The sequence below is a fragment of the Cervus canadensis genome, chromosome 17, assembly GCF_019320065.1.
Source record: "Cervus canadensis isolate Bull #8, Minnesota chromosome 17, ASM1932006v1, whole genome shotgun sequence".
Lineage (NCBI taxonomy): Eukaryota > Metazoa > Chordata > Mammalia > Artiodactyla > Cervidae > Cervus > Cervus canadensis.
The window spans coordinates 60678820-60750908 of NC_057402.1; the positions used below are offsets into that span (position 1 = coordinate 60678820).

General features: G+C 36.9%; 2 protein-coding genes, 2 long non-coding RNA genes and 1 other non-coding gene across 5 annotated transcripts; all 5 read right to left on the bottom strand.

Annotated features, from left to right (window-relative positions):
• Positions 1-13832: 13832 nt before the first annotated feature.
• Positions 13833-20985, bottom strand: LOC122454831. Its single transcript, XR_006273537.1, has 4 exons — positions 18691-20985; positions 17993-18208; positions 17090-17239; positions 13833-14908 (listed from the first exon to the last, which is right to left on the bottom strand). It is a non-coding gene; the product is annotated as an uncharacterized LOC122454831 (long non-coding RNA).
• Positions 20986-26385: 5400 nt separating this feature from the next.
• LOC122454832 lies at positions 26386-32022 on the bottom strand. Its single transcript, XR_006273538.1, has 2 exons — positions 31155-32022; positions 26386-29018 (listed from the first exon to the last, which is right to left on the bottom strand). It is a non-coding gene; the product is annotated as an uncharacterized LOC122454832 (long non-coding RNA).
• Positions 31603-31676, bottom strand: LOC122419915. The gene has a single exon (XR_006263121.1). It is a non-coding gene; the product is annotated as a small nucleolar RNA SNORD107 (small nucleolar RNA).
• A 3285-nt stretch (positions 32023-35307) lies between the features above and the next one.
• On the bottom strand, positions 35308-49000 carry SNRPN (small nuclear ribonucleoprotein polypeptide N). Its single transcript, XM_043489465.1, has 8 exons — positions 48983-49000; positions 41327-41395; positions 39966-40117; positions 37249-37360; positions 36647-36799; positions 36063-36201; positions 35585-35710; positions 35308-35478 (listed from the first exon to the last, which is right to left on the bottom strand). Exons 2-8 carry the CDS (start codon positions 41327-41329, stop codon positions 35441-35443), a joined length of 723 nt encoding a protein of 240 aa, XP_043345400.1. The 5' UTR covers positions 41330-41395; positions 48983-49000; the 3' UTR covers positions 35308-35440.
• Positions 41327-58755, bottom strand: SNURF (SNRPN upstream open reading frame). The gene is made up of 4 exons (XM_043489466.1): positions 58599-58755; positions 52393-52488; positions 48983-49108; positions 41327-41472 (listed from the first exon to the last, which is right to left on the bottom strand). The coding sequence occupies exons 1-3, from the start codon at positions 58610-58612 to the stop codon at positions 49003-49005; spliced, it is 216 nt and encodes a 71-aa protein (XP_043345401.1). The 5' UTR covers positions 58613-58755; the 3' UTR covers positions 41327-41472; positions 48983-49002.
• Between the last annotated feature and the right edge of the window lie 13334 nt (positions 58756-72089).

Sequence of the window (72089 nt, forward strand, 5' to 3'; positions counted from 1 at the left end):
TTCTATAGAATAGTAAATGGTATTCACTCAGGTGCTAAGGCCCTGATCTTATTTCTCCTGTTTGAATTATCTTCTGATCCTACCCAGAATCATTCAATATTTTCTCAACACTTTCAAAACACATTCTAAATCTCAGTACTTCTCAACACTTCCATGTCAACAAGCCTAGCACACCACCTTTCATGTGATTATCGAAATAACCATGTAATTTGCTTTCTTATTTCCATTTTTTACCACAGTGATCTTAATCCTACCTACCTTGCTTGAATACATAAAACTTAAGTACTGTAGAAGTCAAAATTTGAAAAGTCTAAAAGACAAAAGCAGTTGGTATTAATTAATAATAAAATACAGCTACTGAACCATGCAATGACTCTTGCCTCAAGGACTATGTGAGAACATTCTATCTTGAAAAACGCTAAATGAGGCATTATGGAAAGAAATTTTTAGAGTCTATAGTTCTTGAAAATAAATATTAAGACTTAATTATGGAAAAATTTTAAATAAAGACAACAGGATTTGTTTTATAACCTATATGATGAATTCCCAAGGACATTTTAAATGGTCAAATAAATGTGGAGGCAGTATCTTCAACCATTTATATAGTTTGCCTTGAAATTAACTTAGTATCCTGTGTTTGTTAAACCAAATACCCCAAGAATCAACCGTCATGGAATTCCGCATAAATGATTTATCAGCGAGTAATAAAAGTCAAGAGATATGGAGAGTTGAGAGGCTATGAGCTTCTCCTTGAACTTTTCCTAAGACTAACTCATTCTGCTCCTTATGGGAGGAAGAGGCTCCACTGTGACTGGAGATTCCAAGTAATTGCTGAGCCTGTTTTTAATGAGGAGTCCCTGTGTGCTTTGGTCACCCATGTGTTCACTCTTCTTTGTATCTTCATTACATGTTTTCAAGCAGCTACCTTGAAAAGTACCTTTCCTCATGAAAAAGATCCAGCCATATTGCATCCCTGCCCTCTTCTCCAAGGTAAGGACGTTGCATTTACTTTTAAATCAGAGAGACTGAATTCTTTTCATGTATTAAAAAGTGTTTGGTAGCACAGCTAACATCCCGGAGAATAATTAAGTAGCAAAATGGTTTCCTATTATCATTTCCTATTTAATTTTTAAAAACTTCCTTCATTCTATGGAAATTTTAAGGTTTTGCTAGATTGAGGCTGAATCTATGAATTTTGTAAAAAAAAAAAAAATGGAAAAGGATGTAATTTATTCAGGCAGATTTCAAATTTTCCAAGATACTCTTATGATAGGTTTGAAAGCCCCATATTTATATTAAAATAATAACAAACTTCCCTTAGTTCCTGGACTGTCTTCAATTGTTTCTCCTTCTTTAGATGACAATTTTCTTTAATGGTAATTCATTTGCCTGTTTATTTGCACATTCTTTTAGCTCATACTTCATTTGTTTACAATCAGTAATTTGGCTTCATTTCCATACTTCCCTTAAAGCACATAAGGACTTTTACTGAGCTTCCACTACAAGACCGTTGTAGCGGAAGCACAGAGACCAAGCACAAAGCTAGAAGCAGAGAGCAGGGGACACTCACATCACCGTTTTCACCAGTGCCTTAGGTCATGACGCCTCTGCAAATACTGCACTGGTTTACAATTTATGAATCGCTACGACATTTCCATTCCTGACTTGTGCCTCAGCACCAAAGAGTCAGATTTAGAAACTCATCATATTCAGGATGATTAAGAACATTTCATCAATTCAACCACGCCACTTTTCAAAACTCAGAATATCTTTATTCTGGCATAAAATTTGGAATTATGACTGGTAGATTGCTTATAGTTCTCTGGTTACTTACAGAGAACATAGAATTTAGCAACATATAGATTTTAGCCAACATAACCATTGTAGCAATCTATACACAGTACCACAGAAGACTGACATTCACTTGCCATCAGGCTCAAACACTAGATTAGGTTATGGAAGCCTAACAAAGCAAACAAAAGTAGGGAGGAACACTGGGGATGTACCCTTTATACAGAATATTGATCTATAGCAAATCTGAACCTCAGTCAGTTCATGAAAACAGGTGAACATCTTGAATGTAACAGAGGATCCTTTCCTAGGTCCTCAAAGGTGGAGAAATTACAGAAGGAAACATTTTAGAACTGGTGAAATCTGAATATAGATCGTGTCTTAGTGTAATATATATGTACTACTGATCAATTTCATGATTTTGAAAAATGTACCAAGGTTAATTTAAAAGGATTCCCTGCATCGTACAAAGTGAATGCTGAAGTATTTGGGGTTATTTAGACATATCTGGAACTTATTCCTAAGGAATTCTTAAAATAAGAACAATTACTGGGCAGGTAGAAAGTTAAAGAAACAGGGAAGGAGAGATGGGGAGGAAGGGAGGAAAAATTAGAAAAAGAACAAAACAATGTAGAAAAAATCTGGGTGAAGTGTATATGGAGGTTCTTTATAGATCTCTGCAATTCTAAATGTAAAATCACTTCAAAAATAAATTCAGAAAAAATAAACACTGATATAAGATATACTTAGGAAGTTTGTGAACCCCCATGAAGCACTACATTTAGAAGAGGTCAATGGCTTCTACCTCTGACAACTCTTGTGAATAGAGTTGTCACTATTTGTTTTTTTTTATTCATGGCCACTTACTATTTACATTTAAGTTAAAAATACTACTTTCACCTATTAGATTGGATAAAATGTTAAAGGACTGATAATATCCACCATGTATAATTTTTATGAAAATTAGGACTACCATTTCTCCATTTATGTTTGCTGTCCTAGAAAACATTTCAGGAGCAAATTTACAATATCTACTAAAACTAAAATATGCAGAATTGATGGTCCAACAATTCCACATCTAAAAATCTATCACAGAACTAGACCAATTTTTATATATAAAATTATATACATGGCAGAATTATATGCAACAATAAAAACAAATTTAACCTGCATTCCCAAATAAAGAAATGGAAAATTAATTATAATATGTACTTATATAGCCAGTGGAAACTCTGCAGATAAGCTCTATTTATTGGTTTGGAAAATTTCTGGAAAATATTAAAGAAAAAGTAAAGTTGTAAAACAACAAATATCATAATGATGGCATACTTGTAAAATAAACGCAACATAAACTTAAATAAATTTAGACAAATTACTGACCTCTATACCACAAAAAGTCAACTCTTGTCACTCCTAGATAGCAGGAATGTAGGATGAAGGATAAATGACTACAGTCTAAGTTGTTTACTAACCCTTCATTCTTGGTTGCCCAGTTTCAATGTACTAGGTATCAGGCTTGTATAGTGACAGAGGTTTGTCAATGCAGTTAGTAGTTCCCTGATAAGACAGTGCATCTGATGTTCCAGAAGTAGACAAAACTTTCAGTAAACACAACCATCTATATTAAGCCCACTTAGGTGAACATCAGAGTAATGTGGACTTAAAGGAAAACCTCACGTGTTTTTTTCTACTCCAGTCCCAAAGAAGAAAATGCCAGTATAGCCAAGAAAATTATGGAACTATTTTTCTACAAGATTGCATTATCATGGCATAAAATATCAACACAAGGATCTGGCTCTCCTTACACAACCAGGGTTGTGATGGGATCAAGATGTTAAACTCATGTATGGAAAAGATGACAACTATAATCAAGAATCAGATCCTGTTCTAGACGAGACCTAGTAGACACAATAAAGAGGAAAACTGGAGAGGTCTGTTGGAGATAATACAAGTATTTTAACAACATCTCGTTTGGGACCCCTCTAAAAATGATGAGCTCCTGATTCAAATCAGGAACAAAGTATCTTACAAAGTATACCAAAACTGGCACATGGGAGGCACTGAGCTCGTGAGAAAGCCTGGCTATTACCTGGGACAAGACTAAGATGTCCATAGGGTTGCATTAATTACATTTATCAGACACAAATCTCACATTTGTAAAGCAAAACATGGATAAAAAAAATGCAATGGTAAATACAACGATAAAGAAAAACACAAGATATATTCAGGGCACAGAGAAGTACAAACAACATTTCAGTCAATTACTTCTCAAAAGCATGCCAATTCTATTCCTGAGTATACATATATAAAAGTTGTGCCCTTTGGGATACAAAGATGCAATAATGTCCAAAAGGGGGAAATAATGACAACATTTGAGTGCTGTGGATGGAACCACTGCAGAAGATATCTATGATCCTCTTGTCCACATGTTCACCACCTGGGAGAGTACAGAGGGAGAGATTGCAAATGAAAATAAACATCAGGTTATCACATAGCCAGGCCTTATGACAGATGGATATCATCTTTATGTCAAGATTTAACTCCATGGAAAACAACTCTTACCATCCTGACTACAAAAATCTATCTTCTGGCTACAAACACCAGGTGTAAGTACAAAAATGATGAAACTGTAATTTTATTTCCTCAGCTCATTTACTGAGACCTTGGTACCCATCTTGTATTCAAAATTATTTCCAAGCCATTCAACCACACATGCATTCTTTGAAATATCATTTCCAATGTAACTTCTTACTGCTAACTTATAGACCAGTTCAGAGTTAAAAATAAAATAAAAAGACAACAGCACAACCAAAAGGTAATAATGTGCACTATGAATTCCTTAGTATTTCATGGAAATCTTTCCAAAATCAAAACCCATTATCACAATATCCACTTCTCCCTGCTGGTGCAATTTCTGATGGTCATAACTGCAAGAAAACTCTTTGTATTTTAACTACTGACTTCATTATGTGTTTTTCACTAACAAGAGACAACTCAAAAATCTGAGATTAAACTCAAATAATCACGAAGACCACATAACATTTGATGAAAAGAAACATAACAAGACTCTCTTAAAAATAAGAATATAGCCCTTAATGCTCTTACCTACAGCCCAAATTTCTTTGGTCCTTTGATTATGAAAGATGCTTGTGAAAGAAAGAAAAGGAAAGGAAGAAAAGAAAAGAGGGGGAAAAGAGAAGTTTGAAAATATGTGAAGAATCTCCATTCACTCTGCAAGTGAGAGGGTGTTAGAACCTCCTTCCATCACACTGATATTGGGATATTCCTTCACTCGTCCTCTCTATCTACCATACGTCCCCACTAATAATGTTAGTAATACTGTAAATCATACATCTAGGAACAGAAATTCACCTCTTGCTATTATTAAGATCCACATTATCTGCAGCAAATTCTACTTCCTAGTAACTTCGCTTTGTGATGTCTCTTTATACCTGTTTCATTTTTTCTCAGCTGCTTGGCATCCTTCCTTCCCTCTATACAGCTACCATTAATGCATTTATTCCAAAACATTTAATACTTAAATAAATGTAAAAATTATTGAGGGTACAGAGATTATAGCCTTTGTCTAAATATATATTCTATGGTAAGAGGAGGTAAGAGTAGTAAATCAAAACCCTAAGATCTATGAATCAATACTATTTTCAAGAGCCTTTTTATCTCAAGAGCCTCTTCTGTTGCATCTAACTGGCAACCACTCCACAATCTGACAATCTATGTTTTTTGGAATTCATATATTTTAGAATTTAAAAATAATACTAATGGATTGAACTTTAAACTAATGAAACAATGAATAAAGAATATGCCTAATTAAATTCATAGAAATTATAAACAAGTACAAATATTTTCACTGATTATAGAAATGTCAGGTAGTGACCCAACTAAAAGGCAAACTGGGAAATATGGGAAAATTGTGATATATACCATACCAACACAAAACACAGAAGGTAAAGTTGGCACTTGTAGTAAGTCTCCAACTTATTTTATTACCGTATTGGTCTATTATTTCAATAGTAAAACTTCTTCCACTGTCCTTTCTTAAACCAATCTATCCATGCATCAATCCATTCAGAAGGCCACCCTGAAACCATCAGTGATGCTCAGGCAATCAGTCCATCTATATGCACTGATTCCTATATTCATCCATTATTCTAGCCAGACACATCTGCACCTAACAATCTAAACACCCATATTATCTCTACATCTAACATTCCATTCTGGAATCTAATTAAATTCTAATGTCTAGGTATCTATCTACACTTTCACTGAATATTAAGTCCATCAATTCATATATACAACTGCTTGTTTCTAAAACATTGATTCTTACACCCAGTCATCCATCCATATATATTCTAGTTTTCATCCAGTCTTACTTTCAGTCAAATTTGCATCATTTATCCATTACTTTCGGAGAAGGCAATGGCACCTCACTCCAGTACTCTTGCCTGGAAAATCCCATGGATGGAGGAGCCTGGTAGGCTGCAGTCCATGGGGTCGCGAAGAGTCAGACATGACTGAGCGACTTCACTTTCACTTTTCACTTTTATGCATTGGAGAAGGAAATGGAAACCCACTCCAGTGTTCTTGCCTGGAGAATCCCAGGGACGGGGTCGCACAGAGTCGGACATGACTGAAGTGACTTAGCAATCCATTACTGTACCCTAAATCCCATAAAGCAATAGATTATTGCATCTATCTCTCCCACTCCTCTTTCTTTCCAATCTTGCATTCTTTCAACTACTAATTATTAAATCTACATAAGCTTGATTATGTATAAAATCTCATCATTACATCCTTCTTTCCATTTATCCACTCATACAACCAAGTTTTAAACCATCAATCCAACTCTCCATTCTATGCACTCATGCAAAAATTCTTGAATACCATTCTATGCACCAAGTCTTGAATTCCTTTCTGCAATTTATCCATCTATATTAGTCAAACTCAAAGAAATTTCAAAGTCTCACAGCCTTAACAAAACAATTACTTTTCATGCTACGGTTTAGTCTTCCAGGATATTCTCCTTTTGCAGCAGCTCTACTTTAACACTTGATTATATGATCAGTACAGGTAAGAGATGAAGGAGAATTGCACACAACCTACTGAAGTCTTCTACACATGACACATTTCAGGTATGCTGCTTTTTCTTTAAAAAGTTAAGAGTTTTATTATGATTGACTGGAAGAGATTTTCACGAGGTATTGCTGGATGGGAAGAATATGATGCAGCCTATGTGTAATATGAACCGATTTTTGAAACAAACTAGTACAGAAATGCTCATGTATATCCACAATTATAGTTGGGAGACTTACATGGCCCACTTTGAGCAACTAATAGGCTACTATGCTAAAAATCAGCTAGAATATACAAAACTGAACAACATAATCAACAGAGTGCTCCATGAAAACATAGATTTCCCCAAGGAACATATACCAAGATAGGCCACAGCTCAAGCCATAAAACAAGTAAATCTAAACAAATTTAAAATAAAAGAAACCAGAAAGGGTATATTCTCTGACAGTGGATTCAAATGAGAAATCAACACAGAAAGACAACAGGAAAATGTGTAAACACTTGGAAAATAAGCAACACTGGCATGCTACATTTTACAGTGAGTTATACTATCCAAGAAACTTCCTCTCAGAGTACAGAAAGCAGTACAGTATTTGTCACATTGCCTATCACAGAAATAAATAAGCAGGATAACAGTAGTGGAACAGTGTGGCAGAGACCAAGACAGGATCACAAAGAACAAATGAGTATCTCTCAAGACTTAAACATGCTTCACCCGCCCAAGACTGAGGGTACTCACAGGATCTTCCCAGTGCAATTTTAAAATTTCTAAAGAACAATGATTGCTATATGTCTCACATTCAACACTTTGCATTTTGTAGTTCTTATTGCAGTTGCCTTGTCCTTGGTCTGTAGCTGTACATTTGGAAGCAAGTTACTGATAAATTTAAGTTCATCTCTGGGCCAATAGTAAGCTAAAATGGAAACCTCACATAGCTGTCCTTTATAGGACTGCTGCCAAGTCACCTCATTTTTCTGTGTGGTAAGACAGAACATTTTATTATATTCAACCTTCAAGCAAAAAGTGTCAAAAGTAACATACTCATAAATGGTTTGAACATTAAACATATATTTAGACTATTTTACAGTATATGAGCTAGATGAAGACAATACTGTGCATCATTCCAAAATTAGATAGTGAAAAGAATGTAAGAAATGGAACATAATAAAACACTTTGTAAAGTGGAAAGGAAACACAAAAAGGTAAATAAAGCATTTAAAAGGTAAATAAAAACCAAGCATTATTTGCTATATAAATCTAAATAGAATAAAAATGAATTTTATAAAGGTGAAGGAAAAATATCCTAATTATAAGCTACACAAGTGAATTCTGTAGAATGAATACACATTTGAATACTCAGAATTCTCTTACATCTCTATGTGTACACAAGATTCCTAACACAGTATCAGCAATATAATATTAGCAATACAACTGTTAAATACTCAAGTTTATTTGCAGTTCTTTCTGTCTTTAGACTACAGTACATGAATTTATACTAACCACCTTTGGAGACTTGCTAGTTATTTTACACTGATAATGAAATGGAAATAATCAAGGATTCATCTTTTGTTTTCAGCTGAATTAAGAATCAACATAGTTGTAGAAAGCTCCTATTTAAATCAAGAAATTCTTTTTAACTTAGAGCAATGTGCAACTATTAATGAAATAATGAATAAGGCCATGATTTTTTAACTGAGCAGCTGATGCCAAAATTAAATACCAAAAGATTCTTCACATTATAGAAAGATATACAAACACTATGATGTAATAATATCCTTATAATGAATTGTGGTGTGTTGCAATTAGAAACATTTCTAAAATACATCATTAAGGAATGAATAAAACCAGTCTGATAAGGCATTTAAAATCTAAATGCCACAGAAAAATGAAAATAGCAAATACCACCAGAGGTACCATGTCAAGAATACAAAAGTTCAAAAGTTTGAAGGGAAAATGGCCTGACTGCCTCCAAAGAGAAATGACATGAAAATCTTAAAAATCCAGGGTTGCTGTAGAACCATGATTAACAAACCAAAAGAAACAAAAGGCATAATTCTTCAATTGTGGAGTTGAACAATACAACAATTTTAAAAACATAAAATAAGTTTAAGTAAGAATTTTTATCAAGAAATATTTCATAGGTGGGACTAGGTATCCCACTATGATATAAGGAATAATTACATTTTATATTTTTCTAGATGTAGTATGATGGTATATCTTAAAAATGTTAGTGTCCCCAAATCTTGAGGTAACAAAATACATTCAGAAAAAATAAAACTAAATCTCAGATGTTATTTTTTGAATGAAAAGATGGAAAAATGGAAGATGCATTATCAGAGTCTCATCTGGGGCATATTTTAAGACATTCCATTAGCCAAGAGTTCACAGAAAACTGAAAACATTGTCAAACTTCCTACATGAAATAAAACAAAAAAAGAATAAAGGTCAGCAACTAATCAACAGCATGTCAACTTAGTAAGACTAAAATCATGTTTAACAGAATGATAGAGATATAGATCTCTTAGAAGCTTATACAGCTACTTAGAATTCTACACTGGACAATACACATCTTTCATAGCAACACTGCTGCTGCTCTAAGTCACTTCAGTTGTGTCTGACTCTGTGTGATCCCATAGACAGCAGCCCACCAGGCTCCCCCGACCCTGGGGTTCTCCAGGCAAGAACACTGGAGTGAGTTGCCATTTCCTTCTCAAATGCATGACAGTAAAAAGTGAAAGTGAAGTCGCTCAGTCATGTCTGACTCTTAGCAACCCCGTGGAACCTACCAGGTTCCCCCATCCATGGAATTTTCCAGGCAAGAGTACTGGAGTGGGGTGCCATTGCCTTCTCCACCTACCAACACTAACATAGTTACAAATATGTAACTGTACTTCTTTAATAACCTATATAAACATAAATCATATATTATTCATAAAGGTATTTATATAGTCTATATACATATGTATATACACACACACAGAATGGGAAAGAGAATATATGAGATAGAGACAATACAAAATCTCAAGGTAGAAATAATCTAAACCAATTAACTCACCACAATGCATTCAATACACTAAAAACTAGCGCATGGATGCTTGTGTGCCAAGTCACTTCAGTCATACTCAACTCTTTGTGACCTTATGGACTGTAGCCCAACACGCTCCTCTGTCCATGGGATTCTCCAGGCAAGTATACTGGAGTGGGTTGCCATTTCCTCCTCCAGAGGATTTTCCCAACCCAGGGATTGAACCTGTGTCTCTTATGTCTCCCACACTGACAGACAAATTCTTTATCACTAGCACCACCTGGAAAGCCCAAAAACTAATGAGTAAAATCATTAAGAATGTAAAAAACAAGAGAATCAAATTCCTCCAAAATGAAATAAATTTAAACAGATCAAATATTAAAAGCATTTAACATACACATAAAAAGGGAAATATCCTATATTAAAATAAATTAAGAAATTAAGCACATGATAAATAAATTAATACATTTGCCAAACCAAGATAAAAGTAGCCTAGATAAAAATGCATTCCCAGCTTGGATTCAGATTTCTTCCAACTATCATAGATATCTTTGGAACAACTAACAAATTTACATGGGGATTTATTCTAAGATATATTTAGGGATTCTAGTTAATACTAGGGATATGAAATTGTAGTTATTTAAAATGTGATCTGTACACATACAAATATAGGACCAAAGTATTGCTGTATTTCTAATTTTCAAAATATGGCAAAGTTCTGATAACTATTAGTTCTAGTTGCTAAATATGTGAAAGTTTATTATGCTCTCTTCTGTCTTTGAAACTTTTCATAACAAAAACTGGATAGTTCTCAAAAACCTACACAGGGAATTACCATGACTCCTAGCAACTTTAGTTCTAAGTATCTACCTAAAAGATATGAAAACAGAGTCTCAGACATTTCTATACCAGTGTTCATAGAATCATTATTCAATGTGGATAGCCATTAGCCCTGTTATTCAAAGTAAAAGAGCGGAAATACCCAAGTGTTCATCAACAGAAAAAAATGTGGTTTACACATAGAAAGCTATAAAAACAAAAATGAAATTCTGATACATATCTTGCTTTTCAAATCTTATTTCCCTTAAGGAACCAGGGATCCTAGGAGAAATGGTGGGTTTCACAACTGGGGTTAAGATAAGAACAAAATGAACCTGTATACCGTTACTGGAGAAAGGATAGGGACATGTTAAAAAGACAGAGGCCAAATGTGGGATAATTCAGAAAAAAAAAGTAATGTAGTGGATATCCATCTTTATCTATAGAGTAAAGAAAATATCCATGAGTCTACACTGAAATGAATAACTGAAAAACTGAATGGGGGAGAGTGGACAACTCCCAATTGGACAACTTCATATAATAAAATGCAGGCACCGAGGAAATCAGAATTGAAAGAGACACGTGTACCCCTATGTTCATCGCAGCACTGTTTACAATAGCCAGGATATGGAAGCAACCTAGATGTCCATTGGCAGATGAATGGATAAGAAAGCTGTGGTATGTATACACAATGAAATATTACTAAGCTATTAAAAAGAATGCATTTGAATCAGTTCTAATGAGGTGGATGAAACTGGAGCCTACTATACAGAGTGAAGTAAGTCAGAAAGAAAAGCATTAATACAGTATACTAACACATATATATGGAATTTAGAAATATGGCAGCAATGACCCTATATGCGAGACAGCAAGACACAGAGATGTAAAGAACAGTCTTTTGGACTCTGGGAGAAGGTGAGGGTGGGATGATTTGAGAGGGTAGCGTTGAAACGTGTATATTATCATATGTGAAGTGGATCGTATATTATCATATGTGAAGTGGATCGCTGGTCCAGGGCTGGTGCACTGGGATGACCTGAGGGATGGGATGGGGAGGGAGGTGGGAGGGGGGTTCTGGATGGGGAACACATGTACACCCATGGCTGATTCATGTCAACGTATGGCAAAAACCACTATAATACTGTAAAGTAGTTAGCCTCCAATTAAAATAAATAAATTTAAAAAATAAAAATAAAATGTAGACTTGACAGATTTTCTTAAAATTGTGATTTGACAAGAAACTTCAATACACTAAAATTAGCATATCAAAGTATGATAAGAGTACTGACATTATCTTTTACAAAAGATACTTATTAATTACAATACTAAGTAAGCAAAGCTACATCACTAGTCATAAGGCACTATCAACATATGTTGTTGGTTAGAACGTCGGGACTCACTTATGACTCCATGGACTGTAGCCCCCCAGGCTCCTGTCCATCGGACTTCCTCAGCAAGAATACTGGAGTAGGGTGCCATGACCTCCTCCAGGCGGTCTTTCAGACCCAGGAATTCAACCCAAGTCTCCTGCTTGGCAGGCGGATTCTTTACCACTGAGCCACAAGGGAAGCCCACTGTCAACATTATGTGATCCCTAGTGATGAACTGAGAACTACATTACTTCTGTAGTAATTGTGACAAAAGTGTATAATTTCAAACTCAAAGGAAAAAAAAAAGCACACAAACTCATACAGAGAGATGTGCGTGGTTCAGGTATTTTGTAGATTCTCCAAGTGTTAAAAATCAAGAAAATCAAAGCAAACTGAACAGCCGTCCCAAATAAGAAATCAAGCAGACTTTGACAACTACATGCAATGTTGGATACCACTTTAGATGTATAAAATTATCAGTTGATAACAGCACATCAATAGACATTTCCTGTTTTATATAACTGTATACTGCAAATGAAAGATGTTTACGTAAGTAGTTGGAAAATATCATTTAAAAACACAAATGAACAACAACAAAAGCCTATGTAGTACCTTGCAACATTCGTGGAGGAATAAAGTCTATAAAAGATTTTAATAGAATTAAAAATGAAATAAGGCTAATATTTCCTGTTTCCAGTCCAGTGAAAAAACATTCAAAACAGTTTTGACAGAGCTAGTAAAGCAAGCACAAAATAAAGTTCTGTGTTTAGGACTATCTTCTCAGAAAGTGTCAATAAAATAATGATGGCTCTAATAGGGGAGAGATAATATAAAAACAAACAAATTGTAGTTCACATATTCATTGGATATAAAAATATTCATTTTTAGAAAAATTCAGTTATTTTATCTTAATTAATCAATAATTAAAATGGCAAGTATGATCAACTTGAAAACAAGACATTTTATTAAACCTGTCACCAAATGTGATGAAAATTTCTTAAAGGAGAAAAAGTTCCTAAGATGACCCATAAGTACTTAAGTACATAAAGAAAATCATAGAGTTTCAATGAAATTGTATTTGAAAAATATGAAAGCTGATTTACATATATTAACATGAAAAAAACTAGTTATGTAATCCCCATCACTACATTAACAAAACTATGAAATGCTTGGGAATGAATTTTAAAAAGAAAGCTAAACTAGCAGTATTCCAACATAACAATTTGATTAGAAAAATAGAAAGACATACCTTGTGGTTTGCCAGGAACTCTCAATTTTAAAGAGGTCTAGTCTCCTAATTAATCTATTAAATTGTAACAAATGAAATAAAAACTGCATTATTTTTTCCAACTTGCAATGTAATTTTAAGCATCAACTGAGAGAAAAAATGCAAGTGTAGACAAGGAATACTCTGAAAAAGAACAGAAATGAGATAGAGCTCAATGGAATAGAAAAGATTCATCAGTAATTTTAAAATAACAATAGAAAGTAAGGCAGACAAATAAATAGAAATTCAATCAATTATATGTCAGAATTTCTATGATTATGGCAGAAGTGAAGATGAGTGGTAACTACCTAAGTCAAGGTAAACAATTTGAATATGTAAAACCACAGTAAGGATAAAAGGAAAGAGAAATAAAATGGCAAAACATCTGAGGAAAAAAAACAAGAGAAGAAATGATACTAATACAAACATGTTTTAAAGAAAAACACAAAACTCAAAAGGTATAAAACATAGCATGATTATATTTTAATACACAACCAAAATACAAAACACCACAGAAAATTGACAGCAATAAAATATGGTATTTCATTTGCACTACACTAAGACAATGATGTAGCAAGGAAAATGAAAGGAAAAAAAAAAAACAGAGCAAAATGAAATAACGCAAGAGATTGGTAAGGACTAAGCAAATATGAGATGACAGAACTGAACAGTTACCAGAAGAAAAGGCCAATTTCTTTGTAACATCATCTTGCCAAAGAATAAAAATGTAACATTTATACAGTTTTAGCAAATATATCCACATAAACACTTGTAGATAAGATTGATGAAATCCTGTCTACATAATAGAGGAAAATCTATTTTACTTTGGACTCGAAACTATAAATGTTGGGTATCCTCAGTCTTCACAGTTTCACTGGAATTATCTCAACAAATTAGTTGGATAAATTTGCAATTTATATATAAACAATGTTTACTGATTAGAAAAATTTATAGCTAGTATATACAGATCCCCTAAAATGCTGTGTTAACTGATCAATAAACCCACACGATGTGCACCAAATTTCAACAATAATTAGGTAACACAGACAGAGGTGGCAGAATCAGAGGAGGAAAAACAGCATTTAAAAAGTAAAATGTTACACTTAAAATTTTCCATATCCTTTGAAATCTTGAAAATTGTGATTTTTTTTTTATTAATCAATTTTAAATTTCCCTGTGATAAATGAAAATTTTAAATATACGCACTAATACTTTTGGGAGCATTGAAATGAAGCTTTGACATTACAAGGTCCTGGGCCTCTTTGTGTAACAATGTCTCCATCATTCAAGCTCCTGAGATTCAGTCCAATAGCAACAATGAAAACAGTCCACATGCCTGGTTACAATTCTCTCCAATTACCCTTTGGGTCACTTTCAAATTTGAGCCTTCTCAGCCAGTTTTTCTGATCTACAGGGACTGTGTGTTGCAATACAATAATGAGGAATTGCCATACATTATGAAGATTATTTTTTGGTTTTATGGAAGATGGTGGCAGAATCAGCAGCATCAGTTTTCCTATGTTGTCATCACTTGAGAGGACACACTGGGGAAAAAAATAGGTAAAGGTTAGTAGCACACGTCATTACATAAAATGAAATGCAATAAATAGCAATTCTAATATGAAAAAACAACAGGTGAATCAAAATTTGCTTTGGAATTCTTTTAACAATGAGAAAGTCAGGTATTGGTAGTCTTATATCTTGCTTCTTATATCTTCTGGACTGATCCTTTGAACTTTCTCCTCACATTGTCTACGTCTCCTTTTTATTACTCTTTTATCTCCAGATCACTCACTCATGATATCCTGCAATCTACATGGCTTTCTGTATAAGAAACATACCAATACCTAAACATTTCAATGAAAATATCCAAGAAGCTTAGTCCATTTGATAAGAAAAATAGTAACTAATCAGGATGGGGAATACATGTAAATCCATGGCTGATTCATGTCAATGTATGACAAAAACCACTACAATATTGTAAAGTAATTAGCCTCCAACTAATAAAAATAAATGAAAAAAAAAAGATATAAAGGCTACAAGGGAACTTAGGAAAACATTTAGTTCCTAATCCATTTCTTTGTTGCTGCTACTGCTAAGTCACTTCAGTGGTGTCCGACTCTGTGCGACCCCGTAGATGGCAGCCCACCAGGCTCCCCCATCCCTGGGATTCTCCAGGCAAGAACACTGGAGTGGGTTGCCATTTCCTTCTCCAATGCATGACAGTGAAAAGTGAAAGTGAAGTCACTCAGTTGCGTCCGATTCTTAGTGACCCCATGGACTGCAGCCTACCAGGCTCCTCTGCCCATGGGATTTTCCAGGCAAGAGTACTGGAGTGGGGTGCCACTGCCTTCTCCAAATCCATTACTCTAGGCCCTATCAAAATTGCTGAGCAGGTACCTCTCAAAAAACCATTAATCTTGTCTTTGAAAAAGTGAAAAGAAAGTGAAAGGACAATGGCTCTGCCATGTCTGACTCTGTGATCCCATGGACTATACAGTCCATGGAATTCTCCAGGCCAGAATACTGGAGTGGGTAGCCTCTCTCTCTCCAGAGGATCTTCCCAACCCAGAGATTGAACTCAGGTCTCCTGCATTGCAGGTGGATTCATTACCAGCTGAGCCACAAGGGAAGCCCAAGAATACTTAAGTGGGTAGCCTATCCCTTTCTCCAGAGGATCTTCCCAGCCCAGGTATCAAACACACGTCTCCTGCAGTGCAGGCAGATTCTTTACCAGCTGGGCCACAAGGGAAGGCCAAGAATACTGGAGGGGGTAGCCTATCCTTTCTACAGTGAATCTTCCTGACCCAGCAATCAAACTGGGGTCTCCAGCACTGCAGGCAGATTCTTTACCAACTGAGCTATGAGGGAAGCCTGTAATCTTCTCTTTAGTTATGATTTATCCCTGAGGAAAAAGGAAACATTTTCTGATTAAAGGTAAAACTTTTACTTTCAAGATTATCCCATGGACAGCAGGTGGGCAATAAGGCTCTCTGAGAAAGAATGTTTAAGGAAGTTGTCAGTATTCAGTTCTTGCCAGCACATTCCATGAAGTAATCCTACAGCAAGGTAGAATGGGGAATGAAGGAAAAGCTCCTAGGGTATCAAGTGCAGGAATTCAGCATCTGTTACATTACTGACTTCATCAACAGTTGTCCCCTCTCATTCTTCCTATAGTTCCACAGTTTCAGGAATTCTAAGATTCTACATTTTGGTATCATACTGGACCTGAATCTTTTCCATTTTGCATTTCCCAAGTGACTTAATCCAAAAATCATGTACCTTTTCCCTAATTTCTTATCTTTTGCCTAATTAACTCCCCAAACCACAAAACAATTCAGTATGACTTTATGTCAGGCAATGAGTAAGATATTTGCCAAAAATTATCTCTTCTCAGTGTGAGAAAAGTGGAATTCTGAAAATCAAGGACCCCTTCAAAAACAAAAAAACTACTGAAGCTCCACATTTGTAGCTCTTAACCTATTGTAATGTCTTCCATCTGGTCTTACAAGCTATCTGTGCCTGCAGTCACCTTGACACTATCCCACCATGCTATGAAATTCTGGTTGGCCATATGACAAGGTTAGCCAACAGAATATGGCAGAAATGATGCTACATAACCTCTGAAACTAGACCAAAAAAGGCCACCACTTCAAACACTTATTTTTATGATTCAAGTGAGAACCTGACTGTGTGATGGTTAAAAGCCTTTTAGCTAAGCCCACCTTCCAAGTCATCTAAAACCAGTGCCAGATGTGAGTGAAGAAGTATCCAGAACACTCGAGTGGTTTGAATCACTCTCAACCATCGGACTGGGTCTTCCCAGTTGATTCCACACACATTCTGGCACTCTCAGAAATCTTCACCCACAGAATCTGTAGAAATAGCACAATAATGTATTATATATTACTAAGTTTAGGATAATTTGTTACCTATATGTTATCTGAACAATAAACACTAGCTGCCACCAAAATTCCATCAAACTTAAGAAAAGCAGAATACCAGTTCCTCTCAAACCAAAGTGCCCTGCCTTGAATCAAATGAGCACTCAGAGTGCCCTTACAATCACTGTCGCCAAGGGGTTCTCCTAAGCACAGAGACAGAAGTGGAGAGAACTGGAATGAGCAATAGTGCAACTGGTCTGGTGACAACAATTACTGACACTAAAACAAAGACGGCAAAAGTATCTTTTCTTAAACTACCGCCCCCCTACAGGGAAAAAGAACATAATAAGGTAAAACACATAGCATTCTGACCAAACACTGAAGCAGCAGGTAAGTGGAGGCTAATGTGGAACTAACACTTAGAAACAGTTCCTCATTAATCAATCAATCCTATAGCTGATTCAACTCTCCAACATGACTTTACTACTATTATTCTGTATCAGCACCTCTCTTAGGCTGCCATGAACCTCTACCATTATCACACCACCAAACTATACATGCAAAAATAGCCGGTCTATTCCCTAATTTATAATTAGTAAAATATTGATCATCATTTGTTTTGCAATATTAGTTATGTTATCATATTTGATGTTAAGTAAATTAACTGAAGGCAGGCCATCGCCTACATTATTCATTGACTCCATCTTTAATGCAATTATATTTTTAAATAACTGTCTTACTTACTGATTCTCAGGAATATCTGATAATTCCAAAGTGCACAAAGTCTGCACCAGTGCTATTTTCCTGAGCCTAGCCAAAATAAAGCATTTCTTGATCCAGAACCTTCTTACTAGTGGTTTACAGTTGAGACTTATAAATTAAGGAACTCCATAGGAAGAATGTTCCTGATGAGGTCAGATATCCTCAGATTATCTGTATGTTTTCTTTCACCATATTTACCTGAGAAGCAAGTATACAATAAAGCCAAGGTCAGATAAAAATAAAACTCCAGGAGACACTAATTATGATAACTTTAGAAGTGACAGGAATAGTGAATGCAAACTAAAAAACTAGCAAACATGACTGGCCCAAACAGAATTTGTTGTTTTTTTTTTTTTTTTTTTACTTTACACCTTCTCAGAGTACTTTCAGTATGAATGTTGAGACTACTGAAATTTTTCATACCAATTCTGAATAATCTAAAAAGCCATAAAGACCTATGATCAACCCATTCGACAGACTCAAACTACTGTAAAAGAAAATAATCCATTCTCCAATTAGGCCCATTAATTAAGAGTAATTCCCAAGCTATTCCAAGAGACTTTCAACAATATGCCACAAATATGGCACCGTCTTATAAAATTACCCTTTATAGAAACTTTCAATGACTACTTTTATCATTCATGTGTTTGTCAACCCAAATATAATTGTATAGCACCTACCTCAAATCCCATCTTCTCCCTCCTTTCCGAGGGTAATCAAATACTCTTTGTTTCACTGTTTAAAACTCTCTGCCGCACTAGTATCTAACTCCATGCTCTTCATGATCACTCAAAAGCTATGCGTAACAGTCACTGGGAATCCAAAGCTGGATTTAACAGCCCAACACTCCCAAAATGTCAACAGGTAACAATGAAGACAAGCACAAATTGGCTGTATCTTTCAAGTTCCTTCGTTTGTTAGATGTTGCTTTTGAAATACATTTAAAATTTTAAAGGCAGTAAATAGCAGCTGTTCCTTTTTTCCTGGTATATTTATATAATAATGTTAAATTTTTGCTATGATTTTCCAGACAACTTTCTATTCCATAATCCACATTTGTATTTTTACATTGTCCTGTAGCAACATGTTTTAGTACTGAACTTACACATGTGCAAAAGTTTCAAAAAGAATGCTAAAACAATCACCATTATACTTAACACTACTGAGTAAGCATTACTTAACTCTATCATCATGTCAGAATAAACTCATTCCCTAGGAATACTAACCATTAATATTTCAAATAGAAAAAAGAGGCATATGGACACACCTCAGCATACACATTTAGCTGTTATCTGTTCAGAAATGACAATTGAAAGAATCAACTTAAAACATTCTTCAACATCAGAATATTTTTTCAGTGTTTGAATGACAGTCATACAAATAAGCTATCATTACAATTCTTCTTTTAATGATGCATATTTCAGACATTCAAATTATGTTACAATCTCTAACATATTTTCTTCATGAATTTGAGAACAGTAATAGGTAAAATCCCATCAGCATTTTATCATTTCAAAAGTTTTACATATTCAAATTTTGATTGTCATTGCCAAACTGCTACACAAAGTAAGATATACTAATGATACTTCTAACAAATTTTCATTATTTACATTATAGGCAACTGAGAATACTCCTGACATTAGTTACTGATTATAATATACAAATTTAACTACCCACCAGAAAATTTTCAAAAGCTCTCAGAAAAAAAAAAAACAAACTCAAAATCACAGAAATTCTGTTCCGACAGAAGTATATATGGAAACATTAAAAAAATACATAGCCACTTAAACATTTTATATAAAAATTAACATTTAGATATAAATGAAGCAGGTTTCTACACATTTAAGCTTATAACTGAAATTCAATTTCCATTTTTTTCCAAAAAGAAAAAGTAAAGCAATGAATAGATGTTTAAAAAGAAATTATCCTATCTATATCCCTAAAAATAATGTTACATATGTATGTGTATATACATTTACAGTATATTTGTATATGCATATAAATTTTCAACCAGTACATTTATATAGTACAGCAAAATAACCATTACTTTATGTTAGCTATGAAAATAGCTAGGACTTAAATGACAATTTCCTTTTAATGTCTTCCTTTCTTCCTAACGATAAAAATAAAATCCTTTGGTCATTTTTCTTTGTTAAAAGTATGCAATCTAATCTTTTCCTATGAGAATCTAACAATCTGCAGACATGGAGACAATCTACACATCACTATGCCCAAAAACTCACTGCAAGATGGAAGAGCAGAAGGTCAGGCGCTCATCTTCTCCTCTGAACTCCAAAATTACAACTTGCTGCTGGACAATTGTTGACAGGAGAATGAAGGATCCCACAAAAAAAGAATACTCCACATCCAAGGGCAAAGAAGAAGCCCCAGCAAGATGGCTGGAGGGGCAAAATCACATTTAGAATCAAACCCCATACCCGCCAGATGCTGGAAGGGCTCAAACAAAACCTTGGGCTCACCAGGGATGCCACAGAGTCTGAGCTAGACCTGCCTTTGAGTGTGTCTCCAGTGGAGGAATGGATCATCAGGGGCCTGCTGCTGGGGCAGGGGTTCTGGATGCAGCAGACCTGGGTATAGCATAAGCACTCCTGGAAGAGGTCACTATTAACCCCACAATAGAGCCACCAGAACTTACACAAAACTGGGGAAACAGACTCTTGGAGGGCACAAAGAAAACCTTGTGTGCACCGGGACCCAAGAGAAAGAGCAGTGGCCCCAGAAGAGACTGACTCAGACTTGCTGGTGAGTGCCCAGTCATCTCCAGCGGATGCCTGGGTTGGTGGCGGCTTGCTGCAGGGTCGGGGCACTGAGCAAACCAGTGTGTGCACAGGACCTTCTGAAGGAGGTCGCCATTATCTTCATTGCCTCCACCATGGTTTGGCCTCAGGTCAAACAACACAGCCCTACCCATCAACAGGAAATTGGATTAAAGATGTACTGGGTATGGCCCAGCCCATCAGAACAAGACCCAGTTTCCCCCTCAGTCAGTCTCTCCCATCAGGAAACTCCATAACCCTCTTATCCTTCTCCATCAGAGGGCAAGCAGAATGAAAACCACAATCATAGAAAACTAATCACATGGACCACAGCCTTGTCTAACTCAATGAAACTACGAGCCATGCTGTATAGGGCCACCCAACATAAATGGGTCATGGTGGAGAGTTATAGAAAAACGTGCTCCACTGGAGAAGGAAATTGCAAACCACTTCAGTCTTGCCTTGAGAACCCCCAAAACACTTTCTTGTGTTTATTTTGTGTTCATCACAAAATGATTAACTCCCCAGGTCAGTAGGTCCCCAATATGCTACTAGAGATCAGTGGAGAAAAAGCTCAAAAAAGAATGAAGAGACAGAGCCAAAGCAAAACCACCACCGAGTTGTGGATGTGACTGGTGATGGAAGTAGAGTCCGAAGCTGTAAAGAGCAGTATTGCACAGGAACCTGGAATGTTAGGTCCATGAATCAAGGCAAATTGGAAGTGGTCAAATAGGAGATGGCAACAGTGAACATGGACATTTTAGCAATCAGTGAACTAAAATGGACTGTAATAGTGATTTAATTCAGATGAAGACTGTATCTACTACTGTCATTAAGAATCCCTTAAAAGAAATGGGAGTAGCCCTCATAGTTAATAAGAGAGTCAGAAATGCAGTACTTGGTTGCAATCTCAAAAATGACAGAATGATCTCTGTTCATTTCCAAGGCAAACCATTCAATATCACACTAATCTAACTCTATGCCCCACCAGTAATGCTGAAGAAGCTGAAGCTGAATAGTTATATGAAGACCTTTTAGAACTAACACCCAAAAAAGATGTCCTTTTCATTATAGGGGACTGGAATGCAAAAGTAGGGAGCAAAGAGACACCTAGTTTAACAGTATGTGAACCATGAAGTTCCAGATGTTCAAGCTAGATTTAGAAAAGGCAGAGGAACCACAGATCAAATTACTGACATCTGTTGGATCATCGAAAAAGCAAGAGAGTTCCAGAAAAACATCTATTTCTGCTTTACTGACTATGTCAAATTCTTCAAAAGACGGGAATACCAGATGACCTGACCTACCTACCTCCTGAGAAATCTGTATGCAGGTCAAGAAGCAACAGTTAGAACTGGGCATGGAATGACAGACTGGTTCCAAATCGGGAAAGGAGTACGTCAAGGCAGTATATTGTCACTCTGCTTATTTAACTTACATGTGGAGTACATCATGAGAAATGCCAGGCTGGATGAAGCACAAGCTGGAATCAAGACTGCTGGGAGAAACATCAATAACCTCAGATATGCAGATGACACCACCCTTATGGCAGAAAGGAAAGAAGAACTAAAGAGCCTTTTGATGAATGTTTAAGAGGAGAGTGAAAAAGTTTGCTTTAAACTGAACATTCAGAAAACTACGATCATGGCATCTGGTCCCATCACTTCATGGCATAGATGGGGAAACAATGGAAACAAGGAGAGTTTACTTTTTCGGGCTCCAAATTCACTGCAGATGGTGACTGCAGTCATGAAGTTAAAAGACGCTTGCTCCTTGGAAGAAAAGTTATGACCAACCAAGACAGCATATTAAAAAGCAAAGACATTACTTGGCCAACAAAAGTCCTTTCTAGTCAAAGTTATGGTTTTTCCAGTAGTCATGTATGGATGTGAGAGTTGGACTATAAAGAAAGCTGAGGACCAAAGAATTGATGCTTTAGAACTGTGGTGTTGGAGGAGACTCTTGAAGAGTCCCTTGGACTCCAAGGAGATCCAACCAATCCAGCCTAAAGGAAATCAGTCCTGAACGTTCATTGGAAGGACTGATGCTAAAGCTGAAACTCCAATACTTTGGCCACCTGATGCAAAAAACTGACTCATTTGAAAAGACCCTGATGCTGGGGAAGATTGAAGGCAGAAGGAGCAAGGGACGATCGAGGATGAGACTGTTGGATGGCATCACCGACTCAATGGACATGAGTTTGAGAAAGCTCCAGGAGTTATTATTGGACAGGGAAGCCTGGCATGCTAGAGTCTATGGGATCACAAAGAGTTGGACATGACTGAGCAACTGAACTAAACACCAAAATATTACACAGTCCTAAAAGCCAATTATGAGTTATTACACTGCTAATACATTCATAGAAGCCACCTCATGATATTTTACAAGATATTTACAAATTTATACTTAGTGAAATCCCATGCATCTAGAAAAACTAGATTTTTTAATGATTCCTTTACTGCTATTTACAATGTTGTCTTGTATGTTGTCATGCATTCCAATTAAGTACAACACTGTATAATTCAAAGGCAATAAAATCTTATAAGACACATTTCCTTTGATTAAAATATATAATGCCCTATCAACAGTACAACTACAAATTATTACTTGACTTTTTTAATGTACAAAAATCTAAGGACTAAACAATGATTAAAATATAAAACTTTCTCTTAGATGAGAATCCAAAAATGAAAAAGTGCCATTTTAACTCTTGCTTTTCCATAGTTCAGAAAGCAGAACCCTAAACAGCTCAAGAAATCCACAACAGCATCAATTTCACTGCTGAGATTTCTAAAGAAAACAATGGAACTTTACAATGAATTATTTACAAAATTATACTTTGTGAGACTCTACACATCTAGAAAGTCTAGATGTTAAAAATTAAAACCGTATACTATATATTAAAACCTGCCTATTTACAAAATTGTCTTGAATATTGTCATGCAACTGAGGGAACACATACAGAACTGTATATAGTTCCAAGAGGTAGTATAAAATTTCTTTGACAAAGTCATTTATTAATCTGAATGTTAAGAAGAAAAAACTAAAGACAAAAAATATAAGAAGGGTGAGTAGTTAGAGCACAGAGGCTTTTTAGGGCCATTACAATATGATGATGATTAATATATTTTTCCAAACCCAAGAATGTACAAGAGCAAGAGTTAATCATAATGTGTATAAACTACTGACACTGGGTGATTGTGTCAATGTGGGGTCATCAATTTCAACAAATGTCCAACTCTCATAGGGGATTTGATAATGGAGGTGGATTTTCACACAAGTACTAGGTTGATAATGGGGGGAATTATGCAAGTGTTCAGGCAGAGGGTACATGGGAAATCTGTGCCTTCCTCTCAATTTTTCTGTGAACCTGAAACTGCTCTTAATAAAAATAATATAAATGAAATATGTCAGGAATCTTGGTTTGAATTAGATATACCAAAAGAATTTACATGGTTTAAGTTTTAAATATACGTACTTGATACAACGGCCAATTCTCCTTCTATATGATAACAGGATAAATGTGTAATGTTGTCAGTGTTTCCACTTAGCAACCAAACTAACGTATGATAAATTTTGCATAGCTCCAAAGGCCAGTTTGTCAACTTCATTGCTATGTTGATTTTAAAAGACAATAGTACTAACACATTTATAATGAAATAGTTATAAAATTAAACTTTTTAGATTCTCAGTATATTTAGAAATATTACACGTTTAAAACTAAATATTACTCTTGTTCCTTATTTACAAAATTGTTTTGGCTATTGCCATGTTAGCAAGTGAACACAAACATTTCTATAAAATTTTCTTTAGGAAACTGAATTGCATCAGGAACCTTAGCACATCTGGGAAAATATGTTACACCTACATGTCCCACAATTAGAGGTAAAATTATATAAGAAATGTCTGTATCTAGAAAGAACACATGTTTTTAACTGCATACACAGCATTCTAAAAGTCACTCAAGAACAGTGAGACTTAATGTACCATTCCATTTCTACAAGCATAAAGCTTATGTGCTATGACTTTTAGGTAAATATATATTCAAAACCATGACAGAAATTTCTGAACATCTAACATTATATGGTATAAAAAACAAAAATCTGATCACAGGCACACAACCACCTAATAATACTGTCCCCCCCCCAATACAGACTAGGTATAAGCACATAATGGTCATGCAACACTTCTATTCATAATATATATTTTTCACCATTAGTTTAACATTAATATATTGATTCCGTGTGTGTGTGTGTGTGTGTGTGCGTGCGGTTTTAGAACACATAGGAACTTATTAAAGAAGAGCTTGCCTGTTAGACAAGTGTGGAATGTGTCCTTACTCTGTTCCAATATTTAAAACTCGAAATTTAGATGGAAAGAAAAAATATACAAGTCTATGTATTTAAAAATATGAATGATGATTTCTACACTCTTAACAAATAATGTCTAATGAGAAAAACCTCAAGAATAATAATAAAAAATAATAAACATTATTTATAAATAATAATAAAACTCAAAATTCTAGCCTAATTCATCAAGATGCTCACTCTACTTTAAGATCAAACAATGACCGTAACTTTAACGTTTCAATGAAAAGGTATTCCAAAATTATTGACAGAAATTAAAAATATTTTATGAAATAGCATGTATCTGCAATATAGAAAGCAAAGTAACAAATCAATCCCTAGCAACCAAGTATATCCCAAATACAAGTAGTTTAGCAATTCAATTTGTCAAAATAGTGTTTTTACTTTTGTCTATCAGTTTGGTTCTCACAAAATACATGCCTACCAGGCAAATCCTATGTAGACATCATTTTAAAAAACTAACACTTGTCTACCACATATCTAGCAGCGGCACAATATTCTCCAGCAATAAATAAAGCTCATTAACTAAAGCTTGCTATATCATCTGTCCTCTAACAACCCAAAGAACCTAAGACTAAAGCCAAATGATAACTGGCCCCCAAAATATTTCCATTCTATTACTTTCAGTATCACTAGTATTATACACACATATGTGCATGTATTCATATGTGTTTATATGTCTACATAGAGATGTATGTAAAAACATCCTTGCAAATCGAGGACTAAATGTTTAGAGCAAATGACTACATATTCTATTTTATTAACCACCATCTAAAAACATCCCTTAACTGCCCAATTATTTACTCAGATAGTCTGAAAACTAGGCAAAATTTTCACTCTCTGCATAGTTAATATTTTATAAAACATGCATAAATTATAGCTCACATGCCTAAAAACATATAACAATGCTATTATATATACATAATATAAAAACATTCCTTTGATCAACCAACTATTTAATGAACTCAGGTCTGATATACATACTATCACTAACATCACCCATAAAAACTTACATAATGTCTATATAACTGTAAGTAAGTACTTTAAAACAATAATTCACTATTTTCATTAAAAGTCAAATGCCACTGGCAAATGAAAACTTTTCTAACCTATGCTGTTTTACCAAATGTGAAGATTTCTCTAAGTTATATAAAGGGTTGTGTTCTTTTCTATACAAATATATCTGAAAAGCATAAAAGCAGTCCAGTGATGTTTCGACCATGATGAATCCTGTCATAAAATGATATATTTACATTGGATACTCCACACCATGTATTTCTCACAACCTAAAAGTTGTGTCTAACGGTCCAATGACCATACTGAGAGGCTGGAGAGAACACTTCTTTTGGCAAAAACAAAAGTATTTCTACCCTATTTGGCTGATATGCATTTACAATGATATACACAATCACAAGTTAGACAAAAAATTTAACATCGCTTATAACAAACCGTTTAACAACTTCTACCAGAAATGAACTAATGCTGATGGGCAGTTAGAATATTTATCAAATATATTTAGATTCCCAACATCTGATCATGGAGCAAAGTCTAGATGCTGTTTAAGCTCTTCATGCCTATGCATATACACACACAATCTTCCAAAACTCCCTATTCTCTGTCTCCTAAATTAAGCTTTTATTTGCCTAACACAAAGTGGTCTCGAAACTCCTCAGTAACCAACATGATATTCTAGTAACTGAAATGCCCAAAATGTCAGCCATCTCTATGCATGATAGGATGGTAAAGCACAGTACTTTTTCTATCATGTAGAAAGCTATAAAAAAAAAAAAACAACCCACTCAACCCTGATTATGTAAGCGTTGAGAGGCTCTTCTCTTGTGCAAAAATTCCATCATGATAAGGCAATCTCATACCATAAAAACCTGTAACACAAAAGCCATTTACAGGATAATGTCGACATCCAGATAGAGCACCCTTAACAGAATTTCTTAGGTGACAGTTGAATACAGAACAATCTCTCTCACCCCAAAAAGCCATTGCAATAATCCAATCAAATGATTTCAAATGTATACATCATTCAGAGGTATTCTAACAATCCTTATTTCTATAATCATGTATTAAAAATAATTCTTCTATATATATTAACAAACTGTTAATATTTGCAACACACTGAGAAATGTCACGAAGCAATTATATTTGGTTATGTCATACACAGTATTTTTAAAATGCATATAAACAATAACTGTGCCTTCCTTTGCTTTTATGATATAGTAATATTAGACACTTTCGTGTCTTTCTCTTTTTGCCTGCCATAAATACAGAATTCTATACAGCTTACAAAATGTCCTCAGAATCCCTTTCTAAGTCTTTTCCAGAAGACAATTTTACCACATATTTTTAGAAACTTTAGGAAACAAGCTGCATTATCTTATATAAAAATAATATAGTGATGATTATAAATGTAGACCTATGTACTTGAATATTAGATTCCAAAAGATTAAGCAAAGAAAGAATACAATAAGCTCTTACATGCTGAATTTCATTCTCTTCATCTCCTAACATTCAATGAACAATTCATCATTCAGGGTATTTTATATCTCAATATCACTACCCAAACACAATTTTCCTAAGTATTTAAAAACATTCATAAGCTACAAATGTCAAATTAATTAATGGAATTAGATTTAGAGTTGCTTTAAAATCCAAGTAAGAGTTGTTTATCATAAATGTACACAAATGCCATATATATAGGGGTTTCACTGGTAACTGTGATAATCCACAGCAAGGAAATTACTCTTCCTCACCAATCCAAAGACTGCTAATGAAATATAAATATTTCAGAACCAAGATGAAGTTCAGGCCAGTATTAAACTTATTTTGTCTATAATTCTGTAGATGGTAAAGCTTCTAACTGAAATCAAGAAGCACTGTCCTTCCCTTCCTAGTCTCATATTCCTATAGGGTTAGCTTACGTGTACTTCAGATTGTGCAGACTAGCCAATACTTGAAGTTTTACCCAGTTGAAATAATTTTCAATTCAGTAGACATCCTTCACATACTTGAATCTTGAAGAGAAATCTGGAATGAGAGTTGCTGTCCTGATGCTGTTGGATCAGGCAAATCAAGCTGATTCATGTCAATGTATGACAAAAACCACTACAATATTGTAAAGTAAATAGCCTCCAACTAATAAAAATAAATGAAAAAAAAATACAGAGTTAAAGATCTAGAAAGTGTCTATACAGACGTGCCCTGGCCAAAGATGCTTTAAATTGGCAAGAGGTGTAGAATTCCTTATCAGTCCATAAGTAAAACTGCTCAGATACTCCAGAAAAATCTGCTCATCTATGTTAAAAAAAAAAGTTTGCACAACTACCCTATATCCATCCTGAGTTGCACACTGTATCTTGCTGTGCAAAATATCTTGAGATTCTTGTGGACCAAAGGGTAAGAGAAAAGGAGTTTGAAATTTATGAATCCAAATGTTCAGTAACTAGAAGTGGAAAATTTCCAACTTTCACAGAGGCAAAAAATACTCAAAATATTATCAGTTTATAGAAACCTTTGTCCTCTTCTCCGATTATTGCTTATTTCTAAAACTTCTGAAACATGTCAATTGCAGATTTATGAAGAACACGATGTGGTTTCATCATCTTTCTCAAAGATTGTTCTGGCCAACAGATAAATTAGAGAATCTGAAGCTGGCAGTTAGGGGACCAGTTAGAAGTTTCAGTATGAAAAGCAGCTCCAAAACAGCCATCTATATAACACAGTAGCTATTGTGCAAAAAAGATTCTAAGTTTCTGGATGAAATCCTTGTCCATCTTTCTTAGGCTCCATTCATGTCCATGAATGACAGCCAGTCACCTTCAAGTTGACATCATGTTTCAAATCTCTGTAAAACTGATAGTTAAATATACATTATTCAATGATTTTAAAAGAATGTTTATGAATTATTTCCTGCTTATTTGCCACTATTTTCTTTGAATTATCTGTACACGTGTTTGCAATTTTAAAAACAACTATTCAAAGTCTTTTCTTTTACAATGAGTTGTAGGATGATGTTTATGGCACATTATAAAAACCAAGAGAATAATCAATATATTCTGCTAACCTAAATATAACAGATGCATTTTCACATATCTTTATGTGTTCAAGTTACTCTGTTAGCCACTAATAAATAAACTCTGTTGTACCACAGCTACTGAGACAGTGCTCTAGAGCTCATGAGGGGCAATTCCAGCCTTCACACACCTAAAGCCTGTGCTCTGCAATAAGGGAAACCACTGCAATGAGAAGCCCAAGCACCACAAGAGCAGCCCCTGCTCGCCACAACTGGAGAAAGCCCAGGCACAGCACCAAAGACCCAGTGCAGCCATAAATAACAGATCTTAAAAAAAAGGCTTTTTTTTTTAAACACAGAAGTTTTATTCTCCAGTGAGCTAGACTGAAACAGGTAAAGGCATTAAGTAAGAGATACACACTTTTCTCTTCACCAAAGCCCCAAATCAGAATTTGGAACTCTCACATAAGTGAGCTTAAGATAGTACAGTATTACCCAGGGAATTCCCTGGCAGTCCAGCACTTGGGAGTCCACACTTCACTACTGAGGGCCTGGGTTCAATCTCTGGTCTGGGAACTAAGATCCCATAAGATACAAGGCGCAGCCAGGGGCAGCGGGAAACTGTACTACACAATTCCCTGATCTTAGATTCTGGCTGGCACAATAAATTTTCTTACTGCTTAACTGAATCCTTACAAAAAAAAAAATAATCAGAAAATAAATGTTAAGCTGAAAGCCAAATTTTGCCTATAAGGCCACTTTTTGTACTTACCAATAATTAAGACAATAGTGTAACAAAAATTACTATCAAAAACCTATTAGATGCCAATTTTTATTATAGGCTTTGGTGAAAGAAAAGTCATAATGACACCAAGGCCTCCAGTGAACCATTAATGTTTCATTCTAATAAAGGAATAATATTAGAAAAATTTATCTTTCCTATATTAGAAATATTTCCAATATCAAAAAAACCATCTTTCCAAAACCTGCCATGTTATAATCTTAGACAACAAAAATATTATTCTGTAACAAGACTTTCATAAGTTTCTTCTTTGTGACTTCAGCAATTTTGAGGGAGGGAATATTTGTATTGTTACTTTGACATCACTTAGGGCCACAATTCACTGTCTTGGTCAGAAAAACCGCTCAGTCTATTTAAAATTCAAAGCCAGTGTCCAGATAGGGTAAATCTTACAATAAAAATGTTAAGTAGTAGGTAGAAATTACCATGTCTAAGAAAACATACTACTCACTGATATCATTTCTATTATTAGAAATATTTCTTAAAACACCTACCATTTGTTTGAAATTTTTATTTATTAGTCATTTGTATGACTGAAGAGCAGAAGTCACAGAAATAAGACTTCTTCATCTACCAATTAAGAAGCTGAAATAAGTATTCTGTAGCAATAAACCAGCAGCTCTCCTGTACTAACTGCCCCATGCACTGTTTGCACAGATATACTGGCTGTGTGAATACCTGATGTTACTTATCAACATTCAAATGTAGAACAAGCTAACCTAGATTTCAAATAATGCTCTTCAAGTGAACCTCATCATCTTACTAAGCAACAAAGGTATGCTCACTCCTATGAACTCAAATTGCACTTATTTCCATTTTTGACAAAAAATGACTAAAATGTATCCCAATGGGTACCCTGCAAACTTCATGACAAAGTACTTAGCTTCTCTACAATAAATCCTGATATTTACTAAACAGCTATTCCCAGAGAGGAGCCAAACTAACTTACTGAGTATTAAGAGCATAACATTAGATATCAAATAGCCCTAGATTCTAATCTGTCACTAATACAAGTTAATATTCACCAAGTATCTAATAAAATTTTTAAAAACCAGTAATGGCATCTTTCTTAAGCATTTACTCTGTGATAGGCTTGGATCCCATTGATCAACTGCAGACAACTGAAGAGAAATAAACTGTCCTTAAACACCAACATCCATGTGACATTACTTACCACACTCACTGCATTTCATAAAATATGTTCCATAAACACTCTTTCTGGACATCACTTAGACATCTAGAACTGGTTTCCAATGTTTGATCCAAGATGTGGTAGTTTCCTTTATTTCAATCTTGCTTCTGTCTTTGTTTCCACCTTGTCACATTCTGAGATCCACAGATGAGCTTCCATTTTTGCTTTGAACAGTGTGTGTGGTATACACACACACACACACACATATATACATATATGTATATATATATATGTGTGTGCACATATGAAAAAGGAAGAAAAAAGAAAATAATTACAAAAATCTATGAGAAGGAAACAAGGGAAGCCTGGAGAACCAGCACAAAGCGCAGTACGCCCCCGCCAACTCCAGCTATTTGGTTTCCGTGTGTCAAGACAGCATCTTCTGCCAAGAGTAACGTTCTCTGAAAAGTCTACTGAGGCACATTGACTAGATTTCAGAGTGTCCTTTTAAGCTCAAAGTTTGAAATCACCATGTTCAGACAAGGTCCTATGTCATCATAAACCTAGCCAAGGCCTCTGCAATATGATCTTTTTTTAAAAAAACAAGATTATTTTACCTGGTGTGGTTTGTTTCTTTCCTAAATGTAGTTAAGTAAGATTTTCAGCCTTGTTGCAGCATTACTGGGTAGGATCCACATTGACACATCAGAAAATTCAGTAACCACATTCTCTCTTTCTTTCAGAGTCATCAATTATGTGTGCAAAAAGGCACTGCATATGACTGAAAAAGGTTCAAGAAAAAAAAATCCATGATAAGATGATTTACTTTATCTAAGAAAATTCAAATTCTGGACATTTTTATATTTATGGTCCATCCCAAGGGAGTTAGAATGCAAAGATGAATAAAACAGAATCTGGCAATATATTATAAACTCAATAACATGTATCTGAACACTTCATAATACAATAGAGGTTTGTAACTGAATACTTGCTGAAATGATTAATAAGTCTTTTTTGATATTGTGTTTTTTTCTGGTCTTTGCAGGATTTTGAAAATTCTATCATTTTCACATAATCCCATAAGTTACTCCTGTAAGTAAAGATGAAAACCCTATATGCAAAACAGAAAAAGAGACACAGATGTACAGAACAGACTTTTGGATCCTATGGGAGAAGGCGAGGGTGGGATGTTCTGAGAGAATAGCATTGAAACAAGTATACTATCAAGGGTGAAACAGATCACCAGTCCAGGCTGGATGCATGAGACAAGTGCTCAGGGCTGTTGCACTGGGAAGACCCAGATGGATGGGATGGGGAGGGAGGCGGGAGGGGGGATAGGATGGGGAACACATGGAAATCCATGGCTGATTCACGTCAATGTATGGCAAAAATCCACTATAATATTGTAAAGTAATTAGCCTCCAACTAATAAAAATATATGAAAAAAACACTTTTTTTAATTCAGCTCAGTTCAAAAAAAAAAAACCATGAGTTTTGTTTACAAAAGTTAAAAATTTTTTATCTCACTTAAATGTGGAATCTAAAGAATCTGAAGACTAGAATGGTGATTGCTGCCAGGGGCTTAGCGGGTAGAAGAAATGAGGAGATGCTGATCAAAGGTAATAAACTTTAAATTATATGATGAATAAATTCTAAGGATCTAATCTACAGCATGGTGACTACAGTTAATATATGATACACTTAAAATCTGCTATGACAAATTTTACATATAGATCTTAAATGTTCTTACTACCAAAAAAGTAACTCCGTAAGGCAATAGATGTGCTAACTCATCTTACTGTGGTAATCTTCTCACAGTATATACATTTTACAAGACATCATGCTGTGTACTTTAAAATTATACAATGCTATTTATTACTAATATATCAATGAAGTTGGGAAAAATTACAAGACTTCTAAAATTAGACATAATTACACAAGTGAGTACCAATGAGTCTATGGAAACAGGGAACTATGTCACATCTGACATGCTTCTATACCACGTCCAGTTTCCCTATCACATAAGCACAGAATACCACAAACAACTCAAAACCAGAAAGGCAGTATAATTATTATATTCCAAATTCGTACTTCAATTTTAAAAAGTCCCAGAATTCTACTGAAAACTGTAAACCACAATAAAAATATATATTGCCATACAATATGTATATCTTTACGGAGCCACAGTGAATGTAATGTGAACATTAAATTACATTAAATTACAGTAAATGTGAACAGGAAATCAAGAAGTTGTTGTCCAACTATGTTTTAGGTGAAACATGCACTCATTCAAATGCAGGTATGTTGGAGAAACTCTTAGGGACACCAAGTATTTACTTCCATGAGTGTCTGAAAACTGACTATGTTGGTATTAGTATGTGACCACAAAAGAACTCTGTAGAAGCAGATCTAGCAATCCACAACAAAATATCCATACTTCTTTTACACCAAGTTTTCTTAGTATGTATTCTACAATGAAGAGTTTTCAAAAAAACAATTCAAGTTCTAAGCAGAGAAAAATACTATTATCACCAAGCAAAAATAATGGAACTAAGCTTTTTGCATAATCTAGGGTTCTTGCCATTCACTTCTAACTTTCAAAAGAGGCCACCTTTAGTTAATATGAGAGAACAAGTCATCTTCAAATATGCATATCGAAAGGCTATGCACACCAGCAGATCTATACAAGGATGAGTATTTTCCTTCCAAAGACATAAAAAAGTACCACAAATTATTTAAAGCTGATCCAGAGAGCAGGCTTCTCAGAAAATAAGACTCTTTACATACTTTTTCTTCTAAAAAATGAGGGTTGTATATCTGTCATATATATCAGGGTCAATTTTCTCCTAAGAGAATGGTTTTGACTGCAGCGATCCAAATGCCTGGGGCTCTGTTAATCACAAAGTTTCTTTGTAACATTCACAAACTCTAAAAAAATTATCACACATATTATAAAATCTCATAAACCAAGGAAGGCTTGGCTGCTTTTGTTCCTTACCTGAAAGCGGCCATTAATCTTAAAAATTACTTTGGGATAGACCATATAAAGCTGGGGCCAGCACTTGTAGTCATTTTGAATGCCCTTCTTCTTCCAGAGACTGTTACTTGAAAGGCCATGATTTAAAAGCTGGAAAAGGTGACACAGATATAATCTCTGCTGATAAAATCAAAGCAGAAGACAAATTAGTCTACAAGTCTTAAATTATTAAGGAGTTATTACCAATCTTGAACTGTGGTGTTTTACAAGCTAAATTCCTACAATCAATAAGGACTCATTTATTGTCTAGTTGAAACATTAGCCGTAAAACCTAAAACCTCCAACCTCTTCTTTTTAAGAGATTTCACTGTTCCATATCAACTCTAACTAGACCTAGATATTTTGACATTTGTTAATTATTTAACTGGAAGATGTTGTCTACTTCTCTGAACTTCCCATACTCACTAAATGATGCAGCTGGATATGATTGTAACTGGTATCTAACAGAGTCAACTAGGTTCTTCCCTGGCAGTCCAGTGGTTAAGACACCATGCTTCCAATGTAGGGGGTGTGCATCTGATCCTTGGTCAGGGAACTAAGATCCTATATGCTGCACAGTGCAGCCAAAAAGGAAAATTTAAAGGAAGTGTCAGTCATATCTTCAGTAACACAACTGGTCTCAATATTCAATCTCCCCAGTTCCCAGGACCCATACTCTACCACTCATTTAAAAATTTGTAAATACTTACTCACTGGTAGGGAAGGATGATTACTCCAGGATCATGTCATCTCTCTGACCAGACAGGCACAAGGGCACTATGTCCAAAAAGCTCATCAACTGAAGCAAGCTTGCAAGGAAGGTAGAACTTTCCTATTTCAAACACTTTGATTGAAGAAACCAAAATCTAATTCAGTATCAATTTCCTTCTATAGATGGCTGTACAAGGCACCACATCCCTACTTTCCTTCAAGTATATGTGGCACAGTAAAGTAGAGGGGACAGTATAAAGTTTATTATGTGATACCAGCCAGTGTACAAAGTCAAAGTTGTGAAGCTAAAACACGTATCACAACCATTTTACCGTAAGATATAAAGACAAAATTATTTAAATGAGTTGGTTACAGGATTTACCTCATCCATAATAACTTCAAGACTAGAAAAATCCCAATCTTAACTCTCACCTAAACATCAAAAGGCAAAAAATGTACAACAGTACCTCACAGTTTAATTGCTCTATGCATTTATTAGCTAATATTAATGGAACAGAGGGGACAAAAGCTCACAAACATTTCACACATTTCACAAGCTGCATTGCAGGACAAAAAGTGACTAAGAAGGATCAACAGTATCCTAGGGTCTTGGTGGACGCATTCCTGGGGGAGGTGGACCTTGAAAAGAAAAAGCAAAATTCCATGAGGTCATAAAAAAATAGACAAACATAAATATTCAGGGGCCTGGCTAGTACCACTGAGAAAATTATTAATACTCACTCACCTCTTATCCCTGGTGGAGGGGGTCTCATTCCTGGAGGGGGCATGCCTATTGGCGTCCCACGAGTAGGAGGAAGCCCAATTGGTGGGCCCATGGGTGGTCTCATACCAGGTGGAGGAGCCATAATTCCTAGAAAGAAAAATCGCAGGGAAAAAAAGGCACATAATCAGCTAAGATGGTAGCATAAAGCACAAGATAACAGTTAAAGAAATAAGTCAGGTACTAGGTAAAGAGCTGAACAAATTTCTCCTTGACCATTGCTACAGCAGACCATCCCAATTCATGCTTTTCATTAAAAATCAATGGCCAAAGTGAAAACATACTCCAAGTGCCTAGGTAGGGAGTTAGGCTGGGCCTTAATACAGTATCTTCTTAAAGAGTGCTTTTGGTCGTGACTTTTTTTCACAGATCCACGTCTGTGTCTAAGAACCAAATTATTTCACAGTTCTTTTTAGAACCACATTCTCCATCGATTGCTCACCTGGAGGTGGGGTTGCTCGACCAACAGGTGTAGGTGCAGTCCCCCGTCCTGGTGGATACTGAGTTGGGGCTCCGGCGATGCTGGCAGTGGCAGCGACTGCAGCAGCTGCTACAGTGCCTCTTCCCTGGGGGGTCATTACCTGAGAAAGAACGCACAGGCAGGCAGCAAATGTAAACACTTCCTCACAGCATTCAAAATAGAAAACAAAAGGCTGACCATGCATTATCTATTAAACACAAGGTAATTACAGCAAGTCTGCACTTCTCCCGTTTTTCTCATTTAAAAGTATCCTGGCACACTACCACCACTGTCACACTCGCCTTTAAAGTGAACACGCCCGCTTTCAGCCTCAGCAGCCCTCTGCCTTCTCAACTCTGGTTTATCCATCCGTATTCCTCTCCGCTCATCAACAGTGCTGAGTTACAGCCATCGTGGTGGTTTCATAATGTGTATTTGTCCCTCTCTTCCCTCTCAGCATATACTGCTTTACACAGTACAGGATGTTCACTCAGTTTTTTCAATCTCCTCAGTATCAGATTCCAGGCACTTTCTCTCAATAACAAAAATTTCTCCTGGCTCCTCACCTGTTGTGATGGCCCCCCAACCCCTCGGACAGGGCCTGCTAATCCAGCAGGAGCCTGGGGAATCGGAACACCAGCTGGAACGCCTCTGCCAGCTGCCCTGCCAACCCCAGGGCCCCCTGCAGCTCCAGCAAGTGGTACCCGAGCAATGCCAGTCTGAAACAAAAAAATACATATATAGCTTGAAATCCAATTTATGAAAGCCATCTATCAAAAATCATTCCTAAATAATTACTTCTTTCCAACATTTTCCCATATCACCTATCTTATATGAGGTTCTATATTCAAAATAGCATCAACAGAAGCATCCTACAGATTAGATGTACACTAGTCAAATTGGAAGTCCATATATTTTCATGATCCTATCAAGAGAAAACAAATTAGTAACTCCTACCCATAACTAAATTGTAGTCAGCACATAGAATCACTCATTAGAATTGCTTAATCTCCCATTATAGATAAACAAGAACTTATATCAAGTGCCAGGAACATTTTGACAAAGGTATAATGTACTTTGTCTCTGTTGTACACTCATTTAGCAAATAATTCAAATAATGGGATTCCCTCCCACATTAATGTTCTGTCCTGTCCTACATCCTTCTTACATCTTTAGGGGGTGGTCCCTCCACAGTCATGGAAACCAAGTTCTCCCCACGCAACAACACCAGACCCAAAACTCGCTTTTCTTCACGCTCTGGCTGCTTAGCATTCTTTGGCCTATAAATAGGAACAAAATTTTAGTATGATAAGTTATGGATAGACTCACTAACATTTTTATAGATCATTATGTATCAAGACATTAATCCATGCCCAGATACTCATGCTCAGTTACTGAGTTGTGACAAAAACAAAGAAAACTGGACTCGATATATAAAGGTGAGCTCTTTTCCTACCATACATCAAACTTCCAGAATATTCCCTCAATGTTATACTATAGCAAAACTAATTTCTTCTTTGTGAAACACAGATGCAAATAACATTGCTAAGATTCTTTTAATAGTTGTTGCTATTGTTCAGCTGGTAAGTCATGTCCGACACTGCGACCCCAGGAACTGCAGCACAACATGCTTTCCTATCTTTCACTGTCTCCCAGAGTCTGTTCAAACTCATGTCCATTGAGTCAGTGATGTCATCCAGTCATCTCATCCTGTCACCTCCTTCTCCTCCTGCCCTCAAGTCTTTTCCAGCATAAGGGTCTTTACTGATAGCAAAACTTGGAATTTTATCTTTTTCCTTCCAGTTTCACTGACATATAATTGACAAAGCGTACTGTGTTAAGTTTAAGGTGTATAGCATAATGACTGACTTACTTCATGAAATGACTGCCACAATAATTTCAGTGGACCTCCAACATGTCTTACAGATACAAAAGAAAAAAATGTTTTTCCTTGTGATGAAACTCTTTTAACAACGTTCATATATAACATACAGCACTGTTAATCTCATTTCTCATGCTGTGCATTACATCCCTTGTACCTAATTATCTTAAAAATGGAAGTTCATAATTTTTAACCACTTTCATCCAATTCACCCCACCACGTCCTGCCTCTGGCACCCACAAATTTGATCTCTTTTTCTGAGTTTGTTTTTGAAGTATAATTGACACTACATTATTTTCTAATGCACTGCATAGTAATTCAATTATTTCTATTATAAAGAGATCATTATAAAGTAACACTGGCTAAGACTTTGAAGATAGGCAACATTGAAAATTTTCATGTTAAGATAGGATTTAAATCATTTTTAACTAAATAAGTAAATATTGATGACAGACAACTGAAATAAGGATAAGAACAGCAACAGGCAATAACAGCCTAATAGCAGACACCTGCTTATTCCTAGACTTACCACATGCTATATTACCATGGGAAGTGGCTTCCCAGGTCGTGCTAGTGGTAAAGAACCCATCTGTCAATGCAGGAGACATAAGAGACGTGGGTCTGAGTCCTGGAAGATGGCAACCCACTCGTGTTCTTGTCAGGAGAGTCTCATGTACAGAGCAGCCTGGCAGGCTATAGTCCATGAGGTGGCAAAGAGTTGGACACAACCAAAGTGACTGAGTATGCATGCATATAATCAGGGGCAATCCTTTTGAAAACTTTTTGAACCTCTGTTAGTCTTATTTCCTCATGTGTCGGCAGCAAAATTCATATATTCATACAGCTTCTACCATATAATATAGATAGTGCCTTATTTAGGTGAAATTACCCCTAAAACTTACTGAAGAATGAGACATAAACTAAGGATATACCTAAAGCACTCTCAATTATCTTTAGTATTTATCAAAGTTGTAATTTAAAATCCTTTTCAGTAAAAATGTAGATTATTTAAACAAAACCTTAACATTGATCATTAACAGCATTCATCATCTCGAATTTCTGAAATAATGCAACTTCATGTGCGGGATGAAAATTAAGAATAAATAAAAATGGAAGGACAAGGAATATGTTATGGATTCTATTAAGATTTGAGAAGAACAGACATGTATAGCAGGCAGGCAAAGCTCATCATCACCTTTCTCTTCATACAGAAAATTCTAAGTGAAGTGGTCAAATTAAACTTTTGGACAATGTATCATCAACTGTGGGAACAGAAGAAAATCAAGCCAATGGTCAATGTAAATTCTGCCCCTAGATAAGAGCTTGAAACAAAACCATTCTGAACATCTAGAGCTACTACAAGCACTGCCCCAAATACTCTGAATGAAAAGTCAATAAAGTTTAATGCCTCTGGGATCTCCCAAGTGCCATGCTCTTATTGTTAAAGGAAGTTCTTCAAACACAGGTGCAAAGAGGGTAGTGGCGTAGGTAAGGCACAAGCACATGGAAGTTATTTCTGGAGAAAGAGCATGGACAGACCCCCAAAACAAATAAGCAAGGGAGGTTAGAGGCTGATGCCAAATCAACACTGACCACGCGAGTTCAGACAAAACAAGGGGCAGGCAAAGAGGCTGGCTGAACAACTGCTAGACCAGGTCTGAACTATTCTGTTCTCATTTCAACTCCTCAACCATGAAGAGTAATTGTGACTCTTACGATTCCTTCAATCTCAATTTTCTAAATAAATATAAATTGTTATTCAAAGAGTAGCATTCAGCTTTTTTTCTCAGTTTTAGTTCATAATTGTAGTTTCAAAATTAAAATAGTAGTGTGGATACAGTGACTCTAATACTGGGAGATTCATCCAATTCAGAGATGAGACCAGGACAGGACTGCCATTTTTCCTGCCTCCTTCAGCAGGTACCCTAACTACTTACTTTACCCTCATTTACTGTTCTGCCTCTCCCTCAGGACCCCACTGCCCAAACCCAAAGCGGCCTTACTTGATCTTCCTGAACTCATCACAATCACAGAGGATCAAGTTCATATGCTTGTCAAAAGCCTTAAAGGTGCCAATGAAGATACGACCATCTTGTAGAATACATCTCATCCTATAGTCAATGTGCTGCAGCATCTTGCTACTCTTTCCCACAGTCTGGAAGGAGTAAAAAAAGAGTCAGTCATCACTTTGTCTGCAGCTACTTTCTAACCCTTTCCTATTTCTTCCCTACTCCTATACCAATCCAAATTTGGCTGCTTTCTTAAGAAAAACATCATGCAGTCAATCTTTTCTTACCTTTAGGATACTAAATTTGGACCCAGGACCACTTATACTCTCCTATAGAATGGTCTACTTTTCAGAATCCCTATGTAGTTTTCCACTGCCCTAAATATATGACATCCCCAATAGAATGCCAAACCCAGTTCTCCCTTTTAGCATACCATCATTCTAAACTCTGTCCTTTCCCAATTTGAATCCCAAATCTCACTCTCCTACAGAGTACTTGATCCTGAGGACTATTTCTTTTCCCACTAGACACCCAGACAATTGGTGGGAAATTCTTATCTCCATCAAAAACTTTGCAGTTTCTATCAACCCAATGTAAACACAATGTATTATTTTTCAGTTCTCTTTTAAAGGCCTCTATCCTAGCTTACACCCCACCTCTTGTATCATTCAGAACTTTCATCAGTGTTCCTCAATCTTTTAATTTTTTTTAAAAGGTGCTACTAAGGCATCTTTTAAAAAGATTTTCATCCCAAGTGACCACCCCACTGAAATTTTAATATGCAGAAGTACTATTTACATACTGTGGACCTCTGGAAGACCCCAAACCACTGTAAAAATCTAAGATTCTTTCTCATTCCTCAAAAACTAATTTTCAGTTCCTTTGGATATCCTTCCCATTAAGAATGTATGTTCTTGGTTACCTAAACAGAACCACAAAATGGATCAGGATGCTGTATCTCTCTAGACTGCTTTCCTTTGTACCAATCAAGCCTCAAAGACCTCCATTTTTCTTCCCCACTGATTCCAAGCCTGTTCCTCGGCTGTGGTTTTGCTGGACCATCCATTTTCAAAGTAGACTTTTCAATCTATTGAAATATGACCTCTTGAGTCCCTCATCTGCAGGTGATCCCTCACCACTGTAAATATGACCAAAAATTCTCTTTTGTTTTTCTTCACAATGCAAGATCTCTATAACAGGACAACATACATAGGTTTTCTCCAGTTTTTATTCAATGCAATGAGGTATCATCACTATAGATTAATTCCTTATTAAAAACCCAACACCCCACACTCTGGAAATCCAATATATTGAGAGAGTAGCTTCTCTCCCCTCGACCCTAATGAACATCTTACCATGATTGCTGTTCCACCAAATTCAATGTCCACAGGAAAGTTTCAGGATCCTTAAGACCTAAGGGAAGGCTACAGATAAAGGTATGACGCAGGTTCTCTTACAAACAATGCAAGCTGAGGCAGAAGCTTCAAATAGTAGATGGAGCCTGCAGAGGAAAGCACGATCAAGCTGCACCACATCTACCATGGTTTAAACAGGCAGAAAATCTTGCATGAAAAGTACTATTTGACATAGTCAAAATCACCCCCTTTCACTCTTATACCCACCAATTAAACACCAAACTTCACTATTTGATCACCTTATCACCCATTTTTTGCACACCTATAAGTTACCAGTTTGTTGAATATAATTTTACACAGAAATTCTTAAAAGTTTCAAAAATAAGCTTAATTTTCTATTAATATTCCCAAAATGTAGTATTCTCTTTTTCCATCCTTATTTTAAGGTGTTTGATTCTCTGGTCACAAATTAATACCAAGTAACCTCAACATTTTGGTATTCCTAAGTTTCTCCATTTGAATTCCTCCTGAGTTAGCCCAGATTTTGCTCCTTGGCTAAACCACCTAAATGCTTTCAACCTCAATGTTACCTCCCCACACCAAGCCAAAGTCCCTTCAGAATAATGCTAGGAAATCTCTCTTCACTAATAATGTAATATATTATCATGTACCTGCTTAAGATGTCCCTTGTTAAAAGGCGACATACAACTACTGAATGCTTATATGTATGTACAGTCAACTTTCTTAGTAATCAAAGAAACAAGCATTAGAATACTATGTCCCCCTGATATTCTTAAGAAAATGCTTCTAATAAGTATGAACCAAACCCAGCCAAAACTAGTAAGTGGTCTCAAACTGCTAATTATATTTAAAAAGTAAACACACACATTATGTTCTTTATGAGTGGGAATTTGGTTTTACATATAAAAGTAACTCAGTATCATAAACAAAATCTAGTATAATTGTACTTTCAACAATGCAAACATTTCAAGTAAGATTGTTGTCTCCATTGTTTTCAGTACAGAAGATTTACAAACAGTAAGCTGGTTAAGTAATTTACAATCATCTGTTTTCTTATGTGAAAATAACATCATTTAAATAGTGGTTAAGATCTATGGCATCATCAAAAAAAGAATGGTGTGTAAAACTATAATAGATTAGAAGAGAGTTTAATGAAATTATACAAATAATTCAGTAAGGATGGTAAAATGTAGAGGCAGTATTTCCCTACAATTAGCAAAATTTGGTGTCAGTTCAATACATTTTAAAGAGAACTTGGAGGGTATTAGGTTTTCTAAATAAAAAATAAAATAAAATGACCATTACTCAGAATCTCTCTCCCAAGCTTTGTTCTCCACATGCAGACTGTCATGTATCCTTTGTGCAGCTTTTTCTGTAAGTCAATCCTACCCTCAATAAATGTAGTTTCTTCTTTTCCAATCTGGATTCATTCCTTTTTCTTCTCGGACTGCTATGGCTAGGTCTTTCAAAACTATGTTGAATGATAGTGATAAGAGTGGTAAGAGTGAATAATAGTGGTGAGCGTGGACTCATCTTATTCCTGAATTTAAAGGAAATGCTTTCAGTTTTTCACCACTGATGATAACGTTTGCTCTGAGTTGGTCATATATGGCCTTTATTTTGTTGAGGTATGTTCCCTCTATGCCTACCCTTTGGTGAGTTTTTATCATAAATGGGTGTTTAATTTTGTAAAAGGCTTTCTCTGCATCTACTGAGATGATCATGTGGTTTTTATCTTTCAATTTGTTAGTATGGTGAATCATATTGACTGATTTCTGTATACTGAAGAATCCTTACATCCCTAGATAAAGCCCACTGTTGGATTCTGTTTGCTAGCACATAGTTGAGGATTTTTTCATCTATGTTCATCAGTAATTGGCCTGTAATTTCCTTTTTTGTGGCATCTTTGTCTGATTTTGGTAACAGGGTGATGGTAGGGGACTTAAAATATCCTACTCACACCAATGGACATATCATCCAGACAGAAAATCAATAAGGAAACACAAGTTTTAACTGATACAATGGATCACTTGGACCTAATTGATATCTACAGCATTTCATCCAAAAAAAATAGACTTCACTTTTTTCTCAAGTGCACATGGAACATTCTCCAGGATAGATCACATCCTGGGCCAGAAATCAAACCCTTGGTAAATTTTAAAAAGTTGAAATCATTTCAAGCATCTTTTCTGATAAGGCTGTAAGATTAGGTATCAACTACATGAAAAGTACTATAAAAAACACAAACATATGGAGGTTAAACAACATGCTTCTGAATAACCAATAGATCACTAAAGAAATCAAAAAGGAAATCAAAATATATCTAGAAACAAATGACAATGAAAGCACAACTCAAAATCTATTGGATGCAATAAAAGCAGTACTAAGAGGGAAATCTATAGATATACAAGCCTACCTCAAGAAAAAAGAGACATCAAATAAACAACCTAACGTTACACCTAAAGTCAACTAGAAAAAGAACAACAACAAAAAAAACCCAAAGCTAGTAGAAGGAAAGAAGTCACAAAGATCAGAGAAGAAACAAATGAAAAAGAAATGGAGACTATAGCAAAATTCATTGCAAAGCTGGTTATGTGAGAAGATAAAACTGATGATCCCATCAAGAACAAAAGGGAGAAGACTCAAATCAATAAAATTAAAAATGAAAAAGGAGAAGTTATGACAACACAGAAATACAAAGGATCATAAGAGAATAGTATGAGCAATTACATGCCAATAAAATGAACGAGTTGGAAGAAATGGAACCAATTCTTGGAAAAGTATAACCTTCCAAACCCAAACCAAGAAGAAACAGAAAATATGAACAGACCAATCACAAGCATGTAAATTGAAACTGTAATAAACAATCTTCCAACAAACAAAAGCCCAAGGCCAGATGGCTTCTCAGGCAAATTCTATCAAAAGTTTAGAGAACACCTATCCTGCTCAAACTCTTCCAGAAAATTGCAGAGGAAGGAAAACTCCCAAATAAATGAACTTTTAATCTAAATTCACATGAAAAGTTTCAGGCCTATAATTTAAATGTTCTGAATTCTGACAGGATTCTCTATATAAAAGCAGTCTGTAAATTCAGGAAACCTTGGTATATGTTTGAACCACTAGCAATTTCCATTTTTATGATGGTATAGCTAAGATTTAAGATCTTCAGCAATCCATGGAGACAGAAAGTAAGTTAAGTGGTTATCTGAAATAGGGGGTGGAGTTGGGGAATGCATTAAATGGCACGAAGGGATCTTATTCGGGCAACTGAAAACCCTAAAAGGACGTGTGGCAATGGCTGTAACGGCAACCTGCTTATAACTGGGCAAATTCTATGGTATATAAAACATACACCAATAAAGCTGTTCTTATACAATAAATTGTCTGAACCGTCAAATAATCTTCAGAGTTTCTAAGATTACATTTAATATTGCCATTAGTGCCTCCAAAGAACAAAAGCAGCTGAATGTTCAATAAGACAGTATTCCTGGAGCTTATTCCCAAATGGAGATATGCTATTAGACAATGAGCCACAGACAGTGATTACCAGGGGGAAAAAAACAGGACTGTATATGACTTTTCAAAATTTCACTTAAAGGAAAGAAATGTAATCACAGAAAGGTTTCTGAAATAAAGATTAATATAATAGGCTTTCCTGGCGGTTCAGACAGTAAAGAATCTGCCTGCAATGCAGGAGGCCTCAGTTCGATCCCTGCATCAGGAAGATCCCCTGGAGAAGGGAATCACTACCCATTCCAGTATTCTTGACTGAAGAATTCCATGGATATAGCAGCTCAGTGGGCAACAGTCCATGGGGTCGCAGAGTCATACATGACTGAGCAACTAATGCTTTCACTTTTCAGTGGGAATCAGTATCAAATGTGCATTTAAGGTGGAAATTTGTAGTCAGTCACCTCTCCAGTGAAACTTTATAATTCAGAGACAGGGATTTTACCTTCAATGCCAAAAGACTTCAGAGTCCAGATTTCCCAATCAGACCCATTCCAAATGTTTTATCCTGCTTGGCATTTCAGTGAACACATACCAAACCAGGTTCATACAGCTTAGCTATAGATCAACAAATGCAAACAAAGATTTCCTGGTATAGTGGATCAGAACACAAAAGGAAGCCAGTCAGGCCTGTATCTGTCCATCTAACCTGCCTGAGGTTCCAAACTCCTCCCACACCCACTATGTTGTTACCATGTATAAAAATGCATCTGGGGATTTGAGTCATGGACTAAAGAACTGGGGACATAAATATGTAATATGTATAAAATAATCCATATAAATAGGAGATAACATTTCACTCAGAATAGGGGTTGACTAATTGGAGAGGTTAAGAATGGGCTTCTCTTAATGAGATGGCCTTGAAATTTCTCTCATTCCTAAATTCAGCATACTATAATTATGAATCCTTGTGAGGGAAAGGAGATATATTACTTTGTAGAATGATCAAATGTTATCTCCATAGCAAAGAAGAACAAAATGCTTTAAGAGGGAAAAAAACAAGAGCAGCAATGTTACAATTCACTAAGGAATTAGCAGTTACCATAAATTTCCTGGTGAAAGTGTACATAAACAAATAAATGGTCCGGGGGCCTGACTATATCCTGGGACTTCTCAGGAAGAAGCGTTCTCAAACTTTTGAAAACGGTGGACTTTGAAATGATTAAACTACGTAAATATGTAAAGCTTCCTTAAATCAAAAGATCTGATGGTCAGACTTGGCCAAATAACATACAAAAAATGAGAAGTCACAGAATAATGGTATAGTATTAGTTCCCATTCACCTGGTAAAATAGACCTTTCACAGAAAAAAAAAAAATGCAAAAAGTCTAACATGAGAAACACAAGTAAGTGGACACTATTAACCACAAAGCAATGCCAGTTAAACCAGAGGAAAACAATGTTTCCATTTTGGAAAGTGTTTACTTATCAAAGGGGCGAAAAGAGACATCAAAGGTGGTACTAAGAAATTACCACTGTAGTAATTATTCTTGAACTTTTGAACTGTGGTGTTGGAGAAGACTCTTGAGAGTCCCTTGGACTGTAAGGAGATCCAACCAGTCAATCCTAAAGGAAATCAGTCCTGAATATTCAATGGAAGGACTGATGCTGAAGCTGAAACTCCAATACTTTGGTCACCTGATGAGAAGAACTGACTTATTGGAAAAGACCCTGCTGCTGGGAAAGATTGAAGGCAGGAGAAGGAGATGACAGAGGATGAGATGGTATATGGCATCACTGACTCAACGGACCTGAGTTTGAGTGGACTCCCGGAGTTGGTGGACAGGTAAGCCTGGCGTGCTGCAATCCACAGGGTCGCAAAGAGTCAAGACATCACTGAGTGACTGAACTGAACTGAATTATTCTCGATGGTAATCAATACTGCTTATGATGTTATTAGAAAGGAACATAACAAAACATTTAAGAACTTACTAATTTTTATACCCTGCATACCCAAACTGAATCATCATCCTAATAACTTTAAAATACCTAATATACAGTATCTTAAAAATGCAGAATATTCATAATAGCATAGCAAACTAGGGGAAAAAAAACACAAATACAAAGGAAAAGTAAATCATGAAGGGACCATCATTTATTCATTACAAATGCTATTGAGGATTATGTAATAGAATGAAGGAACATTAATGGTATACATAAGTAGAATAGTTTAAAAGCATGATTACAACTATGTTTTCAAAAGAAAAGCAAATGGGTAAAATGAAAGAAAATTCTAAAAAAGGCCACTATGGTTCCAACAAGGCTATTTAAAATCTGTGGTTTACTTTCCCATTTTTCTAGGATATCACTCATATGCTTTACATTTTTATAATGAAAAAGAAAACATATTAATTGTTTAAATGTCTTTACCCACTTACATGTATAGCAGACTTGAACAAGACCCTTATCGCCAAATTCATCGGATTCTCCACTCTGCACTGTTACTTCATCTCCTCTCCTTATCATGCCTTTCCCTTTGCCACATTCTAAGGTACCAACACTCCACTACTGGCTCCACCTTATGTTTTCATCTTTGAAAGTGGTTCTCTAAGAGACTAGCAGACTTCTTCTTTTAAAGGGAAAGATAATAAATATTGTAGGCTTTGCCTGCCATTCAATCTGTCATGAATACTCCCATCTGCCACTGTACTGTCAATAATATCCACAGGTCATATGTAAATAAATGGATATGGCTCTGTGCTAACAATATTTTATTTACAAAGACTGGCAATCAACTCCTGCTGTAAAATAATTCTAGTAACTAGTACTATTTAGATGAAACTAGCACTTAAAACTTAGAAAATTAGATTACTCTACTTGCAGATCATAATTATGATTTAAATAATACTATACAGGAACTTTCAAGAGTATCTAAACTATAAGGGCCAAAAAATTCTTGGTTAAAAGATCAATGATGCACACTTATTCATGTAAAAATGTTCTTACTCTGGGGGACAGCTGAGGATAATTGCCAGATTCCACTGTCTGAAATCAATTCTACTATCTTACAATCAAGTCCAGGCAATTACTGGAGAATGCTGGGTAAAGAATTCAGTAGGGGAGGATTTTTCCTTTTGAAATGATGGCCATAAACAAGCCTAATAAATTTGAGTTGCGGGGTTATACTTTGAAATAGAAATAAAGAAAATCTAGAAGAAAACTCATCTATAAACTTCTTTCCTCTCTTAGCTTCTGAAAAGTACATATTAAACCCTTTGAATTTAGGTCATTCAAATCTTAAACTTAAAAAAAAGAAAGGAAAAATAAAGTATTTAATCAAAACTAATTGCAATTTCCTAAAAATCTAAGCAACTAACACAAAAAGACACTGTAAATAAATCTACGTAACACTGACAAATCATGGGTTAATAGTTTTGTTACACTGTCAGATGATTCAAACAAATGAGTAACAAAATATGAGAAAAGAAAACAAAAAATAACTAGTAAATAAGCCTGGGAAAATATTTAGCTTCTCATCCATTAATGGATGTGATGTGTATTTCTAATTTAATAGAAATAAATTATATGTAATTGACATAATTAACGCAGATGAAAGTGTACCTAGCACTATACTTTCTCATGGCAATAAAGACAAATAATTCATAATGTAATTTAGAACATGAACCTTAATTCAAATTCCTTGACTTATTTTTACATCTGCATATCCAAGGAAATGATCCTATCTAATGTTTTACAAAAAGCAATTCACTGAAGCTTCATTTCAAACTACCAGCAGAAAAAATAAAGTTCTCTCAGAAAGGAATTATAAAACATATTAGCAGGATATTCAGCAACTATTTATAATGAAATACTTTTCTTATGTTAAGGTGAAATGCAGTACAAGTTAAATATGAATAAAACTAACTAAAAAGCAAAGACTACATTGTCTAGAAAGTAACTCACGACAAAAGTCTTTCAGAGTGAAAGCATTAAGGTACTGCCTTTACTTTTTTAAACATTCTGCTATGTGTTTATATTTGTATGAAGCCTTTAAGGAAAAATAATTGAATATATCCAAAATAATTAAATGACCTCCAAACATCCTACCCTTTAATTAGTTGTTTAACCCTGATCATGACTTCATCAGCTATAACCTGTTTTTATTTTTCTCTTGAAATCAGCTACCTTGGTGTTCCAATACTGCTTTAACCACCTCTTGGTGTCTCAGCTAAGAATGCCTGTCTCAGTTCTGCCTGGAAATCCACCACAGGTACTTGCTGCTGCTGAGATCGCCTCAGGTACAGGTGACACCTAAAACAAGAGCACAAAACACATAAATGAAAAGACATTTGCCTAAATAGTTAACAATGTGAACATAAAAATACCCTTACATTTAATCCTCATCAAGGTTCAGAGCATACCATTACATTATGAATAAATTATAAAAGAGGAGACTCTCTGCACATAGGAATGTATAAGAACTGATGGATACTTACCCTCTTTGGTGATATTACCAAGGAACTTAAAAAAAGAAAAAAAAAAAGAGTTCTTTTGGTTTAAAATGCCTTATAAAAGAACCAACAGTATAATAACCATTTCTAATCTGGAAACAACTCTTTAACCCCTAGGGAGGTAGGGGGTAGGAAGGGTTAAGGCATTTCCAGTGAGACATTTTAATATAGTTATTTATGCTGACAAGAAGTTACTAACTGAAACAAAGAATTTCCAAGCTACTTAGGTTCTCAGACTATGTAAATCTACCATCCTTTAGTTATCAGGGAATTCTAGAAAAATACTCAACATATTCCTACCTATGAGTAGGACTCTATCTGGCCGTGAATCTCATCCTGAGGATGAGATACAGGAAATTACACAGGGTTGCTGGCTAACAAGACAAGCATAAATAAATCACCAGCCAACAAACTGCCTTCGTTGCTAAGTATGTGCTTGCATGCTAAGTCACTAGTTGTGTTCAACTTTTTGTGACCCTGTGGACCTCAGCCCACCAGGCTCCTCTGTTCATGGGATTCTCCAGGCAAGAATACTGGAGTGGGTTGCCGTGTCCTCCTCCAAGGGATCTTCCAGGGATGGAATCCACTTCTCTTACTACACTAGCAGGCAGTTGATAAGTACATATGTATGAAAATATTCAGTAACAGCTAGAATTGAAAATGGGACTGTGATAAATGGTTTTCCACTGTTTCTATACTTTTAAAATAAGATTTTTAACTGCAGTTCATGGGGTTGCAAAGAGTGGGGCATGACTAAGCAACTGAACAACAACATAAAGAATCAGGCTAGACTTTGTTCATGGTTCCTAGGAGGTAATCTCTAATCCTTTGAGTTTAACAAGTGATAGGAGTGTCTTTGTTATTCTTGGTGGGCCTCTGGGATCACACCAGAGTTAAAGATAACTAGATGGCTCAGGTTAAAAGCTGGGCTTAGAGAACAGAATATTTATACTGCTTACCTGTTCCTATAATCCAACTATTATCAAAGTGGACAAAGGTGGTTGGGGAAATTATATTATTTTTCTAACTCAAAATTACCCTCAGATTCTAGTTCAGCACCTCCTAGTATTTATAGATAACATATACAACAGACATCAGGAAAATGAAGTTGTCTATTCTTCAAAAGCAATAAAATATTTCCATAGATATGGACAAATTAATGAAACCTAAAGCAGGCTTTTAGAATATTAGCATATGACCACCTGTTATACTGATGATTCACACTGATGTTACACTGGATAAAGGCTCTAATAAAATATAACAAATGTAATAGAACCTTCACTCACTAACAAAGATCCTCTCCCAAGAAATCTCCTCCACCCGTACCTCTGCCACAGTCTCTAATCTATTTCAAGTTATTTCTACAGATTCTGGGAAGGAAAAAAAATGGCATTACCATATAAAAGAAGACAGGCAAATGCCTATCATAAATGATAAATTATATAAAATATTCATTCAAAGTATTCCTTTTCAAAATTTAACAAAGGAAAGAATAATGAACTCTGCAGAATAAGTAAAGTAAAACAGACATGGGAAAATGGAGAAATCTTTTGCCTTGCCAATAATTTTAAATATGCAAAATACTGAAATTTTTCCATATATTAAACGAGCAAATAACAAAAATAAGATATAAAATGCTACCCACGTTGTATAATAATTTCTGTAAAAAACTTCATATTTGAAGAAGTGAAATAAAATACAAATAAATATTAGTAACAGTTGACCCTTAAACAAAAGTTTGAATTGTGTGGGTCTACTTATATGTGTTTTTTTCCCCAATAAATATATTAGGGATTTTTTTTTTTTTGGAAATTTTTGACAATTTGGAAAAACTTGCAGACAAACCAGAGCCTAGAAATATCAAAGAAACAAAGTTAGGTATGTCATGAACACATAAAATATATGCAGATATACATTTAATATAAAAATGTTGTCAGTCAACTGTCAATATAGACTTCTAGTCAACAAGAGGCCATTTATAGTTCAATTTGGGGGGACTCAAAAGATACATGGGGATTTTTGCCTATGTGGGGGATTGCAACCTAACTCCTTCATTATTCAAGAGACAACGGTAATGTTAATTTTCAGATTGACCGCTCCTTTCTTCACAGCAATAACTAAGAAAACAACCTAACTACCCATTAGTAAGATAATGATAAATGTTATTATAGAACACCTGACATGGAAAGACTCCTAAGGCATATTGTTACAGAATAAATCTTATGTATATAAACAAACATGCCTCCCCACACATATACACACTCCATATATGTAGACATGAATGCATATTAAAAGGTCTGAAATGATAATAGATCAAAGTACCTGAGGATTTATCTTTGAAGAGACACAGGGAGGGGAATGGACTAGTGATATTTGATACTCACTGTGTATCTCAAAATTACATGTTTTATGAGAAAATTATATTCATATATTAGTAACAGCAATACAATTTGAAAAATTACTGCTTTAGGAAAGAAAAACAATTTTACCACTGATAACTATCAAGATTTGTAGTAACAACAAAACGCACAAGACCCAATGTAGATTCAGTATGTTTCATGTTGTTGTTATTGTTTTAGCTGCTAAGTTGTGACTATTTAGAAATGTTAATATAGTTTTAATTGAAATGCTCCTTCTAGAAACACATTCATATCCTAAATTAAGAGGAAAATGTATACATTTCAAATGCACTAACTAAAAAAATTCTAAAGATTGCAGAGCAAACATGAACACATAAATTTACATCTCTTCAAAGCATAGAACATTTGGCAAGCACAACAAAAGTGTAACAGATAATAAAGCAGAAACATTTTAATATAAATATGTTGAAGGAGGTAGAACTTTATGAACATACCATGTTACCTACACATGTATAGAAAAAAGGAAATACATGTCACTAAAATTTTAGCAAAAGTTAAGTTAGGACAACATGGTTATGGATGATTTAATTGCTTTTTTACTGTATCAATATAACATGCACAAGCTTCTTTCATTAATTAAATTCATTTAAATTCCCTGTGGCAGCATATTTTGTTCCAATTTGAAAACACCCTAAATTGGTTCTCAGGGCCTGACTGTACTCACTCCTGGTTGCTCAGTGAGGCTGTCCTTCTACGTTTGACTTGGACTTCCACCTCTGGCACGTGCTGTTCTGTAGTCCGTCTCAAGTGTAAACGGTCCCTGAGGTACAAAGAGGATTTGTTTTACAGACTTCATCAATTTCTGAAATACCACTTACTTAAAGATTATACATATATCTAGTAAAATGGAATTTTTAAACTCCATCTAATCTAATCTAATTAAAGCAAGGTATGGTGATATACGTCAATTAAAATCAATAAAACAGACAAAGGTAGAATTAAATATTAGAAGATCTTTATCCATCAATGATCAGAATCTAGCCCCAAACTACTTTCTCCCTTTAGATTCCCCTTGACATCAGAAAACTTCAAAGGAAAAATATCAAAAAAGTAAGCAAATCTGTGTATTCCTACATATACTCACATATATAGATATAACACTATATATTTACATATATATTTACATACAAATAAATATACATACCCCTGAAAAAACGACAAAAATGATTTGAAAAATATTTTATTATCCTTCTATATAGTGGAATAAAGTATAAAATTTAAATTACAAAATGTCTATTTAAGGAATCTCTTGTGTGAATGCTTCCTTCTTAGCATGAGAAACAAGAAATATTTTAAAATGCTTAAGAAAAAAAAAAACATAGCCACTGACAGTATAATCTGCAGAATAGCTCACCAAAATGGCTGCTCAAGGGATCTGAACAGGAAATCTGTTCAGCACTTGGGTCACAGATTAGAAACTACAGGAACTGAAATTTCAAAATGTCAACTCAAAACAGAGATAAGGAAATGCATTTTACACAACTCAAGCAATATAATAATTCACAGGCAGATTTCAAAGGACACATTCCAAAAGATTATTTCCTGAACCCATGCTATTTTATGTTTCATATTAGATTATGCAAAATAAACAAAATAGTTTACCAATAATCCTGATTTGCTTCCAAAACTTTAATGTTCTAATCAAGCAGTAGAAAAGGTCATTTAAAAAAAAATACCTTTGCTAATCTCCTTGACCTTTGGACCTTTGATTAGGTAATACTTTCTTAGATTATGACACCTAAAGTACCTAATGGAGAAAGGAATTCATAGGATTTCACCAAAAGTGAAAAGTCTGCTTCCAAAGACACTTAGAAAAACAATTAGAAGCATGGGAGAAAATATATGCAAATTATATATGGGATGAAAGTCTTTTATCCAGAATATGTCAAGTATTAGTATTAAGTCACTCAGTCGTGTTCGATTTTTTGTGACCCCATGGACTACATGTAGCCCACCAGGCTCCTCTGTCCATGGGATTCTCTAGGCAAAAATACTGGAGTGGGTCGCCATTTCCTCCTCCAGATATAAAGAACTCTAGAGAGATATAAAGAACTGTTACAACTCAATAATATAGTAACAAAACTCAACTTTAAAATGAGTAAAGGGGGCGTCACTGATGGCTCAGTGGTAAAGAATCCACCAATGCAGAAAACACAAGTTCCATACTTGCTATGGGAAGATCCCACATACAGACCATGAAGCTGCTAAGTCCCTACACCACAACTTTTGAGCCTGTGCTTTAGAGCCTAGGAACAGAAACAACTGAAGCCCAGATGCCCTAGAGCCAGCCTCCACAACAAGAGAAGCCACAGGAAAGAGAAGACCTTTCACTGCAGCTTAAGAGAACAGCCTCAGCTCACCACAAGTAGAGAAAAGCTTGTGCAACAATGAAGACCCAGCACAGCTATAAAATAAATAAATGAATTACAAAAAATAAAATGAGTAAAGGATTCAAACAGATCACTTTCCAAAAGCATAAAAATTTCCCTTAACACAAGAAAAGATGCTCAATACGAGGGCCATTAGGAAAACACAAATCAAAACCACAAACACCACTTCACACCACAGGAGTAGGATGTGGAGAAACTGGAGAAATGAAAAATTATACAACCCTGGCACTTCTTAAAAATGTTGAGCATATTAACATGTGACCCAGTATTTCCACTCCAAGCTTGGAGTGAAATAAAAACTCAAACTTGAACATGAAAGTTCCTAGCAGTGTTAGTTGTAATAGCCAAAAATAGAAATAACCCAAAGTATAAATGATGAATGCATAAACAAAATATGGTGTGGTATGGTATATCACACAATGGAATGCCATTCAGTCATAAAAAAGGATGAAATACTGATACACAAGATGGTAGTTTCAAATATAGTTACTAATACATTAATACAGTAAAAGGAATTATAAATCTCTGCTTTGCCATAGACCTCTGCTTTATCATAGACCACCCATTATGATTAATGGAAGCTCAACTGAGAACACCCCATTATCCATCCCACCCCTCAGAAAAAATCTTCAGTTCCTTTATGTAACCTGAAGGTCTGTGTTCAATTGAGAAAAGAATCAGTATATAAAGGTATTTTTTTTTAATTTTCAAAGATTTTTAAAGCTACATGCAAAATCAGTGATGAGTAGCTTTATTTTGAACTTTGTTCTAAACACACATATGTACATTTGTAATGTCCCTAACTGCATTTCCAACTCAGAAGCCAACATTTCAGAAAATCCAGCACTTAAGGAGAAAAAAATGTTACATGTACACAATGTTAATTTTTCACTCCAAAATCCCTTTCACTAAAAAATTAATACTAATCTGGAAATATGGGCTTCTCAGATGGCTCCATGGTAAAGAGGCCACCTGTCAAGCAGGAGACTCTGTTTCAATCCCTGAGAAGATCCCCAGGAGAAGAAAATGGCAACCAACTCCAGTATTCTTGCCTAATAAATCCCATGGACAGAGGAGCCTGGCTATCATCCGTGGAGTCCCAAAAAAGTCAAGACATGAGTTAGCAACTAAAACAACAACAAATTTGAAAATATACTGAAAAAGCAAATGATGATGAGATATGATAGGGTTTTTTCCTGTATAATATTCTATCAAATATTCAGGATTCCTTACACAGGCCCCCCCCTACTCCTGCAAAAAGTAATAATTCAATGACTAAGACCTCAAGAATGAGAAATAAAAAGATAGTGTGAGGTAATCCCAGGGTGTGAATTCCCCACTAACATGCAAATCAGTGCCTCCAAAAACAAAACCTTTAGAATCAAAGAGAATTCTGAGCCAGCCAGCACCCAGGAACCAGAAAATAAAACTTCTCTGCCCACCTTTATTAGTGAAGTATGATGCCTTAACCATCAACAACTCCTGTTCAAAGTACCTTGCCTTAGAAAACAACACATAGTCCTTGCTCTAAACTTCAGACAGGGCTCATATTCCTTTCCCATTCTTAAAAAGCTGTGGTACTATGCCAAATATTCCACAAGGCAGGACAGAGACCTTCAAACTTCAGGTCTTTCCACAGGGTCCGCCATATTGAGGTCCTAAGTCAGAGGGCAAGACTACAAAATGGCGGACCAGGATGATGCACTCTCATCTCGCAAAGGGCCAAATGATCAGATGTTCATATTTGAAGCAGTATCTTCCTACAAGCAGAAAAAAAAAAAAAATGCAAATCATAAGTATCACAAAATACCAGAGTCCTGCTATTTTTCAAGCTACTAGAAAATAAACAATTCCAGAACAAAGCTTCCAAAGCTTAATTTACATTTCCCTTAATTACATTCTAACTGTGCACACAAGCAGGCGTACTGTTTATGATAAATGAGTAAAAAAGGCAAGCACATCAAAATTCTGCAAGGAAAATCCTTAAAAATGTCCCCCAAAATCAAAGTATGGGAATAGTAATACAATAATCATGATACAGGAATAGTTACTTTGTTAATTACCCCTTCTCAGCGAATATTCATAGCAGCTCCAACTTCAAAAAAATAATGGAACAAAAATAATAATTAAAAAATCAAGAGGAAGGAGATATGCACACATATAGCTGTACACATGAGCAACTGTGAAGTTGCTGTACAGCAGAAACTAGCACAGTATTGTAAAGCAAATATATTCCAAATTTTTAAAAGTCCAATCAAGGGCAAGAATTCACTAATCCCAGATAAACCTAGGACTCACATTCTACATTTTTCTCTGCCGTTCTCCTTGAACAAACAACTCATAGACCTCAGTTCCAAAGAGTCTTAGAGAAGCCTTGATCCCCTGATTTAAGGAAATTATAAAGGTAACATCACCAATGGATTATCTAGCGATCAAGAAATAGGACAGACAGGTAAGGAAAATGTAGCTATAGAATTATATAATCTAGAAAACTGAAATCAGAGATTAAAGGAATGAGAGTTGTCTAAAAGGCTAACTGAATCCACTTAATACAGCAAATAATTAAGACTGCTCACAGCACCACCTAGGGCAAATGAGAAAAACTGAAAAAGCTCCTGCACCAGTGATGGAGGCTGTCTTTTAAGTAGCGTAGTGAATCCTGAAATGCACTCACCTCTCTTGGCCTCCAAGCCCTCACCTCTCCCTTAAGAGGTAGGAGAAGGCCAAGGACACAGTGCAGCTGCCCTGACATTTCAGGCAGGCACAGGATGGAAAAATTGTGCAACTCTCTGGCCTACCTGCTCCACTCCATCACAGCACTACAGGGAAGGGGTGACTTACAAGCCAGAGGCTGCGCAAACCTGTGTCCTTCCTCTCCCGAGTTCACTCCAGCAGAGCAGGGAAGGGACAGGGACCGGGCACTTAAGTGTAGGCGGTGGAGGGCCGCCCCGCCCAGTGGCAACTGCACAAATCCCCTCCCCTAGTGCACGTCAGAGGCGGTGTCATCACTGACGCGCCTGCGCACCCCGAGCCCACACCTTCCGTACTGCAGCACCGGGGTGCGGCAGCCGCCCCCGACTCCCCGGTCCGCCTCTCCCCCTTGGCGCACAGCTCTCCAGGGCGCGGCCGACCCCCCGCCTGGAGTCGGCAGGACCGCTCCTCCCCCACTGCGGTACCGCGGGGAGGGCCGCGCTCCCACTCCGCGCCTGCCCAGAACCGCACAGCTGCGGCGGCCGCCATCTTCACAGAGCCGCACAAAGGTTGTGACGCGACACCGACCGCCACGCTCCTGAGCTGGCCTTCGAAACTCATTCCAAACGCAGGGAAAACGCATGTGAACACGCATGTGAACGAGAAACGCCTCTGGCTGTCACATACCAGAACCTGGCAGGTCCCCCAAAAGATGCATTAGATGGGCTGTGAATAACACATCCCTCCTCTTACACCAAGCTCACAAATGTGAGATAGTTAAAGGAATCAAGTACATAAGGACTAGACATTTTTGCAGCCACCCCTTCAATTTAGGGACTGGGTAGTTTTGCCATGCTATTCAAACTGTAAAGGCACTGCCTGGTGCACTGGGAAGACCGAGAGGAATCGGGTGGAGACGGAGGTGGGAGGGGGGATCGGGATGGGGAATACATGTAACTCCATGGCTGATTCATGTCAATGTATGACAAAACCCACTGAAATGTTGTGAAGTAATTAGCCTCCAACTAATTAAAAAAAAAAAAAAAAGGAAAGAAAAAAAGAAATTAAAAAAATAAAAAATAAATAAATAAATAAAGCACTGCTGGTCACGAGAACACTGAACAGTTTTCTCCCTTGTCTTCAAACAGATGGCCTCCTCTACCCGCGTGCCCGCACCTGCTCACCCTCTCTCTTAGCAGTGTCCAAGACGACCACGCCGCAAGACTGCTTTGTCGCGCCCCCAATGTCGCTGGCACCCCACCACCCCCACATACCGAGGCCACAGAGGGACCCCACCACACTCTCGTGGCCCACTTCACCCCCCACGAGCAGCGCGGTCTCTCGGCCGCCCCCTCAATAGCCGCCACCACGGCCACCCCGTCCCCCCCTCCTCATCACTGCCGCGGGGACCACGCCAACCACTCCCTCCCGCGGATGCCACACATCAGCGCCTCTGCGGACATGGCACCTGCTGCCGCCTCACGGCCGCTGTGGACACCGCTGACCCCGCCCTCCCCTGACTGTCACATCGTGGTCACGGCCTCAACCACAGGAACAAAGGGCCACCCCAGAGAATCTGAGGGGGCGCAACATGACGTTGCAGATACCCCCGAGACCTGATAAGACACGGTCGGGAGAGTCACTCCAGCCCCAAGCCTCCAGAAGTTGCTCCATCCAGCCACTGGACAAAGAACTTGAGGGCCCAGATCTCTAGTAAATACCAAAATACTTCTCGTTCTGGAAGCTCAGGATGATTTAAAAAAAAATTGTTGCCCACCACACGGCTGACCTGGCCCGCTCCATTGCGCCGCTGGCCGCTCCTCAGAACAGAACGTCACGCATCTCCGGCTGGCAGACAGCGCTGCGCTCCTCTGCCGCCACGGCACCGCTCCGCGGACTCCGCCTGCGCTGGCGCGGCAAGCCGCTCCGCTCCCCGCGGCCAGACTCTGCCGCGCCTGCGCAGTCTGTTTGCCGCAGTGGCGAGGCTCTGCGGCACTGCAGGTGACGCGGGCCTTCCCAGGCAGGGAAATCGGGGTTGGTGTCTACCCCACCCCGGTGGTCAAAGTCCTACGGCCTTTGGGGTGGGGGAGCTCTAGGGACCACCACGAACCGACAGTTAATGGCTCTTCCAATCGCACCAAATGTTAACAGTAGTATTTCGACCCAGAGTGGTACCTCCCAATGGAGTGGAAACTGGGTATTTCCTTTTTATGAACATTTGTAAAGTCCGTACCTTATTCAGGTTTCCTCAGGTTTTCCTCTGGTGAGCTTATCCTGTTGCAAGGTAACACAGATATTATGTTACATTTATATGTCTTATATACACATATAAAGCAAGTCATGATTTCGTTAAATTCTTTACTGTGACATTTTAGATTTTAATCTATTTAAAAATTTTTTACTGTGTATTTTTACAAACTTTCAGAATTAAAGTATTACTAAGATAAAACAAAATTAACCTTAATTCTAAGCTCTAATGTACTTGCTGTCAATTTCCTTGACCCATCTTCACCGTTTTCTAGCCTGCTCTTTCTGCCAGTCTGCCCAGACTCCTAATTTTGTGGCTGCTCAATATTCCCTGGTGGCTAAGACAGTAAAGAATCTGCCTGCAATGCTGGAGACCTGGGTTTGATCCCTGGGTTGGGAGGTTCTCCTGGAGGAGGGCATACAACCTACTCCAGTATTCTTGCCTGGAGAATCCCATGGACAGAGAGCCTAGCTGGATACAGTCCATGGGGGTCACAAAGAGTCGGACATGACTGAGCAACTAAGTACTATAGTTAAGAACCTGGCTTTGGATGGCGGGAAAGGCATGATAGGATCCCGACATTACAAGTGACACAGAGAGAGTGGCCATTTTGGCTCACTCATTTATTGAAAGAGAATATTTAAAATCAGTTTGTAGGGGTGAGCATGTCCTGCAATTAGCAACTGAATATACAGAAAAGGAGACTTTCCAGCAAAATGATGTTGCCCAAACAACCCTTTTTTTTTTTAAGTGTAGGCATCACAATTCAAACACTCAGATATGAACTTAAAAGACATCAAATCTAGACTATAATTATTCTCTATGCAACTGAAACTGGAGTCTGCAAAAAGTGATCAGAGCTCCTACATCACACAATATACAAAAATGAACTCAAAATGAATATGGATGAAAGTTCGTTTGTAAGAGTAAAATGCAAATTTCTTAGGAGGAAACGAAGACGTAAATCTGTGATTCTGACTGAAGGAATCGTTTCTTAGATACACCAAATGCACAAGCACCCTAAATAAATAAATAAATTAATAAATAAATAAATAAATTGGACTTCATCACAAGTACATTTTGTTTGAAAGATTAAAAAAATGAAAAGACAGCCAGCATAATAGTAAAAAAAAAATTTGCAAATCATAATGCTATCTGATAAAGGAAGACTTACAATTCAAAACTAAAAAAGACAAAAAGTTTAATGGGCAAAGGATTTGAATTTGATAATTTACCCAAACTGGCAAACAAATGGCCAATCACCACATGAAAGGATGCTCAGAATCATTAATTCTTAGAGAAATGCAAATGAATGGCTTCCTGAAATATGAATTCACACTCACTAGGAGGGCTATAATCAGAAAGACAATAACAAGTGTTAAGGAGGATGTGGAGAAATTGGAACCTTTCAACACAGCTCATAGGAATGTAAAATAGTGTAGTCACTTAGGAAGAGTTTGGGAGTACCTAAAATTTTAACCATGAAGTTACCCTATGTTCCCCTCTAGAGTTCTGTTCCTAAGTATGTAACCCAAAATAAATGAAAACACACATCTGCAAAAAGTTGTACATGAATTTTCATAGCAACCCTGCTATAATAGTCAGAAGTGGAAATAACCCAAATGTCTATCAACTGGTGAATGGATAAGCAAAATATATGGTATGGTGTAACTGTACAAAAGAATAGCATTTGGTCATTAAAAGGAATGAAGTATTGATTCATGCTACAAAATTGATGAACCCTGAATATGTTAAGTGAAAGGCTGCATTCTTTTATGTGTCCATTAAATGAATTGTTCAAAATAGCAAAATCCATAACGTTGGAAAACTAATTAGTGATTGCCAGGAAATGAAAGAAAAAAATGGAGATGGACTGCTAATTGTTAAAGTGTTTCTTTACAGAATGATGAAATGTTCTGGATTTGGATAGTTGGGAGGGTTTTTAAAACATTGTGAATACATTAAAAAGCACTGAATTGTGCAATTTTTAAAAGATTTTCTTGTATGTGCATTATAAATTAATTTCTTTTTAATCCCAATTGAGGGACAGTCTACAAAATACCTGACTAGTAATCGCCAAAACTGTCAAGAGCATCAAAAACAAAGGCTGAGAAACTTTCTGAGTCTTATCTTAACCAAGAAGAGCCTTGAGACAGGAGTACTAAATGTAATATATCATCCTGAATGAGATCTTGGACATTATGGAGAAACTGAGGACATCTGAATAAACCATAAACTTCTGTTAATAATAATGTACCAATATTGGTTCATTATTGTAATGAATGTACCATACAAATGTAACATATTGATAATAGGGGAATATATGTATGAGATATAGGGGAACTCTCTGTTCTACCTTCAAAATAATTATGTAAATATAAAAGTATTCTGAAGTTAAATTTGGTTAAGGGAATAAACCTGATCAGAAAATGATATGCAAAAATGTTCTAACATGGTCACCTATAAAGGAGAAGTAGGCTCACATACAAGGGAAGAAGGGAGATTTTCTACTGAAAAAAAAACTCTCTAATTTGAAAGTTTTTTCTGTAATTTGAATTTATGAACTATATGAAGTAAAAAGTAAAGGGAACAGAAAAAGTTGTTCAAAGAAACTTGTCTGGCAAAAGACAATAAAGTTAAAAGGGAAAACACAAGAGAACTCGTTTACTATATACTTAGATAATGAATTATCATTAATTCTGTGTCATTAATGAATCATTAATTGTCATTAGTTATCACTACAGCCAGAATGTATAGAAATCAATAAGGAAAAGGGAAACTCAAAGAAAAAAGTGCAAGGATGCCCAATCATTATGAAGTATCTTCCAGGTACTTTAACACTAGTTCAGATAACAACCATATGACAAATTTCAAATCTCCATCTCTTTTACAGGTTAGGAAATTGAGACACAGAGCAGCAAAAATCCACACGCAAAGTCATACAACTCATAGGTGGTTGAGCTCAGATTCAAGCCCGGCACCCTGGCTCCAATACCCCTGTGCTCTTAACCATCTGTAATGGCCTAACCATCTTGTAGGGGTAATGGCTCTGTTCATTATAATTTTAATTCCACAACTGATGTGCACAAATCCACATATAAGACCCTTAAGCTCAAGCAGAAAGCTGGGTGAAAAGAGAAAACAACAGAAAAACCCAAAAGTGCCCCCTTATTCTCCTTACTTAAGGCACTGGGAGGGAGGCCTGGCATGCCACAGTCCATGGGGTTGTAAAGAGTCGGACAAGATTGAGTGACTGAACTGAACTGAGCTGAACTGAAGGGGATGACAGAGGATGAAATGGTTGGATGGCATCACTGATGCGATGGACATGAGTCTGAGTAGGCTCCAGGAGTTGGTGATGGACAGGGAAGCCTGGCGTGCTGCAGTGCGTGGGGTCACAGAGTCGGACACGTCTGAGTGACTGAACTGAACGGAAGGCACTGGGTGGCAGTCTTTCACTACAGGCACAGCTGGTTCACAAGAAGCTCAACAGGAGAGAGAAATATTTGCTGCAGGCCCCCTCCCCCACCTTGGGAACAGCAGGAGGGAGATTCTCCTACTAGCAGCCTTCTTGGAAAGTCCCGGGACCAACTCAGGAAGAGGCTGATCAGGGGAAGAAAGTACCTACTTGTTTAGAAACAAAACACACACAATAAAAAGATACTTTTCCACCCACAGATTCTATATACATTCTCACTGTGTCTCCAGATTTGGGGGCAAGAATTCTCTTGATGTGGTCAAATGACCACATCACATCCCACCTACAACTTATGCATTTTTTAATGGTTGGGGAATCAAAAGAAAGAATATTTTGTGATACAAAAATTATATGAAGTTCAAATTTCAGTATCCAGGAATAAAGTGCATGCAGAACATAGCTGAATAGAAAAACCCAGACTTTTCCCAAGTAAGGAAAAATACAGGTCCCTTTAGCCTTACACAATTATCACCCTCACATAGAATATTTCACTTCGACATTTCCATCACCAAATATGTGTTGGGTTTTCTCTAAACCAAGCAATTATCCATTACACCAGCTGAATGTCTTACAATTTAACTCAATTCTAATATTATCTACCTGGATATAGTGTCAGATAACACAGGTCAGAGGCCACAGCTCAGTTCTACGAGACTACTCCTGCCCTGCGTCAGATGCCAAGTGCAAGGAATACTCGCCACGTTACCCGTAACTTCTGTGGACAAAGAGTGTAGCCTGCCATAGCAGTAAACAAAGGAGGTCGCCACCATCAAGCCATCACCCTCTGCAGCCACCCCCAGCTATGCACCCTGAGGGGATTCAGGATGGAGAAAAACAGGATGTTGACCCTATATGGTAAAGGTGCACATCAAAGGAATGATTTCAGTGAGCCCAGACTCTCGCATCTTCCCAAACATAGAAAAAGTGGTAAGTTCATTAACGAGATACCTGGTTTTTCTCTAGTTAACAGCAGACTTTTAATGTTCCCACCACCTGGCTGTTGGGTGGGACGTTGGTTGATTGTTTTTTTGTAAAAGCTCCTAAATATCTTGGCTCCTTCTTTACCTCTGGGAAACAGTCCCTCAGGACTGAGGGGTTATCTCATGGGCTTCAGTCCTCAGAAAATCTGCCAAATAAAACTGAATTATCAACTTTTAGGTTGTGCTTTTTTTCCCCCAGTCAACACTTCTCTGCAGTTTGGAGGCTCCTATGATCTCCTCAACTTATTTGCTACAGCAACTCACAGAATTTAGGGAAACCTTTACCTACATTTCCTAGCTTATTAAAGGATATGATAAATGAAACAGCTGAACAGCCTGAAGTGATGCTTAGGGTGAGGTCTGGGAGAGTTGTCCTGTGAACAAGCATAGGAGGTTTTGTCCTGTGAACCCGGGGTGCATCAATATCCTCCCAGTACACAGATAGATCACCAACCTACAATTTTCCTAAATGTCATATTTTGGGAATTTTTGTGCAGCCTTCCTCATATAGGCATGTTCAATTATTAACTCCATTTACAGCCCCTCTATCCTCTCTAGAAAAGTGACGGGTGGAACTGAAAAATTCCAGGCTTCTAAGCATGGCTCTGTCTTTCTGATGTTCAAGAGTCATTGAGTAGCCCACCCAGTCACCTCATTAGAACAGAAGATGCTCCAAATATTCTTCTCACTTCGCAACTTACAAAAGATTTAGGAGCCCTGTGTTAAGGATGAGGTCAGATACAAATATTAAACCAGAGATGCCGCTAGTGTTCTTATTTTTCAGTCACTCCATTGTGTTTAACTTTTTGAGACCCCATGGGCTGCAGTACACCAGGCTTCCCTGTCCATCACCATCTCCTGGAGCTTGCTCAAACTCATGTCCATTGAGTTGGTGATGCCATCCAACCATCTTATCCTCAGTCATCCCCTTCTCCTCCTGCCTTCAATCTTTCCCAGGATCAGGGTCTTTCCCAATGAGTGAGTTCTTCGCAAAAGATGGCCAAAGTGTTGGAGCTTCAGCATCAGTCCTTCCAGTGAATATCCAGGGTTGATTTCCTTTAGGATTGAATGGTTTGATCTCCTTGCAGTTCAAGGGACTCTCAAGAGTCTTCTCCAACACCGCAGTTCAAAAGCATCAATTCCTTGGCACTCAGCCTTCTTATGATCCAATTCTCACATTCATACATGACTCCTGGAAAAACCACAGCTTTGACTAGATGGACCTTTGTTGGCAAAGTAATGTCTCTGCTTTTTAATATGCTGTCTAGGTTGGTCAAACCTTTTTTTCCAAGGAGGAAGCATGTTTTAATTTCATGGCTACAGTCACTATCTGCAGTGATTTTGGCTCCCAAGAGAATAACATCTGTCACTGTTTCCACTGTTTCCCCATCTATTTGCCATGAAGTGATGGGACTGGATGCCATGATCTTAGTTTTTTGAATGTTGAGTTTTAAGACAAGTGTTCTTATTACTTAGGAATTTATAAGGTTTTAGGAACTCTGTGGCCGGAACTGGGAGCAGAGACTGGCATATAATTTTTTTTCCTGTTATCTCACAATAGCTTTGTACATTTGCTTATATATTATCTATGGTTACAACTGCAGAGCTGAGTAGTTACAACTGACAGGGTTAAAGACATACTGCCTCTGGTGGCTCAGATGGTAAAGAATCTGCCTGCAAGGTGGGAGGCCTGGGTTCAATCCCTAGGTTGGGATGATCCCTTGGAGAAGGGAATAGTGACTCATTCCAGTATTCTTGCCTGGAAATCCCAAGGACAGAGGTGCCTGGTGAGCTACAGTCCATCAGGTCAAAAAGAGTCACACACTACTGAGGGACTAACACACATAGCCCCAACATAGGGGCTTCCCCAATGACTCAGGTGGTGAAGAACTCTCCTACCAGTGCAGGAGACTCAAGAGACGTGGGTTCCATCCCTAACTCAGGAAGATCCCCTGGAGAAGAAAATGGCAAACTGCTCGAGTATTCTTGCCTGAGAATTTCATGGACACTGGAGTCTGGCAAGCTAAAGTCCATGAGGTCACAAAGGAGTTGGACAGGACTGAGCACACACGCACGCACGCACTCATGCCTGCATCCCAACATATGCTTCATTGAATATTTTAAGCTGAAAGTTAGGAGAAAATAGAAGAAGCAGGAAGGTCACTGTGATCTTCTCCCAACCCTCCTCTGAGATAAGTCATAAAAGTCTCCTGTGAGAGGTGCCTGTCCTATACCCAGGGGGAAGGATCATTCTTATTTCCAAAGACAAAGGATGCCAAGAAGAATAAGAAAAATAAGTTTTAATAAATTTCATCCAGTTTTCTTCACTAACCTCATCCTCTCTGACATTTCTGTACAAACTTGGCATAAATATACTCAAGGTCTGCTTCTATAGGAATTTAGAATTCTATAGAATTTAGAATTCTAAATATAGAACTTAGGAATTCTAATTTTCCTTAGGAATGAAGGCTTTTATGTCACATACAACTCACATTAATTAAATTTGCATGGGGAATTCCTCAGTGGTACAGTGGTTAGGACTCCATGTGCTCACTGCTGAGGATCCAGGGTGTGATCCTTGGTTGGGGAATTGGACCCCACCAGCCACCCAGAGCTGGCAAAAGAAAAAAAGTCATAAATAAATTTGTTTATCTTTGTAAGTTCAATTTTCAAACCCCGCCAGGAAAGGGTTGAGGAGAGTTTTTTCCTGCACTAAACAGCAGAAACTATTTGGTTCACAAAGCCAAAAACATTTACTATCTGACTGTGATGGTGATTTTATGTGTCAAATTGACTAGGACATGCTGCTGCAGCTGCTGCTAAATCTGTTCAGTCGTGTCCAACTCTGCACAACCCCATAGATGGCAGCCCACCAGGTTCCCCTGTTCCTGGGATTCTCCAGGCAAGAACACTGGAGTGGGTGGCCATTTCCTTCTCCAGTGCATGAAAGTGAAAAGTGAAAATGAAGTCGCCCAGTAATGTCCGATTCTTAGAGACCCCATGGACTGCAGCCTACCAGGCTCACATAAGTCAGTTTCTAAAAATAAATCTCTATTTGTCCAACAAATTGGCCCTTTAGAGAAAAAGTTTGCTGATCTCTATCTTAGTCACTTTTATCACAAAAGTTGTCAGGAATTCCTAGTCAGAATAGTGTGATTAACAATCTTCCTTTTACAATATATGTAAATGAAACCATCATGCTGACATATAGCAACAACATGGATGAAATTTCAGGGCATTATGTGAAAGAAGTATGGCAGACAGCAAAGGACAAATATTATATGATTCTACTTACATGAGATACCTGGAGTAGTCAGATTCACAGAGACATAAAGTAGAATGGTCATTGCTAGGGGCTGGGAGTAGGGAGAAATGGGGAACTGTTGTTTAGTGGGCACTGTTTCAGTTACTCAAAATGAAATGAGTTCTGGAGATGCATGGCTGATGGTTGCAGAACAGTGTGACAGAAAATGCCACTGAGCTGTATGTTTAAAATGGTGAATTTTACTTAACACGAATTTTACCACAGTACAAAAAAACAGTACAAAGCACTATGATGACTAAGCAAATTATTAGGTTCATGAAAAGAAAGCCCAGATGCAAATTTTTTAAAAATACCAAAAATGTCTATATATTATAGGTTTCCAGGGAAATTGTTTTGGTTCTGTTAATTGCTTTATAAGTTATTTGCAAAATACATTTAAATAATTTTTACATCAACAATAAATTCTGTTGATAATTTAAAGTAAGTAAAATATTTCTTTGGTCTCTACTACTGTGGCGATTCATGGGGTTGCAAAGAGTCAGACACAACTGAGCAACTGAGCTGAACTACCGTGGCACCAACCATCATTACTACGTTGGTCCAAACTTGCACTATCAGCAAATTCATCTCCCCTCAATTGAGACACTGATTCTCGACACCTTCACAAGTTCAGCACCACATTCTTACCAGATATCAAGAATCAGAGCTCCTGAAAGTTTGTGCTGGGCTGTGCCAAGTAACTTCAGTCATGTCTGACTCTTTGCAACCCTAAGGACCATCATCCGCTAGGTTCCTCTGTCCATGGGATTCATCAGGAAAGAATACTGGACTGGGCTTCCATTCCTTCCTCCAGGGGTCTAATTTATAAGGCACCAAACTTGGCCTCCAAGATCTTGATGCCAAAAGGCATATTAAGTTGTACCTGATTCCTAGAGACGTTTCACGCAAAATCATAGAATATAAGTAAATGTATCTTTCAGCAAAATGTTCATTAATTACACAACTTAGAGTCTACCGATGAGAATCTTGAGTGGGAAAGAGCAGGAAGAGCGCAAAAGGGAGAAAGAATATAAACCACACAATTTATAATATATCTTTGCCTTAGTCCCAAAGAGTGAAAACTCATAGTATACTTTTCTCAAAAGCAAAATGAGCTTTCTAATACCTAACCTTATTTGGGGGCAAATTTTCAGATACCACTGACTGAAAGTGAAAGTGAAGTCACTCAGTCATGTCCGACTCTTTGCAACCCCGTGGACTGTAGCCTACCAGTTTCCTCTCTCAATGGGATTCTCCATGCAAGAATACTGGAGTGGGTTGCCATTTCCTTCTCCAGGGGATCTTCCCGACCCAGGGATTGAACCCGGGTCTCCTGCATTGCGGGCAGATGCTTTAACCTCTGAGCCACCATACCACAAACCTAATAAACCATTGCACTGAACCAGAGATCAAATTGCCAACATCCGTTGGATTATAGACAAACCAAGAGAGTTCCAGAAAAACATCTACTTCTGCTTTATTGACTATGCCAAAGCCTTTGACTATGGGATCACAACAAATTCTGGAAAATTCTGAAAGAGATGGGAATACCAGACTACCTGACCTGCATCCTGAGAAGTCTGTATGCAGGTCAAGAAGCGACAGTTAGAACTGGACATGGAACAACAGACTCGTTCCAAATTGGGAAAGGAGTATGTCACCCTGCTTATTGTCACCCTGCTTATTTAACTTATATGCAGAGTACATCATGAGAAATCCCAGGTTGGATGAAGTGCAAGCCAGAATCAAGATTGCCGGGAGAAATATCAGTAACATCACATATACAGATGACACCACCCTTATGGCAGAAAGCAAAGAGGAACTGAAGAGCCTCTTGATGAAACTGGAGTGAAAAAATTGGCTTAAAACTCAACATTCAAAAAACTAAGATCATGGCATCTGGTCCCATCTCTTCATGACAAATAGATGGGGAAACAATGGAAACAGTGACAGACTTTATTTTTTTTTTGACTCCCAAATCTTTGCAGGTGGTGACTGCAGCTGTGAAATCAAAAGATGCTTGCTCCTTAGAAGAAAAGCTATGACCAACCTAGACAGCATATTAAAAAGCAGAGATATCACTCTGTCAACAAAGGTTCATCTATTAGATGAAAAGGTTCATCTAAAAACCATCATATTTGGTTTTTCCAGTAGCCATGAGAGTTGAACTATAAAGAAAGCTGAGTGCCAAAGAATTGATGCTTCTGAACTGTGGTGTTGGAGAAGACTCCTCAGAGTTCCTTGAATTGCAAGGAGATCCAACCAGTCCTGAATATTAATTGGAAGAACTGATGCTGAAGCTGAAACTTCAATACTTTGGCCAGCTGATGCAAAGAAGTGATTCACTGGAAAAGACCCTCATGCTGGAAAACATTATAGGCAGGAAGAGAAGGGGATGATAGAGGGTAAGATGGTTGGATGGCATCACTGACTCAATGGACATGAATTTGAGCAAATTCCGGGAGTTGGTGATGGACAGGGAAACCTGGCGTGTTGCAGTCCATGGGGTCACAAAGAGTCAGACACGACTGCACAGCTGAACTGACTGATATCTAGAAAAGCACTAATTCTCTTCATGGTGACATCAGATCCTCATGACTAGCAGAAAAACTTTTGTAAAATGAGGTGAGGCCTTAATTGTATTGAACTCCACCTTCACCAAAACCTTACATATTGACTTTCTTTCCACTGTCTCTTTGGAGCAGTCTCTCAGAGCTATCTGAGGTGTTGCCTCCTAAGCTGCAGTCCTCATTTTGGCCCAAACAAAACTTAACACAATTTTCTGATAGTATCTGTAGGGTTTTCTAAGCAAAATATCATGTCATCTGCAAATAGTGAGAGTTCTACTTCCTCCTTTTCAATCTGGATTCCTTTTATTTCTTTCTCTTCTCTGATTGCCACAGCTAGGACTTCCAAAACTATATTGAATAATTGTGGTGAGAGTGGGTACCCTTGTCTTATTCCTGATCTTAGAGGGAACGTTTTCAGTTTTTCACCATTTAGAGTAATATTTGCTCTGGGCTTGTTGTATATGGCTTTTATTATGTTAAAGTAGGTTCCTTCTATGCCAGTTTTTTGTTTGTTTGTTTGTTTGTTTCCCAATTATTTTTATTAGTTGGAGGCTAATTACTTTATAATATTGTAGTGGTTTTTGCCATACATTGACATGAATCAGCCATGGGTGTACATGTGTTCCCCATCCTGAATCCCCCTTCTACCTCCCTCCCCATCCCATCCCTCTGGGTCATCCCAGTGCACCAGCCCCGAGCACTTGTCTCATGCATCCAACCTGGACTGGCAATCTGTTTCACACTTGATAATATACATGTTTCGATGCTGTTCTCTCAGATCCTCCCACCCTTGCCTTCTCCCATAGAGTCCAAAAGTCTGTTCTGTACATCTGAGTCACTTTTTCTGTCTTGCATATAGGGTTATCATTACCATCTTTCTAAATTCCATATATATGCGTCAGTATACTGTATTGGTGTTTATCTTTCTGGCTTACTTCACTCTGTATAATGGGCTCCAGTTTCATCCATCTCATTAGAACTGATTCAAATGAATTCTTTTTAATGGCTGAGTAATATTCCATGGTGTATATGTACCATAGCTTCCTTATCCATTCGTCTGCTGATGAGCATCTAGGTTGCTTCCATGTCTTGGCTATTATAAACAGTGCTGCAATGAACATTGGGGTGCATGTGTCTCTTTCAGATCTGGTTTCCTCGGTGTGTGTGCCCAGGAGTGGGATTGCTGGGTCACATGCTATGCCAGTTTTTTGAAGAGCTTTTATCATAAATAGATGCTGAATTTTTTCAAAAGCTTTTTCTGCATCTATTGAAATTATCGTATGGTTTTTATCTTTCAAGTTGCTAATATGGTATATCACACTGATTGATCTGCATATATTAAAGAATCCTTGCACCAGGCAGAATGGGCATAACCAAATAATCCACAAACAACAAGTGCTGGAGAGGGTGTGGAGAAAAGGAAACTCTCCTACACTGCTGGTAGGAATGTAAATTGATACAGTCACTATGGAAGACAGTATGGAGATTCCTTGAAAAACTATAAATAAAACCATATGACCCAGCAATTCCACTTCTAGGCATATACCCTGAAGAAAGCAAAACTGAAAAAGATGCATTGGGGTATCTTTGCAACACTATTTAGAATAGCCAAGGCCGGGAAGATGAATGGGTAAAGAAGATGTGGTACATATATCCAATGAAATAGTACTCAGCCATAAAAATGAATACATTTGAGTCCGTTCTAATGAGGTGAATGAACCTAGAGCCTATTATACAGAGTGAAGTAAGTCAGAAAGAGAAAAGAAATATCATATATTAATGCATGTATTTGGAATCCAAACGGATGTTACTGACAAAACTTTTCAGAGAGCAGCAGTCTTATGGACAAGGGTGGAGGACATGAGGGAGAGAGTGCAATAAATGAAGAGAATAGCATGGGTGCATACACACTAACATATGTAAATAGAGAGCCAATGGGAATTTGCTATATTACTCAGAGAACTTAAACTGGGACTCTACAGTAAACTAGAGGGGTGGGAATGGGCATGAGGTGGGAGGGGGATTCAAGAGGGAGGGGGCATATGTACACCTACGGTTAATTCATATTGATGTGTGAAAGAAATCAAAGCAATATTGTAAAGCAATCATCAATCAATTAGAAATAAATATATCAAAACAAACAACACTTGCAGCTCTCACATTGTGCATCTCTTTTAGTCAACACTATAAAAGGCCAAAAAGTGGATAGTGCCCCAATTTCTAGAAATCCCCATCTCTTCCCCCAAATAGTTAGAATAATCTTCTTACTCATTAGCCTATAAAATTACTCAACCCTATAAAAACTAATAGCCCCATAACGCCATACCCTGGTGACTCTTGCCTTTGAAGATGGTCCACACTTCATGGTCTATGGAGTGTTTATTTCCCTGAATAAATCTTCTTTCCCCCTACTGTGGCTCACTCTTGAATTCTTTCCTGTAAGAAGCCCAGAACCCACATTTGGCGGCTGTCCCAGGGACTTAGACATAACCTGGGATGTGATCATGCTCTCCAGTCCTACTCTCTTTCCTGCGTCACTAGGGAACTGGATACTTGTGATATTGCAACTTAGAATATATCTCCCTTTTTCTGGTGCAGAGCTCCTAAAACCCTTGCAATTTCTTGTGCTGAGAGTAAAAATGGTATTTTTTGTTATGCTAATAAGGTGATTTTAGAAGGTAGGGAAGGATGAGGGCTGGC

What these genes read in the sequence shown, in the direction of transcription:
- SNRPN (XM_043489465.1), bottom strand. An exon ending in GATGAGTTCAGGAAGATCAA is followed by an intron (nt 37,361 to 39,965) that starts GTAAGGCCGCTT and finishes TCCTATTTATAG; the next exon opens with GCCAAAGAATGCTAAGCAGC. An exon ending in TCGAGCAACCCCACCTCCAG is followed by an intron (nt 35,711 to 36,062) that starts GTGAGCAATCGA and finishes TTTTCTTTCTAG; the next exon opens with GAATTATGGCTCCTCCACCT.
- SNURF (XM_043489466.1), bottom strand. An exon ending in GCCTCACTGAGCAACCAGGA is followed by an intron (nt 49,109 to 52,392) that starts GTGAGTACAGTC and finishes CTCTTGTTTTAG; the next exon opens with GTGTCACCTGTACCTGAGGC.